The 70,794-nt window shown below is 40.1% G+C and overlaps 8 protein-coding genes across 8 annotated transcripts; 7 read left to right on the forward strand and 1 right to left on the reverse strand.

Moving 5' to 3' along the window:
• The first annotated feature begins 5,891 nt into the window (after positions 1-5,891).
• Positions 5,892-7,640, forward strand: LOC106651991 (maltase 1-like). The gene has a single exon (XM_014370706.1). It carries the CDS (start codon positions 5,892-5,894, stop codon positions 7,638-7,640), a length of 1,749 nt encoding a protein of 582 aa, XP_014226192.1.
• Positions 7,641-14,225: 6,585 nt separating this feature from the next.
• Positions 14,226-15,494, forward strand: LOC106652098 (zinc finger protein 525-like). The gene is made up of 3 exons (XM_014370850.2): positions 14,226-14,339; positions 14,421-14,538; positions 14,609-15,494. Exons 2-3 carry the CDS (start codon positions 14,422-14,424, stop codon positions 15,419-15,421), a joined length of 930 nt encoding a protein of 309 aa, XP_014226336.1. The 5' UTR covers positions 14,226-14,339; position 14,421; the 3' UTR covers positions 15,422-15,494.
• A 10,972-nt stretch (positions 15,495-26,466) lies between these two features.
• LOC106651990 (chymotrypsin-1-like) lies at positions 26,467-27,860 on the forward strand. The gene is made up of 6 exons (XM_014370705.1): positions 26,467-26,521; positions 26,598-26,928; positions 26,993-27,107; positions 27,215-27,385; positions 27,458-27,634; positions 27,702-27,860. The coding sequence occupies exons 1-6, from the start codon at positions 26,467-26,469 to the stop codon at positions 27,858-27,860; spliced, it is 1,008 nt and encodes a 335-aa protein (XP_014226191.1).
• Positions 27,861-29,088: 1,228 nt separating this feature from the next.
• On the forward strand, positions 29,089-30,959 carry LOC111693578 (chymotrypsin-2-like). Its single transcript, XM_023458452.1, has 6 exons — positions 29,089-29,297; positions 29,361-29,475; positions 29,549-29,719; positions 29,796-29,972; positions 30,035-30,085; positions 30,921-30,959. The coding sequence occupies exons 1-6, from the start codon at positions 29,089-29,091 to the stop codon at positions 30,957-30,959; spliced, it is 762 nt and encodes a 253-aa protein (XP_023314220.1).
• Positions 30,960-31,105: 146 nt separating this feature from the next.
• Positions 31,106-32,513, forward strand: LOC106651989 (chymotrypsin-2-like). Its single transcript, XM_023458453.1, has 6 exons — positions 31,106-31,163; positions 31,247-31,607; positions 31,670-31,784; positions 31,885-32,055; positions 32,131-32,307; positions 32,367-32,513. The coding sequence occupies exons 1-6, from the start codon at positions 31,106-31,108 to the stop codon at positions 32,511-32,513; spliced, it is 1,029 nt and encodes a 342-aa protein (XP_023314221.1).
• A 6,925-nt stretch (positions 32,514-39,438) lies between these two features.
• LOC106651986 (chymotrypsin-2-like) lies at positions 39,439-40,352 on the forward strand. The gene is made up of 5 exons (XM_014370702.1): positions 39,439-39,455; positions 39,535-39,649; positions 39,723-39,893; positions 39,970-40,146; positions 40,206-40,352. Exons 1-5 carry the CDS (start codon positions 39,439-39,441, stop codon positions 40,350-40,352), a joined length of 627 nt encoding a protein of 208 aa, XP_014226188.1.
• A 1,205-nt stretch (positions 40,353-41,557) lies between these two features.
• Positions 41,558-42,795, forward strand: LOC106651985 (chymotrypsin-1-like). The gene is made up of 6 exons (XM_014370701.1): positions 41,558-41,579; positions 41,639-41,780; positions 41,841-41,955; positions 42,147-42,314; positions 42,404-42,589; positions 42,649-42,795. The coding sequence occupies exons 1-6, from the start codon at positions 41,558-41,560 to the stop codon at positions 42,793-42,795; spliced, it is 780 nt and encodes a 259-aa protein (XP_014226187.1).
• Positions 42,796-50,028: 7,233 nt separating this feature from the next.
• On the reverse strand, positions 50,029-50,972 carry LOC106651984. The gene is made up of 3 exons (XM_014370700.1): positions 50,805-50,972; positions 50,495-50,639; positions 50,029-50,417 (listed from the first exon to the last, which is right to left on the reverse strand). Exons 1-3 carry the CDS (start codon positions 50,970-50,972, stop codon positions 50,029-50,031), a joined length of 702 nt encoding a protein of 233 aa, XP_014226186.1.
• Positions 50,973-70,794: the final 19,822 nt, after the last annotated feature.

Below are 70,794 nucleotides of genomic sequence, written 5' to 3' on the forward strand. Positions count from 1 at the left end.
CAAGTTGAAATATTCAATTTAATTTAGTTGCATTGTCCTTAACGCTTGTACTCAGAGGACGCACAGATAAATTTAATGTATTCAAAACTGATGAAATAAACGATGTTGTGACATATACATTGCTGTGAGTTGATTTGTCCGCGGCTCAGTCTTCGATGATGTAAGGGAAAAGGTGGGAAGGACAAGAAATGAACGGACGAAAAGTGCTTTTTCGTAGTTTTAATCGACTCCACGCGCCGAGAAACTCTAATTTTTATTTATTCTTACTCTACATAAACTGACCCAAACACGTTAAAAAATATCCCCCGTTTTATACTATTATTTACATAATTACGCGCCATAATTCGACCACGCTGCACATCGTTATTATTTTTCTCTTTACTTCTGCGTTCATTTACGACGCGTACCGGCGCCTGCGCTCGCGAATCGCCAGCGGATCAGCCAGGAGGAGATCGAGTCCGCGGAAAAACTCCAACAACGCCATCGGGGACATCGAGCGGCCAAACGACATCGGACGAGACCGAGCTATAGACGCCAGACACTGGCCGACTCCAGCCGAGAGTACCGACCGTTCGGGTCCAATGACGATGTCCTACCCCGATTAGAAGAGGCACCATAGGTGAACACGGTCAGCTAGTTCCTATAACAATCCTACAACACGCGCCACTAATATCGTTATTATTCGTGTTACACACATAAATATATATGGGTCAAAATAATACTTTTTTACAAAACCGTGCGCACGTATGTCACCGATCTTGACGCGCTTTTGGTATGTTATAGTACATGGTAAAAAGGTCCCAAAAAAAAATTTTTAGACCCCCTCCCCCCTCCTACCCCCCACTTCCGGTATAAACGTCCATTTTCGATCTATATTTTTTCTGAGGACATGAAGCAAGTAAAAAATCTGAAAAAATTCATAAAAATACTTTTCCACAATCCAAACAACCTTGAATTTTTTCAGATTTTTTGAGTGCTTCAGGCCTTCAGATAAAATCATTGAAAATTTCAAAAATCGAGATACGGCGGTATGAGCCGATGTAGTACTCGGAAATTTTTTCAGTTATTTTTCGCATTAAAAAACATAACCTCAATTTTTTTCAGATTTTTTCAGATTACCTAACGCACCTTTTGAAGCCAAAAACCGATTTTTTTGACGAAAATAATTTTTTTAGGACAGTACGGAGCCTCGAAAAATCTGAAAAAAATTTTTTCTTGTTTTTTTCATCAAAATACGTAATCTCAAATTTTTTCAGATTTTTTAATTGAAGGCGATAGCTTCTAGGGCCGAAAAATGCTATTTTTAACAAAAAATGGTTCCTAGAACCCGATGGTTCCGGTGAAAAAATTTGAAAATATTTTTTTTGAATTCCTTGTCAAATTTTAATAAATTTTGACCGTTTCAAAAGTTCGATTGAAGCTTCCTAGCTCATTTTAGAGCAGGACAAAGATTAGTGCAAAATATCTGAAGACGTTTCTGAAGACATTAAGGAATGATAAAACTCGTTTGATGCTCTAAAATGAGCTAGGAAGCTTCAATCGAACTTTTGAAACGGTCAAAATTTATTAAAATTTGACAAGGAATTCAAAAAAAATATTTTCAAATTTTTTCACCGGAACCATCGGGTTCTAGGAACCATTTTTTGTTAAAAATAGCATTTTTCGGCCCTAGAAGCTATCGCCTTCAATTAAAAAATCTGAAAAAATTTGAGATTACGTATTTTGATGAAAAAAACAAGAAAAAATTTTTTTCAGATTTTTCGAGGCTCCGTACTGTCCTAAAAAAATTATTTTCGTCAAAAAAATCGGTTTTTGGCTTCAAAAGGTGCGTTAGGTAATCTGAAAAAATCTGAAAAAAATTGAGGTTATGTTTTTTAATGCGAAAAATAACTGAAAAAATTTCCGAGTACTACATCGGCTCATACCGCCGTATCTCGATTTTTGAAATTTTCAATGATTTTATCTGAAGGCCTGAAGCACTCAAAAAATCTGAAAAAATTCAAGGTTGTTTGGATTGTGGAAAAGTATTTTTATGAATTTTTTCAGATTTTTTACTTGCTTCATGTCCTCAGAAAAAATATAGATCGAAAATGGACGTTTATACCGGAAGTGGGGGGTAGGAGGGGGGAGGGGGTCTAAAAATTTTTTTTTGGGACCTTTTTACCATGTACTATAACATACCAAAAGCGCGTCAAGATCGGTGACATACGTGCGCACGGTTTTGTAAAAAAGTATTATTTTGACCCATATTTATTTTCACTTTGCCACTTGCAGATTTACAGATGGCTTCGTCCGAGTGAACGAAGGATTTATAGCTCGATTGCGTAATAATTAAAAGTAAGATAAAACGGTGGCAAGATCGTTAAGCCCCTCTCCCTCGCGCTTCAACATTAAAGAGCCACAACGGAAAAGGAAAATCCGCAGCTATAAAGCTCGCGTATTTCTCCCCGGCTTCGCGAAGCCCGGACGAAATCGAGCACTGTTCTACAGGTACGGTGTACACGCGTGTACCGTACACACATATATACTTGCAATGAAACAGCAGCAACAGTGGCAGGGGATGCGTATACAAAAAAAAAAAAAAAAAAAATCAAGAATGGGNAAAAAAAAAAACAAAATCAAGAAAGGAAGGAATAAACGGCACGGCACACCACGTATACGACACTCACGGTTAAGATCAAAGACGACGCCGTTGCCGCATGTACGCCGGCAATAATTATAGAAATACGCGGCTCGCGCCAAGAGATGCTTTTTACGCGAGAGAGAGAGAGAGAGGGTGTTGGTCAGCGGCTCTCCTCCGGATGCTTATTTATAAAGAAGTGTATCGCCTGCGCGCGCCAAGTGCAACGCGAGGCACAAGTGCAGCTTGCCCCTGTGTGTGTGTTTGTAAGAGTGTATCTAAGTGAGTAGCCGCTATAGATGTATATTTATATATATATACGATATAAACACGTATTCAGCGGCACCGCGGCAATGGTACTCACATATAAGATCTCGTTATCTCGGCCTGGTGTGCTGCCTCGCATGGAGTGAGACCAGTGAATGTCTATGTATATATATGCGTGTGTGTGAGTATGATTCTGATAAAACGAGGAGTGGCTCTTACTGCGCGCTCGATGATGATTTCATTCTACTGTGCAGCAGCAGCACCCGACTGAGTGCAAATAACTTCATTATACCGCGTGGGGCTTCTCTCGCTCTCTTACTCTGGCTTTCAGGTGCATATAAACACGATACACCATACTGCAGCAGCAGCAGCACACACGAGCTGGCCATTCTGTTGTTAATTTATTTAAGATTTATCGAACGCGATCGCGATCGCTTCTTCTTCTTCTTTCTGCTTTTTTTTGCCGTTGTCGTTGTTGTTTTTTTGTTTGTTTTTTGTGTCTTTTTTCTTGCACGCACTTGCGGGATATCGCGCGCGGTATATAACACGACTCGGCAGCGTGTTTTTGTTCCTCGCTTTTGCCCGCACACAGTACTGAAGCGGTGGCAGCCGATCTCGAGTGTTTAGCATTCGCGCGAAACACGCGCGTGCGTGCGATCGCCGTGTCGATTAAGAGAGAGCTCGAAGCACACAAAAATCACAGGACGCGATCTGGAAAAAATAAAATTTATTCTATTCTTTGAACGTGAATTCGGAAGCCGCGATCTCTGTCCGTGGTTATATTGTTGTGCGACTTTTATAAGCATGATTGACTGTAGTGGATCGCTGCTGTAATTTTCCAAGATCAATTAACCGCCGAGTACTATTGCAAATTAATGAAATACTCTTGCAATCCCCGGAGTCGTATAAGCCGCGAAGGAGAAAAAAAAATGACGCGTTGATTTGACAGCAGCGCGCGTTTTTCGGTGCGAAAAGTGAACGGCGCTATATGCCATCGAGGTGTGACTGCGGGAAAACTCATTATCGGTAATAAAAATCAAACGAACGACGCTCGGATTTCATTTTCTACCTCGGTCGCAGTTGCAAATTACAAGAAAAAAGAAAAACAACATCCATACGTGTCATGCGGAGCTCACACTTATAACCATTTTGTCGCACGCGCGCACCGTCTCATATAATATAAGAACTTGTACGCGCGCACGGGCTCGTTGCGTCGCGCGCGCTAATTTATACTCGTTCGCGGGGTATTAATGAATTTCCTGAAAAGCCATATAATCTCGAGCGAGAAAAAAGTATATTAAAGTATATCACCGCGCAGCGGTGGTGGTGCACGAGCAAAAGGTTAACAAGTGAAATGTTATATATACCGCGCGCGTAAGCTGCGTTCGATAAAGTTCAATTTTATCTGCGAGAAATAAATAAAAAAAAAAAAGAAGAAATTAATCAGCTCGCGGTCTCGAAAATTTTGTAATTATCATCGAGAAATGCGTAAGAATAATATTTCGTACAATTACGTATGCGTGCATGCAGGTGAAATTGAAAAAAAGAAATATGTATATCATACGCATGTATCGTGCACGCACAACCTCGCCGTATTACGCGATCAGCGAGTAATTTTTGACACACGTGATTTCGATTTTTTGTTTCGACTTCTCTTTCCTCGTATAATCCCACATCGTGCGATGTGCTTGAGAGAGAGAGAGAGACGAGTGTTTTACGCGCCGATCGACGACGATACTTATCTCCGCGCACTGCTAATAAAAACTAATGTAAGACAACTAATCGATTTATAAAGCTACTTCGCGAGTAGTATCCATTAATATCATTAGTTCGTACCCAGCGATGCTCTCGAGCGCACTTATAACACACAGTTCAGAAGGGGTAAAAAAAAAGTATAAACTTATCACCGTCGCAAGCGTGGCACAATTTTTACTGGTTTTACCGCGAGTCCTCCGCGTTATAAGCACGTTTATTATTGTAAGCACGGCACTAGATGTATATACGTTCGTGTATCCTGTGCGCCACGAGTGTCCAAGTGTAAGACTGGATTCACATTTACGTAGCTCGTAATTACCTGGTAATTCAACACGGATAGTATCGCGTGCCGCACGTACACGAGCAAAAATAATACAACAATATGACTCGAGCGCGCGATTTACGCGATCCGACAAAAATTTGCTTACATAGAGAAAGTTTGTGTCGCGCGCGAGCGAGGTGAATTTACGTAATGCGCGCGGCTGCTACGAGGAAGCAATACTTACTATCTTAAAAAGCCGCGAAACCCGTGATAATTTATAATTTTTCATACGTCACGTTGTGTATATTTCGACGAGGCGACAGTCCGGGACTCGAGGGAGAATGATTGATTCGAATTGGAAGTACTCTCCACATGCTGCTTGTGCATAATACAACAAGAGATAGAGGAGAGGTAGAGATAATTGTATACATGAATTGCTAGCGACGTGAATTTCCTGAAATATTTGACACCCCCCGCGTTTTCGAGCTCTTTCTCCGCTGCTCGCGAGTGCGATGATAATTATTATAACATAAGTTTTTTTTCCAGCGATACGTGCCGAGATTCCTTGTTTCTTTCTTTCTTTCTTTCTTTCTTTTTCGTCGATAGCCGAGTAAATAGTAAACGTGTATGACACAATCTTATCGTCGATCATCGCGACAAAAAAATTTCATTTACGATGTCAAAAGTGAAGGGCTTCGAGCAGTAGCGCTTGTTAAAACACACACTTGTCAGCGCGCGGATAAGAGACATCGCGGCGCGTTGCTGCTATACACCGGCGGCGCTCTGCACAAGCATATATGTTATATTATATACATATCGTGTGTACGATATATCTCGTAATTATCGCCGATTACGATCGAATTTCTTGTTCGTTCTTCTTTTGTCGTCATCGTCGTCGTCGTCGTCATAATCATAAAAGAAAATCAAGCTCGCCTCTACGCACAAAACAAGCGCGTCGAAATTCGTCGAAGCTCAGTAGTCGCAGAAATGTGGAAGACGCTCCTTCTCTGTCAGTTGCTGCTCGTCGTAGCTTCGGGCAATCGGCGCGGCCGCCTCGCCGGCGCCAAGTGGTGGGAGCACGCCATCGTCTACCAGGTGTATCCGCGCAGCTTCAGGGACAGCGACGGCGACGGCGTGGGCGATCTCCGGGGCGTCATCGAGGGGCTCGATCACGTGCGCTCCGTGGCCGACTGCCTGTGGCTGTCGCCGATCTATCCGAGCCCCCAGCGCGACTTCGGCTACGACGTGTCGAACTTCAAGGCCGTCGAGCCGCAGTACGGCAGCATCGAGGACTTGGACGAGCTCGTGCGCAAGGCCAAGTCGCTGGGGCTCAAGGTCATCCTGGACTTCGTGCCGAATCACTCGTCGGACGAGCACGACTGGTTCAAGAGGAGCGCGAGGCGCGAGGAGCCCTACGCCGAGTTCTACGTGTGGCGCGACGCCAGGTACTCGGCCGAGGGCGAACGATTGCCGCCGAACAATTGGCTGTCGGGTTTCGGCGGCTCCGCCTGGACCTGGAACGAGGAGCGCGGCCAGTACTACTATCACGCCTTCTCCGAGCACCAGCCGGATCTCAACTATCGCAGTCCGCGCGTCCAGCTCGAGATGATGCTCGTCCTCAAGTTCTGGCTGGACCACGGGGTCGACGGGTTTCGCGTCGACGCCGTCAACGCCCTGTTCGAGGACACCCAGTTCAGGGACGAGCCCCCGTCGTCGTCGGCCAACGGAAGCCTCGTCGAGGCCGGCGACGATTACCCGTCGCTGTCGCACATCTACACCCGCGATCTCGACGAGACCTACAACGTGGTGAGGTCCTGGAAGACGATGATGAATCACTACACGAAGAAGCTCAAGAGCAGCCAGAAGTTGGCTCTGATGGAGGTGTTCGCCAAGCTGCCCAAGGTCATCAAGTACTACCACGTGGGCGCCGAGCCGATGAATCTGCGCATGATCCATCAGCTGCGCAACGACTCGAGGCCCGAGGAGTTCAAGGCCCTGATCGAGGACTGGATGCGAGCCAAGCCCAAGCACAGGGCGGCCAATTGGGTGGTGGGTAATCACGATATCGGCAGGACCGCGTCGAGATTCGGCTACGACAACGATCGCGCCGACGAGATGTCGATGCTGGCCGCGGTATTGCCCGGCATGATGATCGTGTACCAGGGCGACGAGATCGGCATGACCGACGCGCGCCTCACCTACGAGCAGACCAGGGATCCGGTGGGCTGCGCCGCCGGCCCCGAGGGATACGCCAAGACCTCGAGGGACCCCCAGCGCACCCCGTACCAGTGGGACGACACGACGAGCGCCGGATTCTCCAGCAACGCCACGACCTGGCTGCCCGTCAACGACAACTATCGCGACCTGAATCTCCGCCAACAGACGGACTACTTCGGCGGCGCCTCGCACTACAAGGTGTTCCGGGCCCTGGCCAAGCTCAAGCGTCATCGCACGGTGCAGCAGGGCGCGCTCCGCGTCAAGGTGATCGAGGACGGCCAGGTGCTGGTGGTGGTGCGAGAGCTGCGCGACGAGGTGCCGACGCTGCTGCTGATCAGCTTCGCCGATCGAGAGCTGAGGGTCGACGCGCTGAGCAAGCTCGACGTGCCCGCCGAGATGAGGATCTACGTGGCGAGCGTCAAGTCGAGACTGCGACACAGGGAGCGAGTGGACATGTCGCGGGTGAGGCTGCCCGCGCGCGCCTCCGTCATCTTCGCCGCCGACAGGCTGCGTTCGTGATTCTCCGCCGAAGGAAATGTGGAGAAGGAAATTGTTCTTTTCCACGCGAGACGAGATGAAGTTTCTCGTGACGAGGACGATCTAGTAATATAGTAATACGAAGCTGGTTCCTATGAAACTGTAATATATCTCCGTTAAGTATTTTGTATATTTTGTATAATAATTATCGTCGATAATAGTGTAATAGTATAGTACTGTATCTGTAATAAATTTTTTTATAATAAAACTAAAAATCCACGTTACACTGCGCCAAGCAATTCATTCACGTCTATCGAAATTCTCTGAAAATTCTAAATTATGCACTTTGATCCACGATTGTCGAACGTAAATAACCCATTCCCCGCATCGCGCTCTATATTCTAATTATGCGTCGCATACATGCACTCGGTACGCGGGTGGGCGCGCCGGATGTAGAAATATTTGCAGCAGCAGCAGCAGTGTTCTTCGCATAAGGGAACGCGAGCGCAGGAGGAGAAAGATTTAGCGGCATAATACGTGCAGTCATTGTCGCACGTCTGTACGCGCGCATTATACTCTCGCGATATCTTTGTTGAGGCCCTCGTAAATTTCCACCCACCTATAATACGTACGAAAACGTCGCAGTGTCTCGAAGACCAGTAAGAGAGAGAGAGAAACATTATAATGTGCACCAAAAAGCCTATACAGCAGCTGGCGCGTATCGAGAGTTTAAATACCGAAGTTTACCGGAATGATTCGCGTAAACGAGCGCGATTAATCGTGTTTAATTACTCATCCATTGTAATAATCTCGCCGCGAGCTTTATTCGAGTCGTAAAAGTATATAAGGTTGGCCTTTGATCCAAACGATTTTAGCACGAGTCGAAGCAACAACAACGCCGCGCGGCGCGCAACGCAACATCCAAGGTCCAGAGAAATATATAAAATGTATAGAAAAAAAAGCCCGCGTGTATACAGCAGTGCGCGAATCCTGTTAAAAGCACACTATAATTTCGCTGTGAAAAAGAAAAGTTGCATTTATAGAGAATACAAGCAGCATCAGCAGCTAACGCAAGAGGATGCGAAAATCGCGCGCTCGTATAGATTTTACGCGCTCGTAAAGACCTCTCTCTCTCTCTCTCTCACTGGGTTGCTTGCATATGGCGTCGGCAGCAGCCGAGGAAAATATGCGAATCAATTAATTCTACAACTCGAAGTTTAACTCGAATTACTCCATTAAATCCAATGAGAGGCTCTTTGCCTTTGCGTTTAGCTTTGCTGCGTGCGCGCGTGCAGATGGGCTCGGTGCAGCATATAGTAGTATTATTCATGGCGCACGATTTTTAGTTTTTCTCTCGCTCGCTCGCTCGTGTGATCTGTTGGTAAAAGCGGCCTGGCGTGTGCTGCTGCGGCTGCTCGATTTACATTAAACTCCAATAATATACACCTATTGCCGCGGCCGGTCGGCCACGGCCGCAATGGATACGCAATAAAATTTCGACCAATAAACATCTTATTTACCAAACGAGATACAAATCTAACTCGTTTATGGATAGCCTCGCGCGCGCTCGAGCTTGCGTACCTACGTGGCTTTTTTGACGCGGCGCGTATTTACATGTATATCATATATTTGAAATTCGAGTTTCGGAGCAAGTGCGCGCGTATAACGTTACTATTATACGTACACGTACGCTCTCGCGTGCCAATAGATTCGTGTACGGCGAAACGCGATTTTACTATTATACGCATTCCCCCGGGCGTCGATTTATCGATATCGATATTATCAGTTACCTAATTATTTATCGTGCTCTCGAGCGAGGCCGAATTGTTTATTTGATTTTTAGCGATAGATCCCCCTCTACTTCTCCTTCATTCACTGCGCGAGCCGCGATGATAATTTAACTTTTATGGCATACTATGATACTATACGCACCAACTATAGCTTTGATGATCCTGTCTTTTTGTTGTGCGTCGCGAGCTGCTAGCGCGAGTCCAATGGTCGCGATAAGTGTATGCGTAATATTCGAAACTCGTAATATAATTATTATCGCGCGCGCGGCTGCATATATAATATATAAAGTAATATATACAACAAAGCGCGGCGTTTTGTTGTTGACACGTACTCGTGATTGTATTTATTGTTTCTTGGTAATTTTTTTTTCTTTCTTTTTTTTTGTGTACGTTTCTTTTGCACGCGACTCGACACTCGATGAATTCGACCGATGCAGAGATATAATTATTGCCAGAGGTGCCATAAAGATGCGCGTGTCAAATCAAACGTTTGAAGTCGCAAAAAAAAAAACGATGAAAACAGCAGATAAGCATCTCTCGCTAGCTCGCATGTGAGTTGAATAATTGCGATATGACTCAATGTTTTCCGTACGACGCGCCAGATGCGTATATAATATAACGGCAGCAAGATCAGTCACACACACACACGCGTGTAGGTGTATGGGTCGATGTTTATCATTTCTCAGATTTTATTATTACACGTAAACGTACGCAGCGTAAGCTAAATAATATCGGATTTGAAACGTGTGTATAATGTATATAATATAATGACCATCGTCACGCTGTCGGTGCAGTAGCAGCTTATGCACTGTGCCGAAGTGCGCGTGCATAGATCGGAAACGATCGCATGTAACAGCTTTTACGATCTGTATTCTGTTACCTCCTCCTTCTTTGAGTCATTGATATCAAATCATATCATAAACGATCCAAGCTTTTTAGCTATTATACATCATTCCATTTGCCTTTCCATGATTTAATACCTATTTATACCCCGCGCATGGTGTACGATAAGCAATTGTTAAATCGCAGAGCGAAGATACACGAGACAAGGCCACTTTCGCCGTTATTATGACGCACTGCTGCTGTAGATGTATATTTTACGTATACACTGAGAAAAAAGTATATCTTTTGCTCAGAAAAACTATTTCTGCTGTGACAGCAGAAACGAGTTCACTTGCGACAAGTGCAATTTCTCCTTGTAATAGGGAGAATCGTCACTGGCCAATGAGCAGTTTTGAACGCGTCACTTCCCCATTAATATGATGCACCTAAACGCGATCACCAACTCACACATATACACACATTCACAAACGAGTGCGAGAAGCGGGCCGTAGCACTGCTGCTAGTGCGAGTCGGCATGGCATGTTTTCAAACCGAGATCTAAACTCGGCAACATCGAACTCAAACTCGGATGATTGTATTAACGAAAACACACTGTAGTCTGCAACACGCCGCACACACTAACATAAACACACTAAGGTCTGCAGCTCGCCGCCCAACGGCCATGAAACGGTAACTTTTTCACAATAACATCGAAGATTCGAATGACCGTTACAACGTTGAGCTCGATTGTCACACACTGTAACGCACTGCACAGTCACTGGTCACACACTGCAAGCGAGCAGACATACCCACTACGACTAACAACCCTACACACACGAATCAATACCCGCGTCCGCTGGATAGCCAAATTGCCGCAGCATTGGAATCTAACATCGTGCAGTGAGATGTCCATCGTAACTGCTCGCTTGCACTGTGTGACTGTACAGTGCGTTACAGTGTGTGACAATCGAACCCTATGCTCGCCAACGTTCGCAACGTTGTAACGGTCGTTCGAATTTTTAACGTTGCTGTAAACAAGTAAGCGTCCCTTGGGTGGCGAGCTGCACACCTCAGTGTGTTTATGTTAGTGTGTGCGGCGTGTTGCAGACTACAGTGTGTTTTCGTTAATACAATCATCCGAGTTTGAGTTCGATGTTGCCGAGTTTAGATCTCGGTTTGAAAACATGCCATGCCGACTCGCACTAACAGCAGTGCTACGGCCCGCTTCTCGCACTCGTATGTGAATGTGTGTATATGTGTGAGTTGGTGATCGCGTTTAGGTGCATCATATTAATGGGGAAGTGACGCGTTCAAAACTGCTCATTGGCCAGTGACGATTCTCCCTATTACAAGGAGAAATTGCACTTGTCGCAAGTGAACTCGTTTCTGCTGTCACAGCAGAAATAGTTTTTCTGAGCAAAAGATATACTTTTTTCTCAGTGTACGTGCGCATCCGAAAGCGATACGCATAAATATACGCCACGCTCCAAGACAGTCAACAAAACTCGAGAATACCTATATACCTATCCCTGCGAACGATCATAGGCCCGTGCGCCTTATATACCTCGCGCGCCGCGCGCATCGCGAAAAACTCGCGATAAATCTCCGAGTCGACTCGAGCGCGTATATGCCTATAGTTCACCGCCACCGCATAGAATATACGTATGTGCGTGTCTATAGGTATATGTATATAGGAGCCTCGTCGCGCGACACATTCTAGACTGCGCGCGGGCATATGCATACATACAATCAGCTGGTATGGGACTCGAGTGTATATGCATATAAGCATCGTGTCTTATCTAAGCACTCGCGTCCAAGCCTCCGAGCTGTGTATGTATACGATGTTTGCGTATAATCTGCTCGCGCGAGCCGCGACCTTTGCGACATTCTTGCCTCTGCGAGCAGCAGCAGCTCACGCACTGTAATGCACGGATATACATACGCAATACATAGTGAGCAGCGCGTACACACAGCTCGAGGTTTCTTCTTCTTCGGGCGACCGACAACTCGAGAGAGTCTCTTTCGGCTTGTAAAATTTAAAAGAACAGCTTGGCATAGCTCGATCTGCACATTTATGTATGTAACGCGCGTGTGTATATATGTACCGAGATGCGAGATAAACAGAGCGAGAAGAAGTTTCGACGAGTGTGTATGTTATGGTCTGCGGAGGATTGACTCGACCGCGAGCGATAGCTGGATATTTGGAGAATTCGATGTGCGAAAAACACGTGGCTACATGTATACGCGATGCAAAAGAGAGATGCAATTCGTTCGTTCGTTCGATCGAACGAGATTACGCGCGCGTCCGAGTCAATTTTTCGGCGCTCAGACCGGGGCGATTGAGCCACGTTGACGTTGCTCGATTATCTTTTTGGAGTGAATAAAATACAAAGAAAATATCGAAATTTATCGTCACGAGCTCCTAGAGAAATAATCATTTTCCATTGATATATTCCTCACGATACATTGCAGCAGCTGAGGTCGAGCTTTCCTTTGGCCATGCACGATTAAAAACGATCATCGATATAATTGTATTATTTGCATTCGTCGTACGCAGCTTATCGCGCGTTATACCGAATTCGATCGCGCGCCTTCGATAAAAGTGCATCTCGTGCATCTTGTGCATTGCATTATTTTATACTGTACAGCCGCATCCACTCGATCAGTTGGGAAATTTCAGGCGCCCAGCGACGAATTTATATGTAAGCATTTGATACTGCCTATCTGCGTGTGACAGCTGCTGTTGCTGGTCCTGTACTCCGGCTTCGAAGCGTGGGAAGTTGCACGACGTTATTACGATTGCATTGGGCATATTATAATAGCCATCTCTCTCTCCCTCTTCTTTCTTTCCTTTCCTTTTTTTTTCATTCCGTCCTCTTTTGGGCATCGAATCGTCCTTATATGTGCTACTCGCGGAATCTCGCCTCGTCAGCTTGACGACGACGACGACGACGACGACGAAGATAAACACATAAAAGTTGCGCTCGCCGCAGGACGTTATCGTGGCCGCGCATCGGCCCATCGAGTTTTCGACCGCGGCGCGTAAGCTATATGCACACGCACGATGGGAATCGGTGAGATCGACAGGATAGCTGCGGATACGAGGGCGAAAACGGCCCGCACGGCGCCAGTTACATCATGCGATTGTCTGCAGTCACTGTGCTGCTGCAAAGGTGATGGTACAATTAGCGGATCTGCGCGCAGGCGACACGTGATTGATTGCGACAATGTATAAAATAGCTGTCTATGTGTGAATCGTTTTCTCATTCAATTATAATTATCTCTCTCGCGAACTGCCGAATCGGAGCAGGCAAAACGAGTACGATCTTTTTCGAGTAATTTTCACCGATAGAATGTCATGCCGCTCAGGACGAAGCGCGAGACACTCGACGGCGGCACCGCAATCGCAGTCGAACAACGCCGACGCTCGAAAAATGCGAGCAAATCGTAATCGCGAAAAATTCGCGTATTGTACATCGGTAGCCGAGCAGTAGCATCACGCGTATAGAGAGTGATTTGATGAATTCGTTGCGCGGCATTATTTGTTAGGCGTTCGTATAAACTTACTGGGTGGTCGTCGCGCGCCTAAGCATACGAACAGGTGCTCGTGGCTCGAGCTCTCTATATATTGTACAACAAAAACATATGTATCGAGGACTTTTGAACGCGTAATTTTTTATTGACAATTTTTTTTCTACGTCTATCGATCGATCGATCGATCTTGTTTGCTGCAGGTTGCAGATCGAATTTTTTCCCGCTCCTCTCTCATTCCCTTGGGAAAATAGCCTTTTTTTCAGCTCTCTCTCGACCCTTTTCCAGATTTTCCTCATAGAGAGAGCTATTTCTTTACAAAAATATAAGCACGTTGTATTTTAATAAGTACGAAACAAGTCTATAGTAGAGGGGGGACCTACAGCTATCGCAGTCTTGAGATAACTCGCTGACACACAAAACAATTTTCGGACGAGCAAGTGTTTACATATTGAAAAAGTATATACAGTCTTTACGCTCTCGTGTGTAGCCACACGAGGTGCTTAACCTCAAATACTTTCACGGTATATATTGTGATAAATTACAGTGAGTACACATAATCAAAGAAATGAGGAAAAGTAGCAGGTGACGTAGTCAGGTAAGTGCCATAATTTTCATGCTACCCTCTCGTAAAGTTTCTTGGCGCGTTCACCTTAACATACTGTATAATTTTCTTTAGGATGAATGAAAATTCAATCGACGCTTGGTTGAGTGATTGGACAGAATGTGCGTATTCTGATTCGGTAGACTCGTGGAGCGACTTAGAATCTATAACATTATCGTTGAACGAATTATCGGTGAGTTAAAAAATTTAAGTAAATGGCTTTTTACCATCTGTCAAAAATGAGAGTACAATTTTAATTTTAGAAAAATAATGCAGAATCAGGACAAGATTTTGAGAACCAGAACGATACAACTGAATTGACAGCGCCATCGACAACCAAAAGTGACTTAGAATACCGAAGTGTTATTATTTTGATTAAAAAAGGATTTGATTATGATAATAATCGACCATTTGACGCAATTTGTCATAAGCCAAAAAGAAAAAAATTATATAACTGTAAAAACCCCTTCGAATGCAATACATGCCACAAATCATTTGAGCTGAGCGCTGATCTTCAAACTCACATAAATTATGTACATAAATGTAACAAACCATTCGAGTGTGAAATTTGTCATAAATCATATGGGTATCAGTATGAGCTCAAAAGACACATTGTGACAATACATGATTTAAGCAAACCTTTCGAGTGTGTGATTTGTGATAAAGCATTTAGATACAAATTCAACCTCGATGCTCACATGAATTCAGTACACAATCGCATCAAACTGTTCAAGTGTGAGATTTGTCTAAAATCATTTTCAAGCAAGGGTGAACTCGATAGACACATAAATAACAGCAGCATAAGCTTCAAATGTGAGATTTGTGACAAATTATATAGAAAAAAGAGTTATCTAAAAGTTCACATAAGTACAGTGCATTATAAGGAAAAACCCTTCGAATGTGAGATTTGCCACAAATCATTCGGACAAAAAAGTAGTCTCAACGATCACATTAAAAAAGTACATAATCGTATCAAGCGCTTTCAGTGTGATATTTGTCACAAATCATTTGGTTGGAAGACTGTTCTTAAAAGACACTTGAGAACAGCACATAATTGTAACAAATCGTTCGAATAGAAGATTTGTTGATACTTGTTTACACATTGGTGCCATAATTGTAGAGAGTCTTTCTCCCAGATATGCTTTAATATTCTAAAAAATAAATAAATAAATAAATAAATTTTCTAAACTTTCATTATATTGTAAAATTTGGATGTGATGCCGTATACTCATTTTCGTAAACTTTATCGATTCAACAGAATCAATCGTCGATAAAGAAACTCTTCACGCAGTGGTGACTTGATTCGCCAAATTCATTAATAAATATGCCGTCTATCTAATAAAAAACATATAATTTTGCCACAATTGCACACAAGTTGATCAACGATGCAAGTTAGTATTTCTCAGGCCTAACTAAATTCGTATCCACCTACGCAAATCAGCTCGGCTCGGTACGCTACACATGCAATAGTGGACAGCATATAAAAAGCTTGTCTATGAAGATCGTGAACCTGCGACATTTGAATCACTGAGTAGTCAAGTTGGAGCAGTAATTGAAACGAACGAACGTTAAATTCCTCGGAGAGTTCCTCTCCGTTTGTTGCGATCTTGAGAAATTTCTAATTTCGATTGAAAAAAAGTACGCATGAACATAGATTAACTTGATATCATCAGGATTTATTTTGAAGTACTTAAATTTACAAAGCCGAAAAAATTCCTCGAAGAAATAGTCTGCCAATTAAAATTTTAAACTGGTTCAAATATTGTAAGGATAACGTGTAAATAGATAAATCGATATCTTAATTGTAACCAATACGGTCATAAACGATTTTACCATCGTCTCTCGGTACGCTGATCATGTTTATAGTAGAAACAAGTTAGTTCGAATTTTGTCTTTCCCGATGAAACTTTAAATAGTACCAGAAGATAAATTTTACCAATTAATTTTCCGTAGCACTTAATAAAAGGATCCATCGTTTAATTTCGGCACGAAAAATGGATAAAAGTGATGAAAAATACAAGGAAGTTGTCTCGGAAAATAATTCAAAGGAACACGTTATTGTTTCAGACGACAAAAAATGTATTTGTAACATTTGCCAAGTGACATTTAAACAAAAATCAATTATTTTATCACACCAAGACACAATTCACAATGAAAAAAAAAATTACGTATGCAATAAGTGTGAGAAGACATTTGAGTTCCGTAGTCATTCGAGTAGACACCAAGTATCGGTACATAGAGGCCACAAAGATTTTGCATGTGATAGCTGTGAAAAAAAATTTGTGAAAAAGTCAAGTTTGTTTACGCACCAAAAATTGATACACAAAGATCACGAAGATTTTACATGTAACAAGTGCGAGAGTAAATTTGAAAATAAATCAACTTTACTGAAGCACAACAAAATATTCCACGAAGTCTTCAAAGATTACTTATGTGAAAAGTGCGCCAAGAGATTTGGAAATAAACGGAGTTTGCTTTTGCACCAAAAGACAGTACACGAAGGTCGGAAAGATTATTCATGCGATAATTGTGAGAGTAAATTTAGAAATAGAGGAGATTTGTTTAGGCACCAAAAAACAGTGCACGAAAATCGCAAAGATTATGCGTGCGACAAATGTGAGAAGAAATTTGGACAAAAAACTCATTTGCTTTTGCACCAAAAGACAGTACACGAAGGTAGAAAAGACTATCCATGCAATAATTGTGAGAGTAAATTTAGAAGTAGAGGAGATTTGTTCAGGCACCAAAAAACAGTACATGAAGGTCGAAAAGACTATGCATGCGACAAATGTGTGAAGAAGTTCGGACAAAAGTCTCAATTGCATCTCCACCAAAAGATAGTCCACGAAGGTCGCAAAGATTTCGTATGTGACAAGTGCAAAAAGAAATTTACACAAAAATCGTGTTTGCTGTATCATCAAAAAACAGCTCATGAGGGTCGTAAAGATTACGCATGCGACAAGTGTGAAAAGAAATTTGTATTGAAATTCGATTTGATCAGACACCAAAGGACAGTCCATGAAGGTCAAAAAGATTTCGCTTGTGACCATTGCGAAAAGAAGTTTGGATACAAATCGCATTTGCTCAGGCACCAAACCACAGTTCATGAGAATTGCAGAGATCATGCATGCGACAGTTGCAATCAGAAATTTAGACTAAAACAGCATCTGCTCGTTCACGCGAAGACAGTCCACGAAGGTCGTAAAGATTTCGCATGCGTCAGTTGCGAGAAAAAATTTGGACAAAAATCGCATTTGCTGCGTCACCAGAGTCCATTATGATTGCAAAAATAGATATTAATTAGATAATTATAGATTTCTCTCGTATAATACGGCCGTAATAAAATCAACTAAAACACAACAAAATCGTATTGATATTTTCATTAAATGAGATTTGTTTCGGGATATTTGGGCACTATATAGTTATACATTTTCACATTGGTACCATAATTGTAGAGGGTCTTTTTCGCAAATATGCTATAATTTTCTGAAAAATAAAGAAACAAATAAATTACTGTCATTAATTTCTTCGTCATTGTAAAATTGGCATGACCCTGATCCCCTGTACTGCTTTTCGCACACCTGAACCAACTTAGCAGCATCGATCATCGATAGAGAAGCTCTTCGAGAAGTGTCAATTCTAATTCATCAAAAGCACCAATAAGTGTATCTTATGAAATACATATTTGCATCCATCTACAGGCTCCGATCAACAGTGCGAGTGCGTACCAGCTCAATTATTCGTATGCATGACCGAACTCGTATCCACAAACGCGAATTACCGCGGGACGCCGATGCACGCACAAGCCGCGCGGACAGCATAAAAAGCTCGTCTACGTAAATATGTAAGCAACAATTACGCAAAAAGTAATTTCCTCGATAAAATCGTGCTGTATATATTATATATAGCTCTATACGTACGCGCGAGTTGTAAAAACAATACCCCCCTTAAAGCTCGATCGCAACGCATATTTACGTTTGTGCGTACAGGTGAAATGTGTTGAGGCGCAGCTCTCTCGTCGTGGCGACAAGTCGCTTTCAATTATCGGATTCGGTTAAATGCGGTATACACAAACGGCGCGATTTCGTGCGCGCTTATATGTACGCGGAGGCAATCGCGCGTAAGCGAGTAATTATATACGCGCAGAGTCTGTGGGTAAAAATAAAAAATTATCGTCCACGTGTATGTACGCATTGTGTACAATGCGGTATTATATACACTCGCTGGGCTCGATCCTTGTCCGCGAACGTATATACAGTATTTGCTGCGTGCAATTGGTGAGTGTTTATACACGCGGCTACAATGCAAATTTTGCAACCGATCCGCCGATTTGCCGCTCGTACAGCGACGCGCGCAGCAGTGAAAGCGAGAGGATCACTGTACTCGCGAGGCGTCCGATTTCGATCGTCGTCGATGTTGTTGTTGTTGTTGTTGTTGCTGCGTGCCGCGCTCGTCTCCGCAATATACACGCAGAGATATACGTACATAGCTCGCGCACGAATTTATGACTTCATTCATTTTCTCGTCGCGATTTTCATGTCTATACGCATACGTATATGTATTGGTGTATGTTTATGTGCGTGTGTTTGTCTGTATATATGATCAGCCTTTTGCCTTACGCAAAAATCTCTCTCTCTCTGTTTCTGCATTATATGCGCTTGAGCATATTCAACAGGACGAAACTGTATGCTTACATAGCTCCGAGGAATAGCCGCGCAGCTGTTTACGTACACGAGTACGTACGATAAGGACTAGTTCTTATTACGCACGGAGAGCTAACTTTTTATTTTTCTCCTTTGCGCTTTTTTATCCTTTTTATCCACGTTTTTAGAGGCTCAAAGTTGATATTATCGCTGTTAGCAAAAGAGAGAGAGAGAGAGAGAGTCGATAGATTATTGCTAAATATATACGTATGAGTCTGGGGAGTTAATATTTCATTAACATTCTCGAGCGCTCGAGTGTACTATAAACAGCTCGTAGTGTGTGTGTGTCGCAGAGAGAATCTTAAAAATGTCACCGAGTGCAGCTCGACACGCGTTACATAGGTGTACCGCTGTGCAATTGCTCGATCGCTGGTGTATAACGACACACACGCGCGCGCTCGCGCGACGATGGTGAAGAAATTGGTGCCTTTTTAGTGTGACTTTATGAACTCGCTAAAGATTATACGGGTATACACGAGATTTATCGAGAATTTTTGTATCGAAACGACGCTTAATGAGACACACACGCACACATAAACACATTGGCCGTTCACGGGGTTTACACGCGCGCGCGCCTAATGCCCCGGCAATTCTCGCGATCGTCTGCGCGTCTGGCTTTGGTGCGCGGCTCTCGCACAGTTAATATCGAGATTTATGATTTGCTTCGTAAATGCGCGCGAACTTGAGTCGGAGTAACAGCTATATTTATAAAATTGTCCATGAGCAATATCGAGCGTATAGCCGCGAGCTTGGGGCACAAAGCGAATCGCGACCAATTGCACACTTTTTCGCGTATATCGTTAACGCAGTAAGTACGTCGACGTCGTATACTCGTGAGCTTCGAGCCAGTATCAATCAGATCGAACTGTACTATCCGAACGTCAAAGATTTCAACGCTGCGTATATCGGGTTGCGTCTGTGGCCGAGGCGGTCTCGATCTTGCAAGCTCTCGCGGACACGATTTCGCAAGAGGGTGCGGTAGTAGCACAGATTCAGCTTTGATTTTGTACTTTTACATACCGGGCCACAAAAATACACTCTTAAATCACGTTGTGGCAATATTGGCTCATCGCTGCTTTAGAAAGGCTACGGGAGCAAAAACACATACACGGCAGCGCGTATCGTGTGATGTATGCGCGGTATCGAAGAAGCTCGTTTCGCTCTCGAGCTCGAAAAAAGTACCTGCGGGCGATGCACTTACGTATATACATATAAGTATAAGTGCGAGCGGCAAGCGCAACTCGCAAGAAGCAGCAGCAGCAGCAGAAGAAGAAGAATAATTTAGTCTAAATGCGACTTCATCAGTAGCCGCGCTGCACGATAATATATATTGGCTCGCTGCTGCTGCACCGTTCGAATCGGCAGAAGCTATCCTATATAATACGTCGTTATCCCCGCGCGCGCATTACGCTCCCGCCTGCATAATGTACATTTCTCTCCTGGACACTTGGAATCGCCGCTGCTGCTCCGTAGCGAGCGAGAGAGGCAGTGGAACAAATCATGAGTTAATTGCGCTCGCGCGCAACCCTTCGGGCAAATTCAACAATGGCTCGACGGAACATCGATTTATGAGCTTCTCTCTCTCTCTCTCTCCTGGCTCTTAGCGATCTCTTGGCTTTTTAGCGCACGACTGGCGAAAGGCAAAGCCAAGGCACTGCTTTGAATACGAGGCCTGTTTATACATACACAGGTGCACTCCTCGGCTTTGGCATAATATAGACGCGCATTACGTACGACGTTGCGTATTTTCCGGGCGATGTACGCGTGTGAGCGGACGCGAACGCACAGGGCCGGCTCGAATCGACGCTGTGCCGCGCGAGCAGCAAATTTTTTGACACTCTTGGCGATCGACTTTAAGTGGCCGCAGCCACCGAGCTAATGCATTTAGACCGGCACTTCCTTGCGCGTATCCTGCTTTCACTATCATCGTCATTATTGTTATTATGAAGCACGTGCGCTGGGATTTTCAACGATGCACCCGGAGCCGATATCTTCATTTTGTATCTTGGCACCGAGGCACGAGTGTAGTACCAAAGTTCGGTGTAATTTCGTTAGTTGCGATTGCGACTCGAGTTGAGCGTCCGTATACGAGGGAAAAACTTTTTCTGACGTTAGACTGCATTTTCATTTTTCAACTTTAACTGTTGAAAGATGCATGAAAGTGCAATCGCATACCTTATTTTCAATGAAAAAAAAATCAATAAAAATTATTTGATTTTATGTTATATTTAAACTTAAACTATTGTATTAAAAGTTAATTGTTTTCAATTCAGATTTAGTTTGTGCTTTGATTATGAGCAAATTTTATGAAAATTATATTATAATTAATAACAGCCTCCAAAGCTAGATGGCGAGCAACTTAATCTATAAATCAGCAAGTGGCAAAGTACAAATATTTCTATAAGAGCACGGACTTAAAAATAGAAATGAGGAATCAGATCAGACAAGCAGACTGTCAATCCAAACTCAAATTTTATTTCATTTGATTGCTGCAAAATTATTTTTAATTTGACTTGTCTTTGAGTCAAATAGACTCGTCATACGCAGAGACGCGTAGAATAATTATGTATATAATTTATATTTTTCCAACTTTGCAAGCTATAAAAAGTTCCTTTCTCCTCTGTACCGTGTAAGACTCGACCAAGTTCCTTCTCTCTCTCTCCTCCTCCTCGAGCATAATAATATAATAAGATAAACTTTAACCGAGCGACGCGTATGTATACGACGAGATCGCTGCGAGGGAGCATAACTGTAATTTTTCGGCTTCGCGCAGTGCCGGAATTCGACTTGACGTTTTACAGATTGCTGCTCTCGATATATATACGTACACCTACCTACGACTCTCTCTCTCTCTCTCTTTCTTGTCGTCCACGCGTGTATAAAGATGCGCGAGGTATGGTTATTGTCCCGCGGGCTCTCGAGTCCGCGCGAGCTTTATATTTACAATATACATAACAAGGAAACAACGGCGACGACGACTGTGCGCTCCGCAGCCTGCCAAAAAAAACTTGGCTTTTCTACCTTTCTTGCGCGCGAAACAGGCGAAAATTGCTTGTCGTGACACTGGATGCGAGAGGATAAGGACGCGAGAGGGTATACGTATTATAGTGCGCGCGCGCGCGTATTTCGACGTTGTAAATTAGCCCCGCGCACGGGAGAGAGCTAGAGAGTTATACGTACTAGTCGGGTAAACTACGATTATGCGCGGTGACAAAAGTCTCGTGCGCTGGTGCGGATATTTTTCGAAAAGCGTGAGAAAAAAATTTCGACTCGACTCTTTGTTCGTTAGCTATTTGATCGGATTGACTCGTATTCGCGAGGGCAAATTTTGAAACCACGAAACGACGCAACGATTACCTTTCGAATGAATCCGCCGATTCAAGTGAGCAATGAGCGATCATTGGCGAATTCGAGAAATTAGATGTGAAATCGATCGCGAGTAAATTTAAAAACAAATTCAGAGTCTGGTATATGTATAAAACGTGAATCGTTTATTCCGATAAAGAGGTAAACCACCGAATTGATTCCGCGAAGTAATTAGTATCGATAAATAAACGGATACATAATATAGCAGAGGCAAATTTGCTATTGGTTTAATTTAAATTGGACGATCGCGGCGATGTAGTGTCGTCTAAGACCGAAAATATGCGGCGTGTGCGGCCCCCGGTATCAGTGCGCGACCGCATACCGTTCGCAGAGTCCAGGCTGCGCGATTTCTTTTTTTATTTTTTTTTACCTCACTCCGCGTTCAAACTAGTTTCCGCGAACTCGGAAAAATGAACGAGCGCGAGAGAGAGAGAGAGAGTTCTCCGGGAACGAAGTATTTTCTTTCTCTCGTTTTAATTATTTTAGTTTTTAATTGCTTCATTTTCTCTTTTTCAAATTGAAGACTCGATGAATTTAATTGTAATTATTTTTAGGAATCAGAGTTCGTGCACCGTAAAAATGTTACAAAGTTTTATGCGGTGATGAAAGATGTAAAAAGTGTCGAATATTTCCTGAAACAAATGCACAACATTAATTAATAATGACTGAAAAATGAAAATTTAAAATATTCAAAAAAAATCATTATAACTACTTTGTATTTGGCTATTTTTCTGTTACGATTTTGCGTATTTTAAATAATTTGAAAATATGATGATTCTATTTTCAGTCTCCGTCGCTAGATGGTGAGTACTATTATTTGTAAATCTGAAAGTGAGAAAAGTCAAAATAATTATATAAGTATATAAATATATAAGTAATCACAAGTAACCAGAATTGCTTTATACCAGTTTCTAAATCTAGCTATATGTGCCATATACAATGCAAGCTCGAAAACTCGAATAACGTCCGATGATCAAACCGCATGTAAAAAAGCTCGCGATCCTTGGATTCCTCATTTGTGTCGCGTTCGGATTGCGATGCGCCTGTATACGTAGACGTAACTCGCCTGCAACTGCGCACGATGCTCTTACATAAATAAGAATCGATCTCGTCCGTTACAACGAGTGCCGCGCGACGCGATCGCTGTATACCCGAATAGGCTTATTGTGGCGCGTTTGCTGCAGTCGAGCCACCGTCGCAGGTGCAGTCCGGTATATATACATGTATGCGCGCGCGGTAGCGAGAGCCAATTACCAAGGCAAGGCGTGTGCGCTTCGTGTCCAGGCCACGCGTGCATTAATCGCGTATACGCGTATGTGTGTGTGTGTGCATGACTTACGCATTCCTATATATATAATACGATATCTCGCGAGTCTCGAGCTCGTGCTTGAATAATCATCGATATGAGCACTTGGGTGCACTGCACTGTGTGCTGCTGCTGCTGCAGCTGCGCCCCGCGCGATTTCGTGAAATATATGCGTATATACGCACACGTGTAAGACGTTAATACGCGGACGACGAAGTCAACGTAATCGTTGCGCATTGACCCAAGGTCTTAATTTTATTATACACCTCCTCCTCGTACTCCGAGTCAAGGAGAGGGTTGAGAAATTTATTTTTGAAACAAAGTGCAATTAAGCAGTCGGTCGTGAAATTTTTCCTCCCTCTCATGTATAATAATATGATTGACCGATGGTATACATTACTCTTGCTTCTCTTTCCCTCCCCCCCCCCTTCTTTGCGAAAATGCGAAAGCTGCCTCGGCAATCCATATCCTATCTATAAATGGCATCATCATTAGCTGTCTCTCCATACTTCACAATGAGCGTGCGCGAGAAAAACATCGCAAACTCAATTATTTCCTCTCTCTCTCTCTCCCTCCCTCTCCCTCTTTCTTTCTTTCTTCCTTTCACGAGTAAAAAGAATATAAGTATGCGTATACGCGTGCTCTCGCGTACGCGCGGGTCCGACTCGACCATTAACAACAACAACAAAAAAGAATGAAAGAAGCAGGTAACAAATTAGGCACAAAGTTATCCGCGAATTAATTGAGCAACACTTAATACGATGTATATAATCGACGCATAGCCGCGTGCGTGTACGCCGCCGCTGACGACGGACGTAAAATAATTATCTACAAATACGAAATATGAAAAACGACTCATTAAGGCTCGTGCGCGGCTTCGGTATATACATGTGCATATATATATATATAAATATATATGGTTAACAAATTGTTTTGCACTCGAATGATCATCACGTGGAGAGCGAGCGAGCGGCTCTACTGAACTCTATTAGCCTCGCTTGAATTATCCATGTGGCTGCATGTGTTGATTTTGTAACGTATGCGCGGTAGGTTACTCATCGTGCTCGCGAGCGTTTTACGAGTGTCTGATTGAAAGCAACAAAATATCGTTTCGCGTCGTTGGTTATTTAGCGTCTGTTTGATATTTTTTGATAAAAATTAATTCGTATGACGTATGGCACTCGTTATAACGATGTACGGCTATATGATGAAAAGTTAATAGCTTATCTCCCTTAAATAGGCCGCGCTCCTCTGCGAACCTAACTTCAAACGTACCAATTAGTGGCGAACGTTTGATTTAATGCAAAAATCCATACAGTTAGGAATACACACAAATACGCTAATGGTCGCAACCTCCACAGCCATATAAGTCGAAATAAGTACTCTGAATGTTCTGGTAAACGCTTAGATCCACGGAAGAAATGACATTACCAGTCACGTAATTGGTTAAATGTCTCCCCGCGAGATATATAATACACGTTGGTGGTACATATAACTAAGCGAGAATCTATTAAAGCTCTTACTCGAGAATTTATGAAAGAGATCGGTCTTATTTATTTTATTTTTTTTCAAGCTCGTAATCCCTTTGTGCCTATCAGCGGGTGTACGCGAGAAAAAAGCTCGACTCTTGCGCGAGCATAATATGTCGTGTATCGTACACGGAATATCATTATATGTATCACGGGAAGAGCGAAGCAACCCACGCTCCCATCGATCAGCGATCATCGTCGTCGTCGTCGTCGTCATCATCGGTACACTTATATACGTTGAAGCAAATCGATCTCCGGGGAATGTCGGCCGAGAATTACGAGTAATTAAGTTCCCTTTTTTTGCGCGCAAGCTCGGCGCAGCTACTCGCTTACAATAATAACGCGGATGTGTACGCGCGCGCGCACGCGCAGGCCTACGTACAGCATAGAAAGAGAGAGAGAGAGTAATGCACGCGGCGCGGCTCTTTGTGTGTGCACGCGGTGTAGTTGGTTCGGGAAACGCCGCGCCCGCGCGGCACACGCGTGCGAATGGCGCGCACTCGTCGCAATTCTGCGCGAAAGCTGCAGCAGATCTATATAAGGAACGATCGATCGGCAAGAGACGATCGTCGATATATTTTTAATTATTTCGGAGTTTAAGAAACTCGAGCGCCGTTCATAAGAATCGTATGTACGGATACAATGTCTTCATTGTGATTGCACTCGCGAGTGGGACAATGATCGTTTTTTTTTTTTTTCATGCGCTTCGCGCCGATTCTTCGTGCTCGTGGGGGGGAGGTCGCGACCACGATCACGACTACTGCGTGTGTGTAGATTAAAGTCAGCACGTGCACAAGTCGATCGTGAATGATTTCGCGACGCTGCGTGAGGCGTATCTCGGCTAACAAAAGCTGTAGCTACTATTCGAGCGTTCATAGTGAGAGTTCTATAATGATTCAAAAAAGCTCAGTGAACGATACTGCAAATATCTTGTTTGATCAAGAATTGATATATTTTTAATGATACTTTTTTTATCTACATCGAATCAATTTTCATCGCGTTTTAGCTACGAAATTACTATTTTTATGCTATTTTTAGGTTTTAAATATCATTATTTACTGATAAAGAATTAGATATGAAGTAGCTAATAGATTCATTCAGTTGAAAATCTTAACATATAGTCGAGCTTTGGTCGTTTTTTTTTCATTCACTCGTGTGCTAGTACTGTAGTACAAGCACTGCGTGTAAAATTTTGATAGTCTTCGACCGACACCAAAATGTTTCGATTAATATTTCCAGTTATTTTCACCTTATTCGTTAGCTGCCATGCAGGTAAATAGATCGTTTTTACTTCACGATTTTTAGTTTAACAAATTTGCTTTGAACACGAAATTATCACGTTATTTAGGTACCGTACTGGAAAAATTGGCTATAATGAATGGCACTTTAGCCGCTGAAGGTCAATTTCCCTATCAAGTTGATTTACAATTGGCTCTCGATGGATCACACTTGTGTGGAGGGTCGATAATAAATAAGCGCTATATATTGACTGCTGCCCATTGCGTATACTTTGCACTAGATGATGAAGAAGTAACCACAATTAGTCCAGATGACGCCACGTCTGATTATGATTTTAATCCTACGACTGTTGAATATGATAGCTCTGATTCAACAACTGAAAGTTCAAATTCTGACCTTGAGAATTCATCTACTGAAATTCCACACAACCAGACTTATGTGTAATTATTGAGTAATATACTTTTTTAATTTTATTTATCATTATTAATTTGTTTTTGAATTCAGAATATTGCGTCCAAAAGCATTACGTATCCTTGCTGGTGTTAATAAGAGAGATGATAAAAATGCTATTTTGTTCGATGTCGAAGAAATTATTAAACACGAATACTACGGAAATGAAGTATGTACACTTATTCTCTCATTAAAAATTTTAAAATTTTATTTAAAAGAAAATGTTCTCTCATTTTTCAAAAGATAAAATTATAATCAATATTTTTAATTTTGTAGGATGCCGAAACTGAACATGCTGACATTGCATTGATCCGACTAAAACAAGATATTGAGTTCAATGATGAAATCCAACCTGTACGGTTGGCTTCTTCTGAAAATGAAGAAGATGTACTGCCAGCAGGTGCCACTGTATACATTACTGGTTGGGGATATACGTATAAATGCATGGTAAGTCTGCATAAATTTAAAAATCGTCAAGTTAGAATGATTTATGAATCGTTATCTAATTTTGATTTTTAGGAAAGTCACGAAGAAGAAGTCAATGACTTACGTGTGGCCAAAAGACAAATTTCGGATTTCGATCAATGCCGACATAAGTACTTAGAATTTATTATTAAGGAAACTAACGAAACTGATGTGGACATGCCGCTCGACCAGGGAATGATATGTTCTGTTGGTTATCAGTACAGTTGCAAGGTGGGTATTTTTTTTAATAAGTTGTGTGCTCAAGTTTCAGCCAATCCTAATTAATTATTTTTTTCAGGGTGATTCTGGTGGTCCTGTAGTTGACGAAAGAGGAGTTCAAGTGGGTGTTGTGAGTTTTAGTACAGATGGTCTTCCAGATGTCCATACAAGTGTGAGGCACTATTCAGAATGGATCGCTAACAATTCCAAGATAACGGAAGATGAAGATTCATTGTAAAAAATCTCAAATAAATGTAGATGAATCTTACAAATAATTGTGTAATGCGTTCAATTCAAAAGAATTACAAAAAATAATTCTTCGAAGCTTCGAAGCTTATTACACGGTTTAATATATAAGTAAAATAATTGTTGACACTTTAATTTTGTATAATAGCATTTTTTTTTAATAAAAAAAATATTTTTTACTCCACATAGATGTTATGTTAAAGCAATGACTAAGATAACCTATATTCGTTTGTTTTTAAATATTATATAACATATTCTTGTTCTTGTAATTATAAAAACAATGAATCATCATTATTCATTTTATGATATGTTTGACAGTTTTGATAATCACTATTTGAAATAGATTAAAAGAATTTGTTAAGCATAAAAATAAAAATAAAATTACTGTTTTTGATTTTACTTATTTGATCTAAAATAATGTTCCACCCATAAAAGAACTGCACTTGGGTCAGAAATGTCGGTGATTTTCGTCATATTAGTGTAGATTTGTAACTAAAAATGTCTTTAAATGAAATGTTAGATGAATATTCTATAACCAATCAAACGCTATTGGAACAAGAATGAAGAGAAAACGCATTCACGAGCACTTTTCCTCGACCTTGGACCCTTGCCTCGAGTGCATAGCCTCTCAGAATAAGAAATTTGATTATTGATTCTTTGTCACTTCATGCATCATGTTTTAATCTTGAAAACGTAATGCAAATAAAACTTTTTAAGAATTGAAAAATTGATTTAGTTTTCATCAAATATTAAAACGCTTATAACGAGATGTTTTTATTTAACATCGATTGATGTTTATTATGTCAACAATTTTTAGTTATAAAATGCCATTTTTATAGCTTTTCAAATATCTTACTTATCTTTCTAAAAAACATCTTAAATCATACTGATAAAGAATCAGGTATGAAGCAGCTAGAAGATTAATTTACTTATAAAGCCTTTTCTCATATCCAAATTTCGATGCGCCGTCTGTTCATAAACCCATTTGCTAGTTCGGCAGTACAAGTATTTTACGTGAAATTCAGACAATATAGTGCAGCAATAGAGCCTCACTATGATGTTCAAGTTAATAATTGCAGTCTTTTTCAACTTTTTTTTGAGCTGCCATGCAGGTAAAAAATTTGTTTTCAACATACTTCATAGTTTTACAAATTTGTCTTGCTTTTGTAAATAAATGTATTATGCGTTACTTAGGTACAATTCGAGAAAAATTGGCCATAATGAATGGCACGAAGGCCCTTGAAGGACAATTTCCATATCACGTTGGATTACAATGGACAAATGATGAATCAACTTTTTGTGGAGGATCAATAATAAATAAGCGCTATATATTGACGGCTGCTCATTGCATATATGATGAACCAGATGAAGATTCGAGTTCATGGTTTCCAGATTTTAGCATCATTTATTCTGACGAAACTAACGAAGGGTAATTGAGTAGGATATTTGCTTTTTTTATTATGCATTATTATTAATCCATTTTTATAATCAGGTTAGTAGATCCAAAAGATATACAAATCCTTGCTGGCGTTAATAAGTTGGATGATGAAAATGGTATCGTTTATAAAGTTGAAAAAATTATTAAACATGAGCACTACGATAATGATGTATGTAAATTTATTTTCTGGTTAAGTTATTATTTGAAAAATTAAATTGAGGACAATATTTTTAATTTGATAGAAATTCCCATCTGAGCTGGCTGACATAGCGCTGATTCGAGTAACAAGAGACATTGTATTCAACGATAAAATTCAACCGGTCAGGTTGGCTTCTTCAAAAAATCAAGGAGATATACTCGCAGTAGGTTCTCCTGTGATGATTACCGGTTGGGGATACACGCGTCAATGCTTGGTATGATTATATTTTTTCATTTATAAATCGTTACATTTCAATAATTTATAAATCATTCCCGAATCATATTTTTTAGGAGGCGCACGATGAAGAAACAAATTATTTACGTGTTGCTAGAAGAAAAATTTCAGATTTTAATAAGTGCCAATATGCGTACTCGGTAGCAAGAAATAAAGCATCTGATGAATCAGAAAAACCACCCGCAGTTGATCGTGGAATGATATGTTCTATTGGTTTCCAGTACAGTTGCATGGTTGGTATTTTTTTATCTATTATAGAATAAAGCAGTTTTGCTCAAATGATTCTTTATTTCAGGGCGATTCTGGTGGCCCTATAGTTGACCAAAGAGGAGTTCAAGTGGGTATCGTAAGTTTTAGCGAAGATCCTCTTCCTGATGTACATACAAGTGTAAGGTTTTATTCCCAATGGATCGCTAAAAATTCCAAGATTTAACGAAAAATCGAAGTTCACTTCAAAAAACTTAATTAAATATAACTGAGTCTTAAAAACAAGTGTTTGACTCAAATAATAACGAAAAAACTCCTTCACAAGTTGAAGATAGCGTACATTTTAATTTTTGTTGTAAAATACATGGTTATTATTTTTTTTCGATATCTGCTGTTTTTAATGTAACGTTTTTTAAAAATAAACAACGATTTTGTACTCTCTATAGACATTAAGATAAAGTAATCATTTATATTCAACTTGGATAACTTACATTTTAATTTGCGTTAGAGTTTGAATATTGAATAAGAAGAGCTTTGTTATTATCGAAGTAATGAACTGTGTTAATTTATTATAAAACATGTATTAAAATTTTTAAACCTATAATATGAAGAATTTGAATTTTATTAATCATAAAAATGTTATTAAAAGTATGCTACTTTGAAAATACTTTTTTTTTTTTTTTTAATACTGGAGCATAAAACATTGAACCTATCTCAAATAAACTAAACATTTTTACTGAAACCTCAAGAGTATAACCCTTGCGGGTTTGTCAATTCGACTTTCAATCTTTCTTACTTAATATAATTTGTTTACAATGTGAAAATTTAATTTCAATAAAAGTATCATTATTAAAAACAGGAAGAATTTTTAAATCATTTTTTTATTTAATTTCAATTGATGTTAGTTAAGTGAAATGTTTTTAACTATTAAATAGCATTTTCATATCTGTTTAAACATTATTTTATCTTTTCAGCATTTGAAATCATCATCACTGATAAAGAATCAGGCATAAAACAGCTAGAATATTAGTTGATTCATAAAGCCTATTCTTATATTCGAGTTTGAGTGCGATTTTAGTACATTTACCCATGTGCCAGTACGGCAGTAGGCACTGTAGATAAAATTTGGACTATTTACTGCAGCAGTATAGCCTACACCATGATGTTCAAATTAATATTGGCAGTCATTCTCCACTTTTTTGTAATCTGCCATGCAGGTAAATAAATTAAATTTGAAACACATTTCTTAGCTGTACAAATTTGTTTTGCTACTTTAAAAAAAATTGTTGCACGATTTTAGGTACAGTATTGGAAAAATTGGCTATAATGAATGGCACTGTAGCTACTGAAGGTCAATTTCCATATCAAGTTGGAATACAATGGACTTACGGGGGATCACACTTTTGTGGAGGGTCCATAATAAATAAGCGCTATATATTGACTGCCGCTCATTGCATATATAATGATCCATTTGAAAATTCAAAAACATCAACCTCAGATAATGAAAATTTTTATTATGATAATTTTAGTTCCAAGGCATTGAACTATGAAAGCTCTGATTCAACTCTTGCAAATTCAAATTATGAAAATTCTGACCTTGAGAGCTCAACTTCCGAAGGTTCAGGTGAATCAAATTATGAGGGAAAAAATGAGGATGATGGGTAATTAATTGAGTACGATCTTGTTTATCTATGTATCATGATTAATTCATTTTTCACATCAGCATATTAGATCCAAAATCTATTAGAATCTTCGTTGGTGCCAATAAGTTAAATGATAAAAATGGTATCATTTATAAAGTTGAAAAAATTATTAAGCATAAACACTTCGCAAATCATGTATGTATTTTTCTTTGCTCCGTAAATATTTCAAAAAAATTGCTCCCCAAAAACTACTTTTTGAAAGAATGCATTCAAGCCAATATGTTTAATTTGATAGAAATTCAAATCTGAATTAGCTGACATTGCATTGATCCGAGTAACAGAAGATATTGTATTCAATGATAAAGTACAGCCAGTAAAGTTGGCTTCTTCAGAAAATAAAGAAGATGTACTGCCAGTAGGTGCCTCTGTATTCATTGCTGGTTGGGGATACACGCGTAAATGCTTGGTATGACGATATTTTTTCATGTATGAATCGTTAATTTTATATAATTTTTAATTCATTGACGAATCATATTTTTAGGATTTTCATGAAGAATATGTCAATGACTTACGCATGGCTAAGAGAACGATTTATGATTTCGATAAATGTCAATCCGAGTACTTACAGGATAGTCTTAAAAAATTTGAAGAACCAGAAATACCGCCCGGTATTCATCAAGAAGTAATATGTTCTGTTGGTTTCCAGTACAGTTGCATGGTTTGTATTTCTTTATCGATTTGTATAAACGAGTTTTGCCTAATTGAGCATTATTTTAGGGAGATTCTGGTAGTCCGGTAGTTGACGAAAGAGGTTTTCAAGTGGGCATTGTAAGTTTCAGTGAAGATCTCCTTCCAGATGTCCATACGAGTGTGAAGTTTTACTCACAATGGATCGCTGGTAATTCCATAATAACAGAAAAATAAAGTATATCATAAAAAACATCTAATAAATATGACTGAAAATTAACTTACTGGAATTTTTCTTATTGAAAAATCAAAAGGAAAGTTTTACCTCGCTGCTTCTATTATTTTGAACCTAATTTATTATGAAAAATATGCCAAATGACTGGGTTGTAATGCTAAACATGACTTTGATCAACCATATTTTTACTTTGAAGTGGTAATGCCATTAAAATTATTAGTATAATGAAACAAAAGATTTATCTAGTTTTAATTAAACAATAAAACACTTTTAATGAGATTTTTTATCCAAAATCGATTGAACTTTACAACATTAACTATTTTAACAAAGGAATTTCATTTTAATAGCATTTCAAACCTTTTTCTTATCTTCTAAACTTCTAAAATCGTCAGCACTGATAAAGAATTAGATATAAATTAGCAAGGCATGAATTGGATCAATTCAGCCAATAATCGTTCTTTACATTTGAGTTTGTAAGCTATTTTCCTTTATATACCGTATGTAAAATTTTGACAATCCACTGCCGCAATAAACTCCAAGATGTTCAGATTGATATTTCCAGTTATTTTCACCTTTTTCTTGAGCTGTCATGCAGGTAAATAAATTAGTTTTACAACATTTTAATGGATTAATTTTAGTTTCCAAAATTTTTTTTACATAAAAATTTATCACGTTATTCAGGTACAGTACTGGAAAAATTGGCCATAAAGAACGGGCCTGTAGCTCCTGAAGGACAATTTCCATACCAAGTTGCATTACAATGGAGTAGCAATGGAGCCCAATTTTGTGGAGGGTCAATAATTAATAAACGCTATATATTGACGGCTGCTCATTGCATATATGATGAACCAGATGAAGATCCAAGTGCATTAAATCCAGACGATTATGATTACGATTATGAAAATTCAAGTACTGAGACTCCGAATAGTGAAAGCTTTGATTTAGGAAATTCAAGTACCGAAAGTTCTGATTATGAAGAAACTGGGTATTCTGGGTAATTCAGCAAAATATTTTTATCTATAATTCATCATTATTAATTCATTTATTTGAACAGAATATTGAATCCAAATGATGTACAAATTCTGGTTGGTGTAAATAAATTAGATGATCAAAATGGAACGATTTATAAAGTCGAAGAAATTATCATGCATGAAAATTATACAAAGAATGTGAGTATTTTTTTTCTTAGTGAAAAATTAAAAATCGGAAAATATTTTTGTTTTACTATTATTTTACACTTATTAATTTGACATTTAAAAATAGAATAAAATAAAGTCGTGACAACAACCGAAACAGTAACTTCTGACAATTTTTCTTATATGTTGAAAGTAATGTTTGGGGGTTGAACCCATTTTTAGGTCAACTCTATTTTAGCCTGAATATAGTTTTTAATGTTACTTTAAAAGAATTAAATTAAAATCGCTGTTTAAAATTTTACAGCCTTGGGTAACTTGGATGGCAGACATCGCATTGATCCGAGTCGCAGAAGATATTGAATTCAATGATAGAGTACAGCCAGTTAAACTTGCTTCATCAAGTAATCCAGAAGATTTAATTTTTGCAGGTATTCCTGTAGTTGTAACTGGTTGGGGCTTTACATACCAATGCATGGTTTGTCTGAGTTGATTCATATTGATCAATACATATCTAACGCATACATTTTTCATTTATATAAATTTTCTATTTAGGAGGATCATAATGAAACAACAAATGATTTACGTATGTCTGAAATGAGGATTTATGATTTGATCATGTGCCAATATGAGTACATAGACGATTATAATAGACAAAATGATGAATCAGATTCTACTGAAGAATATAATGAAGTGAATTCCACTGAAGAATATAAGGAAACGGATTCCACTGAAGAATATAACGAAATGGATGAGCTTACAAAACTTTCAGGCATCGATCAAGGAATGATGTGTAGTGTTGGACTTCAGCACACTTGCAAGGTTGGTCTTTTTTTTTGCTGGTTTGTATAATTCGGTTTTAACTAATTAATTATTATTATTTCAGGGAGATTCTGGCGGCCCTGTAGTTGATGAAAGAGGGGTTCAAGTTGGTATCGTAAGTTTTGGCACAGAGGGTCTTCCAGATGTTAACACGAATGTGAAATTTTATTCGGAATGGATCTCAAATAATTCCAAAATAACAGAAAATTAAAGATTATCTTAGAAAACTATATGGTCGAATACTTATATAGATGAATGTTATGCTAAAGTAATTCTTTACGCATGACTAAGATCACCTACATTATAATTTTTGTATGTTTTTAAATATTATAGAACAGAGTTATAAGTCTAAATACAATGAAACCTTTATTAATTTATTTTATGGTCAACAATTATTATGAATCCTGTCTCCTTATTATACGCATGCGAAGAAAATATAAACAATATTGTCAATCATAAAAATTGAAGTAAGAATTTCGTAATTTGACTGTACTTCCATCGCATCCATCGCATTTGAACTTGTAAAAAGCATTAAATTCGGTTGTAAATATCAACGAGTTTTGACCAATTAGTGTATATTCATCATAAAAATTACTCAAGATGAAATGTTTTATAACTAATATATAATCAATCAGATATCGATTTAAGCAAGAATAAAAAAAATTTCTCACGCGAAAACATCATCTCTAATTTCTACTCTCGGCTACAGCATATAGAAAAACAAAACTTTCTTATCTTACCGATCATTGTTATAGTCGAATTTGTTAGAATATAATAATTCCAAATAATTGTGTAATCAATTATAATATTATGAATTAATTTAAATAAATTAGTATATTTCAATCCATAAGTAATAACTGTACAAATAATTATTCTTTGCATTTTTCAGTATTATCATTTTTAATTGTTTATTGAGCAAGATTTCATACAATTCAAACAAAAGTGTTTACGATTGAATTCAATATTTAGCAGGTGTTAAATATTGAATACACTTGATACAGGGATGATTATTATTTTCCAAGTATCCTAAAGCGTTCATTATTCTCCAAATAACCCAGGGATTTTCACAATAGAAGAAAGGTTTTTCACAATAGCGAAGAAATTAATAACAGTTTGAAATACTTTATTATTTAAAAATTGAATACTATTTATGTGAATGAATTTCCAAAAATATTCAAGATACTTTTGCAATAGCGTTCAAATGTCTCCAGATAATCGTTTGCACTTTAGGTTTTTAATAATGACTTTCCAGTTTTTCACTCCCAGGGTGCAAAATATACTATTTCATCTTCATTATTCGGAAATTTTAGTTTTCTTTCACACGGTAAAAGTTTGAAAAATTGCTTTATTATCATTTATGAATAAAATAGAAAATATAATTTTTTTATGAGTAAGCTCTTTGCCAATAAATTTATAGAGGTTTACACTGCTGATTAATTAATTACGATATCAAATAGTTTTTGGATAAGTACTCGCTAAAGGAAGAGAAAATGTAAAATTATTTTATTGACATTTCTGTACGTCACGCGTTAGCTTCAAGTGGAAATAATTAACAATCAGTTCAATGAAAAAAATGGAGAGCGACAATAGGTAGCCCACAAGAAGCAAAAATAAGACGCTCCTGTGCGAGTTATCTGTTAAAATATTATTCTCAGTTATTCTAGACGCGTTGACGCTGTTCTTGTAATGAGTCCAGGTAATATGTTCGAGGTGCATTTGCCACCACCACTGAAAGATTCCCGACTCTTGGCTGATGCGAATTATTCGATTAAAGCTCAGCGTGTAGGGTGATCCCTGGCGCATCATTAAAACCCGATAGGCTGACCAGAAGCAGGGCTCTGCCTGTTTTGCTTGACTGCTGAATAAATATGCAACCATTGATTGAATGGCGTGCTGTCCAAAAATACAGCTGACGTTGGCATAGGTGATAAGCCAGTCCAAGCAAATTTCCTCGCTCGTGATCATTGATTTTTTGCCTAATCTGCGGATATATCATTTATTGCTCAGAAGTAGTTGATTTAATGTCATTAGATCGATCGATTGATCGTGCACAAAAAATATGGTGCGTATTAGTACATTATGACACGTGTATAATTATACTGCTTAATATGCACCTGCGCAGCGTTGGGTCGCTGCTGTATCCAAAAGTCATGTTGAATAAGGAAGGATTTATGAGCGGTATAAGGCCCGACTCGTCTAGGTCGAGGTACGTCCCGAATCTCATGTAGGCATTCATGTCGAAATTTAGGCTGGTCAGGTGAGCGAGAATCGACGACGAGTAGAACGAGGCCACCAGTAGGACGCATCCGAAGACGATCCGCTCCCGAAGTGTGGAGACTTGGGCCGATATCGACGATCCCATCGTAAGCAAGCTTATGTCCAATGGTCGCCAGGACGACAGTGGCAAAGAGGCACCGTCCCGACGAAACAGCAGTATTGCCGCCAGCCAGACTATAGCCACGAGGCAGATGATCAAAAGCAGCGACCAATGGATGCTGTCGCTCAATTGAAATTCTGGCTTTTTTATTAGTGGTACTAAGGCGCACATTTTTTCCTCAAAGATAAAAGTCGTTCTGTCTACCTGTATACATTTTAATTATATTCATAGTATACAAATTAATACCAATTATACCGTATTAGATATTTTCTCCTTACATAAATGGTATGACCAACTAGATAAAATGCGTTAGCTATGACATCCATGCGACCCTGGGGGCCGATTTCGACCAACAGTCCCGTTCCTGAACCGTTGGGTAGCAACCAGCCCACATCTGATCTGAAATCCAGCTCGATGCTGAAATTTAACTTGCGCAAGATCAGGTCAAGTAAATAGGAGATCAAGCCCTGGGTTTGTTGCGTCTTCTTGTAGAGCCAAATGAGGGGCGCCTCGTCGATATATCCCACGCGCAGCTTGTGACCGTGAAGATCGTCTAGTTTCGCGGGAAATAGTCTGCTTGATGAGTCAAGTGCTAGATTCGTATAAACACGCGTGAAAGGATTGTAATGATGTATTGTCAGGGCGTGGTCCATCTCGTGATGTAGTATCGCGATTTTCCGACGATGTTCGAAGACTCTCGATGAGATGTCGATGATTGTCGCGTCGACCAATTGCTCTTGCCAAAATCGCTTCAATAAATCTAGATATCCTCGGGAGGAATTGTTTTTACCATTGAAAAATATCAACAAAACTCGAGTAGGAGCGGCGAACTTCGTCGTTAGGACCTTGAGATTTTTCACGAAATTAGTATCCACGGCTTCCTCCACCCCCACGTATAGAAAAAGACTGTTCGATTTTTTTAATAATACCGGTACACGATCCTTGTCGATATTAATCCAAAAGCAGGGTAAATGACTCAAAAAACGCGAGTATATCCAATTTTCCATCTCTGTCGAAGATTCACTGCTCCTCTGCTGCTTTTGGCCGCTGCCATGACTCAAAAGTGAAACCTGGCGCGTGGAAATCTGCCCAATCAGCGACTCAATCGGCAGGGAAAAACGAAGATACGAACTCACGAATTCGATCAGGATCGAGCACAAGCAATAAATCAGAATCACCTTCATTCTCTAGCGACCAGTGGATGCACAGACTTAAATAGAGAAAAAAAGCGGTACAAAAAACGTACCGCTTCGAGGAAAAAACTATCGTGGAATCGATTTGCCATAAAAGTGCGTTATTTACAATTTGATTAGTCAAATGGGTTTCGCGAAATTACCCCGTAAGTGGCTTGGAGTGTACAAAGTATGAGTTCAATAATGTAATGAAAAATTCAACGCGCAGGACACAACTAATTTTAAAATTCGTTTAGAGTGATCATATTGATAAAAAATTTTAAAAAGAGCATTTATGAAATATATTTTAAGAAAAAATAATATTTTTAAAAAATTCGAAAAACTCGAGGGGAAATTTATTAATCACTGGGTTATGGGCACGATGTAATAATACACAAAAATTCGGATGATAAAATCGCAATATACATCAATCATATCATTTAGGTACGGGTTCAATGTATTGATAAAAAAATTCTGATTAATATATCGTGAGCATCCTCTAAAAAAGTTTAAGGGTTGTCAGAGGGGTGAATAATGATCGTATCTATTCCAAAATTTATACAGTCCAACTTCGGGTCGCCAAAAAGGCATCATAAAAATTTTGACTCAATCGGTTGAACGGTTACTGAGATATCGTGTTTACAAGGTCGTTCTGTTTTAACAATAGTAAGACTTCGTTGAATAATGTTTTTACGATGAAAATATAATAATGCCAATTAAATTATTAAGAACAAGGGTCGGAAATCGATCTAGTTTTCATTAAACAGAAAGACACTTCTAACGATTTTTTTTAACCATTATCGATTAATGTTTAATTCACCTACAAATTTTAGCTGTAAATGTCATTTTTATAACTTTGTTAAATATTTTACTTATCGTACTAAAAATACATCTTAAATTGTCATTACTGATAAAGAATCAGACACGAAGCAGCTAGTAAATCAATCTAGTTTATAAACGTTTCTTATATTCGAGTTCAAGTGCGAATTTTGTTCACTTACCGGTTTGCTAGTACGACGGTGCTAGCACTGACTGTACAATTTTAATAATCTACAGCAGCTGCAGTCGACACCACAATGTTACGATTAATATTTCCACTTATTTTCACATTTTTCTTGAACTGTCACGCAGGTAAAAATATTTTCAACATAATTCTTTGATTCACAAATTAATTTGCAAAAAATCATGACGTTATTCAGGTACAGTACTGGAAAAATTGGCTATAATGAATGGAACTTTGGCTACTGAAGGCCAATTTCCATATCAAATTCAAATACAATCGTCTGACGATGGATCACACTTGTGTGGAGGGTCGATAATAAATAAGCGCTATATATTAACTGCTGCCCATTGCATATATAGTGAACCAAATGTAGATTTCAGTCAATTGTTTCCGGATTATGATATTTCAACTTTTGAAGCAATGAAGGAATTATTTGGGTAATTGTATACAATTTTCATTTATAAACTTGATTTATAAAATTTATTACTATTAAAATTTATCCATTCTTAAAATCAGATTAGTAGTACCAAGTGATATACAAATCCTAGCTGGAGTTAATAAATTGGATGATAAAAATGGTATCCTTTATGAAGTTGACAAAATTATTAAACATGAACATTACACCACTGATGTATGTATAATCACTCACTTAGTAATTTAATTTTTGAAATATAAATTTGAAATCAATATTTTTAATATTTTAGAAATTCAAAAATGAGGTAGCTGACATTGCACTGATCCGACTCGCCGAAGATATTGTTTTCAATGATAAAATCCAACCTGTACGGTTGGCTTCTTCCGAAAATCAAGAAGATGTACTGCCAGTAGGTGCGCCTGTAATGATCACTGGTTGGGGATACACGCGTGAATGTATGGTACGTGGGCATTTTTCAATTTATGAATCTTAGGATTAAATTAATAAATGAATCGTTGCCTAATTTTGATTTTTAGGAGAACCACGAAGAAGAAGTCAATGACTTACGCGTGGCTATAAGAACAATTTCAAATTTCGATGAGTGCCAATTCGAGTACTCGGAAAAAAGAAAAAATACAACTGAGGAATCAGATAAACCATTTGCTATCGATAGCGGAATGATATGTTCCATTGGTTTCCAGTACAGTTGCATGGTTGGTATTTTTAAATTGAGTTTCATAAACAAGTTATATTAAATTTACTATTTTTTTAGGGAGACTCTGGTGGTCCTATTGTTGATGGAAGAGGAGTTCAAGTGGGAATAGTAAGTTTTAGCCAAGATTCTCTTCCCGATGTACATACAAGTGTAAGGTTCTATTCAGAATGGATCGCTAATAATTCCAAGATAGCGGAAAATTAAAAGTTCATTTTAAAAACCTCAAATAATTATTAATGAATTTTGAAAATAATCATGTTACCCATTCAACTTAGACGAATAAGAACAAAATTCTAGAAGGTATGAAGATATTTAATGCGAAGTATTTTTTAAAGTAAAATAAACGATTATTACTTATCTTCAATATCTGCAGTTTTAACATGAATCATTTCGTACAAATAAAAAACGATTTTTTCTCCCTATCGTCGAGTAGTACCTGAATAAGTTTATACCTGAATAAGATAACCTACATTTTAATTTTATTTTTGGTTAGGAGTATTAAATAACAAAGGATCGTTAATAATAAATCACGCTAATTAAATTTATGGCATGCAAAAATTGTAATAAAATTATCTTAATTTGACTGTATTTACTTGATTTAATTTTAATGCGAATCGTATAGTATAATTGATCGGATTTAACTTCTTTTGCAATCAAATATCACTTATAAGTAAACTGAAAAAATATCTTTTATTTCTGGGAGACTAATTTGAACAGGCTTTGTCAAATGTACATTGTTAAATAAAGTTAACTGATATTCATTCAACCAAACTTACTCTCGAACGTATCTAAAAAACATCGCATGAACTACAGTTTGGTCACGCATATACAGCACAATCTCATAGGGTTGTAGTTTGACTTCCATCTTTTACCACAATTTTCGCTTCAAAAATGTATTGCCAAAAGAAAGATGAAAAATAAGGAGTGAGAAAGTTTTAAATTCAATATTTATTTGAAGCTATAAAATTTTCTTTGCATGGCTTTTGAGAAATTGTTCTTATCTTTCTAAAAACAACTTGATTCATCATTACTGACAAAGAATCAAGAATTAAGCAATTAGTAGATCGGTTCGTTTAATAACTTTTGCTTACGTTTGAGTTTTGTTCATTTACTCATTGGCTAGTACGGCAGTAGAAGCACTGTAAGGAAAATTTCGACAATTTACTGCTGCACAGTCGATGTCACTATGTTTCAACTGATATTTTCCGTTATTTTCACTATCTTTATTAGCTGCCATGCTGGTAAATAGATCAATTTTTTAACATGATTCTTAGTTTTACAAATTTGACGAGCAAAAAAATTATTACGTAAAAATTATTGAGGTACGGTACTGGAAAAAATGTCCATAAAAAACGGGTCTATAGCTCCTGAAGGCCAATTTCCATATCAAATCGAAATACATTGGAATGATGGAACACATTGGTGTGGAGGGTCAATAATAAATAAGCGCTACGTATTGACAGCTGCACATTGCGTTTATATTGATCCAGATGATTCAAGTGCATCAAGTCCAAATTATTACGATTATGATTATGAAAATACAAGTACTGAGAGTCCGGATAGTGAAAGCTTTGATTTAGGAAATTCAAGGATCGAGGGTTCAGATTATGGAGAATATCACGAGTATTCTGGGTAACTTAATAATATACTTGTAAATATTATTCATCATTATTAATTCATGTTAAAAATCAGTTTATTAGAGCCAAAAGATATTCAGATTCGAGCTGGAGTGAATAAATTGGATGATGATAACGGTATCGTTTATGAAGTCGAAAAAATTATCATGCATGAAAATTACACGACAAATGTGAGTACACTTTATTTCTTAGTAATTTATACTAAATCATTAAAAGGTCAACTTAATATGGGCTGTATAACAATGTGGGCTTAAACTTTAATTTAAGTTCTAATGTTTGATATTCTATTATTCTATGAGGCATTATTTTTGTAAATTATTATTAAAAATATTAAATTGAAGTCGGTATTTCAATTTTTTAGCCAAATGTATATTATGCGGCTGACATCGCATTAATCCGAGTTGCAGAAGATATTATATTCAATGATAGAATACAACCAGTAAAGTTGGCATCATCATCATCAGAAGATTTACTCCCCGTTGGTGCCCCCGTAGTTGTAACTGGTTGGGGTTACACTCAAGCATGCATGGTTCGTCTGCACTGCTTTGCAGATCATTAAGAGTGATTCAATACATATATCATGCTTAAATTTTTTATTCGTACAAACTTTTCACTTAGGAGGTGACCGAAGAAACAACAAACGATTTACGTATGGCTAAAATGATAATTTATGACTTTGATAAGTGTCAAAATGATTATTTAGAAGAACTGCAGAAAACATATCAAACAGATGTCACTGAGAGTTTAGGATCGGGCCTCGATAGGGGAATGATATGTTGCATTGGACACAGCCACACTTGCAAGGTTTTTATATTTTTTCGTGGTTTGTATACCAGATTTTAACAAATTAATTATTATTTCAGGGAGATTCTGGTGGTCCTGTAGTCGATGAAAGAGGAATTCAAGTAGGTATTGTAAGTTTCGGCTTCGTGGGCCTTCCAGACGTTAACACAAATGTGTGGTTTTATTCAGAATGGATCGCTAGCAATTCCAAGATAACAGAAAGTTAAAATTCATATTTAAAAAAAGGATATTTTTTTGTTTTAAAGAGTTGTTAACAAAAATTTTTTCAGAGCTTTCTTCAAGGTAGATGATACAATTTTATTTTTGAAATAAAGTAAATGTTTGCTCTTTATTTTCACTATCTGCAGATTTTTCTATGAACAATTTCTCAAAAATAAATAAACTTTTGAAATATCATTGCCTCGTTATGTCCTTGCAATATAATAATGTCGAGTATCATTTGAGTATCACTTCCGCCCTCGGCTCAACCACGAGTGCTTATCCACGCAGAATCTTACTCTTAATTCAACTTTCATCCTTTATACCACATATATACTACAGTTTTACTTTGAAAATTTAATGTCACTAAAAATATATTTGTAAAAAATTTTATAAAAATGATCTAGTTTTCATTACACAATAAATGACTTTTAACGAGATTTATTTTCATCATTGATCGATCTTTATTGCGTCAACTATTTATAGCTACATAATGTAGTTTTTATAGCATTTTTTAAATAAATTTTTGTATTAAATCATTATTTTATTCAAGAATCGGCATTTTTGTTCATTCCGCATTATAATAACGTATCATATTTTTAGAAGGCGCCCATCACTCACGAAGTAACGAGTCATGTATGTCGACATTTTTTATGAGCAAATTAGTTTGATTTTCGAACGAGTCGATTATTCAATTTGCTGCGAATTTTTTATCGCGACTGCACACGATAAAAATGACGTACAAACTCCCAATCGAGCAGATCATCTGCGCGCATCCAAAACTTTTTCTGTCCACCGAGCGTTTTATACTTGGCGCGTGTAAAGGTACGCGGCGCAAAAGTACCTACTTGCAGAACTTGAACGCGAGGAGAGGTTCTTTTCGATACCATCATCAATCGCTTCGATTGCTTTTGACTTGTGTTAATACGCGAGAAAGAGACAGAGCCAGAGAGAAGAGTCCGCGAAGAAAAAAAAAGAAACGACGACAGTTAATGAGTCCCACTGGAAGTACGAGTACAAGTATTATACGCGAGGATATGTATATAATTCCGAGCGGTAAACGCGAGCGCAGCTCGGGAATCCAGTTTTTCATGCGGCCTTTTCTCACCATAAATTCTTCGCGAGGCTATAACATTTGATACGAAGCTGCAACCAACGAACCAACCAAAAAAAAAGGAGAATAAGAGAAGCTACGGAGAGAGAGAAGGCACAGACCGAAACTCAATTTTCATACGACCGTCGATGTACAAGTTCATTAATATAAAAATTCATTGTTATGAGTGCAACACGCGCGCACGCAACATATATATAATGGCACACATTTGGGTTGCTTCTTGTTTTCGTGAAATCAACGCGCGTTAAAGTAAAAGAAAATAAAAAAGTGAAGGCTTACGCCCGCTGTGCGCTCGGAGCGCGCGCGAATCTTCTAATTAGCCGCGAGTCGCGCACTTTCTTTATAATGTACGCGCGTCGAGCCTCTCTTATTACGCACGAGTATAGCCGTGGCGAAGAGACAACTTCGCGTCTTGCTCGTCGTCTAATTAAATCGCGCGAGCCCCAGGATTAGGTCGGAATTGTGCAGCGAAGTGAGTTTCACACGAGCTGCTGGACACGCCTGCACACACACACTCTCTACTTAATCTTCAGTCTCTTTCTCTCTCGCTACACACGCCTTGGAGCTTTTTTTTTCCTCCTTCGTACTGCTCCACTGTATACATATACGCACAAGGGCCGGATCGCTGCTACCGCAACGCAGCAACAGCAGCAGTCGTCGTCGTGTTTTTATCTTAATATTTATCGTGCGTTTGTGCCCCGTTAATATAACGATATAAGGCGCACACGCGGTTGTGCACACGCCTATATTATGCGCGCAGCTAGCTGCTGCTGCCGCCGTTGGTACACTAGGTGCGGATTTACGAGGGCGGCTCGCGTATGCGCAGGCTTTGCAGCTCGCGCCCGCGCGACCAATGATAAGGACTCTACTCAGCTGTATGTATCTATCTCGCGAGCCTTGCGTATATATAATGTAGGTATATATACCGCTCTATACGACTGGATGTGTGGGTGAGGCGCGAGACGTGTCGCAACAACAACGCACAACGTTTGTGCTTATCTCTCAGCCTCTCTCGCTTCGCGTTGTTTTACGGCGGACACGTATTGCTTACACCGCCGTACTCCATGGGCGTCGCAGCATTATTATTACAGCGAATCCAATGATCCGGCTGTATTTTTCATATGATATACGATCGTGTACCGGCAGCTGTGTAGCATGCGGCGCAGGAGAGACGCTTGTCAACGATATACGCAGCCAATGACAATGTGGTACCGCGTGTGTCGAGCGCAACGCAACAATGGATCTAAATCAATAGGCCGATACCTAATTTATGGACTTATCGCGAGAGACACGCGTATAATGCGGAGATACGCGTGTACGAGCGTAAACGGAGCATATGTTTAGGCATTGTTTTCCGCGCTGCAATGAGCAGCTTAGAGAGTCGCGCGACCCGCGAAGCACGATTCGAATCGGCGCGCGCAATTATGACGCACGCGCGCGTCAAGAAGTAACTCGAGAAAATACGTCGGAGGAGGAGGAGGAGGACGCGATAGAATCTCGAGGGCGAAAGTCGAAAAAATTCGAGTTGAAAAAAAAAGTGCGGGGGAGGGTGGGGTGTCGAGAGCTCGTATAAGACGCCTCGCTATACGTGTTCCGTTCTCACGCGGACGAAATACGCGTGTTAAGTGCAACGCATATATACCGAGGCTCGCGCGCGCAGGTTATAATCGTCGTCGTCGTCGTCGTCGTGTCGTTGTTGTTGCAGATAGTAGTAATGGTCGTGGTGATGGTTGGTGATGGTGGTGGTTGGTAGCTGCGCGCATGAGAGAGCGCGAAACTGAGATACGCGATATCATTAAGAAGGATTTATGTCGCCGAGCACGAAGCGCGCGACACGGATCGGGCGCAGAGAGTCCGACTGTGTAAATTGCCGCGACTCTGTTGTGCGCTTTCTTAGGTCGAGTGTCTCTTTTTTTTTTCCACACGGATGTATGTGTGTGTAATGTTTGAATTTTTTCGATCAATTGGATTAAACGATATTCGTCTCGGTGTAAAAAAATTTAATATAACAATTAACATTTAAAAAACTTGTGTCGTAAGGAAGCAATCGGCAGTGCAGTTACAAGCATACATTAGGAAGTACACGAGTACGTTGGAATGTACTTTTCATCACTCGAGCTTATATAGCCTCCCAAAAAATGAATTCTCACGATCTTCCCCAAGAATGTTCGCCCATTCTCACAACCGATCGAAGCTCCCGATTCTCATCGTTAGGCACAAATTAAGCAGCGCGTTATTTCGTACATTAAGTATCAATCCTAACGAGCATACATCATCCGGAAACTTATAATGTTGATTTAAAAGCTCTCGAGCTATATTATTCGATATAATAATTTCACGATCTCGTATAATTTCGTAGCGCGTTTCCTTCGAAGAGTATAAAAATTTTCGATCTTTCGAGCGCGAGAAATCGAGCTTCTTCTCGGCTACTTCGGCAGATAAGAGTGCCCCCACACGTAAAAGAGATTCGATATTCGATATATTAATTATTCGGCGAGAAATGCGAATAAAACATTTAAGTGCGTCTATATGCGTATCGCGGCACAACACCTGTGCAAACAGCGCGCGCGCGGGAACATAAAACTGTAATCGTCGTTGCGCGTATTAGGAGCAAAAATAAATACAAAGAAAATCGGCTAGCGCGTATCCTTTCAAAAATGATAAGGATCGTATAAAAAGGCCCATACGCGTATATGAGCAATTCTTTAAATAAAACGCATTTTTTGAGGTAGAATCGCGGCAAATTTTTTTTTCAACCTACGCGGATACGGACCCCCGGGAAATGTTTTTGGGGGTCCTAGGAACATGTAACCACGTAGGAACCATTGAAATTTCAATAGTGCTTATTTTCAGAGCTACTTTTGTGATTTAGGGCCGAAAAATCATGTTTTCTCGTAAATACAGCTAATTACTCAATTTCTAAGTCGCTGAAAAAGTATCAAAACTCATCTAAAAAAAATAACTGACTGCTGTGTTCCATAGGAAATTTTCTCAGCTTTCCAATGGTGGTGTCAGATTTGCCGATAAGTCGCACATTCACCGAGAAAATCGCCATCAAACATGCCAAGCTAAATATCTCGAAAAACTCGGTACGGAAAAAGTGATCTTTGATGCCTATTTTTGATTTTTTCGGTTGGAAATGAGATTTTTCGGAAAATCTGACTGCACCATGAGAAAGCTGAGGAAATTTTCTATCGAAAGAATATCTTCATTTATTTTTTGAGTCGAATTACAATGTTATACATGGGAATTTCTTTTACTTTGTTCGCTGTTTTCTGTTTCCGAGCTGATTCAGCGCGGTTGCGAGGTTTTCGGCTCGCTACAATCAAAACTAGCTCGTAATTCCACTGAAAAAATGAATCAAGATATGTTTTCGATTGGAAATTTCCTCAGCTTTCTCATAGCGTATTCAGATTTTTCGATAAATTTCATTTTCACGAGGAAAAATCAAAAATAGGCATCAAAGATCACTTTTTCCGTACCGAGTTTTTCGAGATATTTAGCTTGGCATGTTTGATGGCGATTTTCTCGGTGAATGTGTGACTTATCGGAAAATCTGACACCACCATTGGAAAGCTGAGAAAATTTCCTATCGAACACAGCAGTCAGTTATTTTTTTTAGATGAGTTTTGATACTTTTTCAGCGACTTAGAAATTGAGTAATTAGCTGTATTTACGAGAAAACATGATTTTTCGGCCCTAAATCACAAAAGTAGCTCTGAAAATAAGCACTATTGAAATTTCAATGGTTCCTACGTGGTTACATGTTCCTAGGACCCCCAAAAACATTTCCCGGGGGTCCGTATCCGCGTAGGTTGAAAAAAAAATTTGCCGCGATTCTACCTCAAAAAATGCGTTTTATTTAAAGAACTGCTCATATATAGCGGACGACATTTATTGGGATTTTAACTCGCGCGTCTCCGTATGCACGAGCCGGTGCGCGCACCGAGTTTACTTTTCCCAAGGCCGTAATTTGCCTTATTATTATCCGCGGGGCCGTTAAATATGCCATGATTCTGCGCCGCGGCACGCGAGCTGCCGCGCAGTCGTGAACTAGAAATGCTATTTACTCGTCAGGATCTTCTCTCTCTCTCTCTCTTTCTCTCTTATCCAATAGTCGCTGCGCCAAGTTAGCACTCGATCCCCAGCAGCAGATATATACATAAATGTAATAATAATAATAAAAAGAAGAAGAAAAAAAAGGTACGCAATAATGCGTAACCGGGCTCGAGCCGTATACGTATATAATACGCGTGGCTCGGCGAATTACATATTAGTTACTAACACGCAGCTCGCTGCTAGCCGAGTGCACGAGATCGAGGATGTATATTATTTAAGTATATCATCGTATAAGCTTTTACCGGCGATCGTGCAGCTGAGAAACTACGCGAGTGTGCGCGAGTGTACAGGTGCGCACGCACCGCACCCGCGGATCGAGGGAGATTCCTTTTTGCTGCTGCTGCTGCTGCTGCTGCTACTCATCACGAGAGCTCGAAAAATTAATCGCGCGAATTCACTTTGCTACGCATGTTGCCGCGCTTTCAATGGATTTATCGAAATATTAGCGCGCGGCTGATAAGCGAGCTTCACAGAGAGAGAGAGAGAGAGAGCTGGAGAGCGCGAGATTATCACTCGATCGCCAAGTCTCGATCGCAACCGACTCGAGGCGTGAGAAAATCCGAAAACTTGGCGTCTGAAATAGATAAATAAAGATGATTGTTTTTGCCGTTCGATTGCTAAGAAAAAACCTCAACTCGAACGACGCCCACGCGTGGATCAAGTTTCCGAGTTCATTTCTGTTATAATGGGCGAATCGCGATTGTGAATGTTCCGGGGTGCGCTAAAAACTCGTCCAGCTGCAATTTCGGTGGTTCGACGCATTCATCGAGGAATCGTTATTATGGATCGAGAACGAATAATAATAGACTTGACCCTCTGTTCATTTTAATGCGCTCTCGTGCTGCAAGCCCTCGACGATTAAACTTCTCCCGCAGATAGATTTGAGCAATCGGGTAAATCCAATAAAGCGAGAAGTACGTTCGCGTCAAATTTTCCAAGAGTAAATAGGATCGTTTTTGCAAAACGTGGCCCAGAGTCACGTAAAAAACTTACCGAATCAATATTCTATGCGCTGCACCTATACTTTACATTACGTTCGACCCTTCGCTATAGGCGATCTCGCGCAGTGCGCTGTACAGGCATGAGATGCGTATACCGCGTTGTGTACAGTGCTTCCGAAGAAGCGATTTAGCCGCCTCTCACCCGAGCTCCATCATTAAATTTAATCATTTCTTCGCCTCTCGATGCTCTCTCTCTCTCTCTTTCGCGCTTATACACACGGCGCGGCACTTTATTATCGCCGAGAATCGAGCTTGAGAAAGGATACGCGCACATCGCGCCGTTACAGCGAGCGAGAGAGCGATTATACCCATTGATACGCTGTCACGGATTGACGGATCTCGGACGTCATTGTGCGCTATTATGAGAGCGCGTGAATTATGCAGACACGTCGCGGCGCGCTGTGATTTTTCCGCGAGACGATGCCGGTAGCAGCAGCAGCAGCAGCGGCAGATTTTGCATGTTACAACTTGTCATCGTTACTCGTACGCGCACGCGTTGATCGATGTGCTTTCGCGAACTCTATAGAAAGTCAGCCGCGAACGGGGGTTATTGTTGGGACGCTTGTTTGCTCAATTAAACGCAGAGCTCTTTTCGATTCACGCGTCGCTCAGCCACGGAGCAGCATTCGACGTTCGATAATTCGATGCTTTTAATGACGATGGTTACGCTGATAAAAAAACGATGAATAAAACGACAATTTGTGTATATAAGGCACATTAGCACAAGGAATTTATATACTGCTTTCGTATCGCAGCGCGAACGGTTACTCCAAAACATCAGCCAGCAAGGTCGCACATTATTCACTACAATAATTGCATACAAATAGTTACAAACATGGGAGCGGATTGGCTCGTTGTAGAATAAAAAAAAAACTTTACGGAGACACAATATTAACGGCAAAGGCGAGAGTCAAAAAAAAACAACTAAACTTGTCAAAAAGCACAAAGACGAGGTTACAAAAGAGACGGAGAGACTAGCCAAAAACGTATAAATTCTAAGGATTTAATCATTCGTCGTCTTGATTCTCCTCGTCGTTGGTCTCGCTGCCGGAGTAGCGACTGTTGGCCAGGCTCTGGCTCCTCGAGCGATTGCCGCCGCCGCCCTTCATGCCCTTGGAATTGCTGCGACTCCGCGAGCCCTGTCGCTGTCGCTCGACGTCGCCGTCGACGCTCTGCTTCTCGGGGTCCTGCTCGTCCTGGCGACTGCTCGAGTCCTCCTCGAGGGTGGGCGTGCCCTCGTGCACCAGCGTCACGGGCTTGCTGCAGTCGCTGCGGCGACCGCGCGACGCGCACGTGCCGCAGGGCTTCTTCTTGCGCCGTCTCGGGCACTTGGGCGGGCAGCGTCTGCGCGGCTTCGGGCAGCACGGCCGGCGCTTGGGCCTGCAGCTCATGCGTTCTGGGCGAAATACGAAAAAAAAAAGAAAGGTTCGTTCGTCGGTCCTCGTGTCATCGAGAGAGGTTATTAAAGAGGACGATTGCGCTCACTCTTTTTTCTGCAAGCGTCCATTTGCGCCAGATCGAGGGGTCCGATGACCTCGGCGTCGGTGTTGAGGCTGTAGCCGGCGTTCGTCTTTTTCAGGATGCCGTACTCGACGCCGCGCTTCAAGGCTGTCCTGAGCTGTTGACCAAAAAAAAAAACACAACATTTTATTTGTGCACGTCACCTAACCCAAAAATCGAGCTTCGTGAATCTTTTAAGCAATTACGTTGAAAATCGACCGAAGCCTCGAACATGAATTCTCGCGAAATAATTTTGATGAGCGGATAAAACGAAAGAGCTAACCTGTCGCTGCACCGTCGTCTCGGAGGCGTTGTACTCGGCCATGATGTACTTCATGATCTCCTTGGCCGTGGAGCCGTGGGCGTCGCGCAGATTCCGCAGAGCCGCCACCACGAGGCCGGACATCTTGGGGGCTCCTTTCTTGCCCCTGGATACTCTGCCGCCCGCCATGGCGTTTCTTCCGCGTCGATTCAGTTCGTCGGCCGTCTTTGGACTCGTCCGTGCTCCCGTACGTCCACGGGGGTTGTTCCGAGGTTCTCTTTCTCTCCTCCTCGTCCTTGTGTCGGTCTCCTCTCTCTTTTTTACGCGTTATTTTTTTTTTTTTTTCAATAATTCCGGTGACGTCTCATTTCGAGATTTATAACACGAGCCGAAAATTTTTCGCGAATGGCCGAAAAAACAAAGGGTTAAGGGTTAAGGAAAAGGAGAGTGTTGCGATCAACGCGTCTTTTTTTACGTTAACGGAGCCTCACTGACTAATATAATAAATAATCGGGCGGTTGCCTAGACGAACTACGGCGCCAGGCGACAAGCGACGATTGCGCTGTTTGGGGAGGAGAGACGCGCGCGCCCGTTGCCAAGGGTACCGATTCGAAACCCGCGCGCGACGGATGTACGGATCGCGGCAGCGGTATAGCTCGACGACGCGTCCGTCTTTTTTTTTTTTTTATCTTTTCGTTCGATTTACATAAAATTCGATTCTGGAGTTTGACGAAAATCACGCGATGCATTTGAATAAAAAACAGAGCCTCGATGCGTCATCTCGGCGCGTAATTCTCTCGCGCCTACAATGGCAAGTCGTATCGGGTCCGAGCGCAATCGGCTTCCTGCACAGTTTAATCATCGTCCCCGAAGCACCGCGCGCGCGCGTTTGTATTATTATTACGAAAGATACATCAAACAAGCTCGGGACGAGACGATAAAGACGCAGCAGCAGTGCATTTTTCTCACACACACACACACACACACACACGTACGGACTTACCGACTGCACGGGTGTCGTGGTATATACGTGCACGAACGCGCGGCACAAAATAAAAAGGAAAAAAAAAATAAACAAATAAAAAGCTCGGCGCGAGAGCAGTAGATTTTTTACGTAATAACGGCAGCCTCCGCTGATGACGCTCATTTTTTATTCCGCGACTGACGGCCGCACAATGGCCGGGCTTGAAAAGCTATATCTATACAAGTCCGCGAATGTAACAAACGGCAGCAACAGCAGCTCCCTGCGAGCGCGTAGCACCTATATATATATAAATGCCGAGCTGCATACATTTATATACACGCGCTCGCGCATCATTATTATCATCGCCTCGGTGTCGCTATTATATAAATGCTCTCGCACGGGGGAGTTCTTTGAGGTATACGCGCGCACTGATGAGCATACATATATATATACTACTCCCATTGTGTTGTCTCTTTATCTGCTTCGGCTCGGCTCGGCTCGGCTCGCGCGTCTTTAATCGCAATTAACGTCGGAGGTTGCAGCGCGAGAAATAAGAAAAGAAAGCTCGACGAGGACGACGACGACGACGACGCGAAAATTACCCGTAATGACCGATTAATGAGAGTTTGTGTCGCGCGCTATTAGCGCTGCGGCTCGTTCTCGGCCGGACCGCACTGATATGTGTAACAACGTGAGAATCGTCGTTATAATAGACGCGAATAGCTCTCCCGGAGGCGGATAGGTATTCGGTGTGACTTTTTCTTCGATCTCGGCGATCGTTGTATAATGATGCGACGAGTTTATCAAGATGAAATATGTTCGAGGATGATTTCTTTCAGAAAATAAGTTCGAACCTTGCCACGCTCGAAAGATCGCGAGAACTGCGCAGTGCGCGCAGACAGAATGAACAATTACATACGCGTTACAGTGGTAGGATCAATAAACCGATCGCGATCGTCGTTATTCGGTCCAATTGTCTTTTTGCGCGCGATATATAAATAGCAAATCGAGCTTGGGTTGCATAAAACGGAGATTCACTTTTCCAGCTCCGGGACGACGAGATCATCATCGCGCGCGGGCAGCAGTAAGAATAATAATAATACTAATAATAACATAATCTCTCACTCGAAACGGGCGCGCACACGAGCTCGGGTAAAGCGTCTGCAATCAGTCATCCAGCGTGCCTATATATATACATACGATCCAGCATATCGTAAAAGAGTACACACACATAAAACGGCAGCACAGAGTTTAGAGGGACGATCAATCCGCGTCGTCGCGGTAAATATCGCATTAATTCCCCCGCCCCAAACTCCGATGCACTTGCGCTTACTGCATTCTAATCGCCGCTGCTGCTGCTCCGAGAAATGTGCAACTTAATCCTCGAGTTGTAAAATTTTCGGCGGCCGAACCGAGCGAGCGCGAGGGGTAAAGAGAGAAGAGAGTAAGACGAATGAGCGCCGAGTCACAAGCGGAGAGGAATCAAACGCGCGAGTCTCCCGCGGATTTCATGCAAAATGATTGCTCAACGCCAGCGCGATCGCTGCCGGGGCGCGCGCGCGGCTCACCGAGCGTCGTCCTCGATGATTAATCGTACGCGTCTATAACTGCATCCAAACGCGCGTCTCTCTCTCTCTCTCTCTCTCTCTCTCTCTCTCTCTCTCTCTCTCTTTCTCTGTTGTTGATGCCACTGCTGATGCTGCTGCTGCTGCTGCTGCTGGGCTAAAAATGCAAAAAGAAAATATAGACGCGCAGTAATAGAGAAGTCACACATAATACACATTGGAGTTTCTTGCATTACATATATTAGTATGCCATTCGCGAAGGGTTTTCATCCGCGCGTGTGATTGATGCGCGATGCTTACCGCAAAAATCCGTACGTTTCAATTAACGCTCGCACGCGAATATTAGATCTCTCTCTCTCTCTCTCTCTCTCTCTCTCTCTCCGACGTGTATATAGTAATGGCAACTCGAAACCCCCCCGTTCGGATGATTGAACTCTGCGAAACGCGCGTGTGATGCTTGCAACAGCCCAAGCTCTCGCTCTCGGCAGCTACTATACTACTACTGTGCGTGTGCGCGGGCGACAACTTTATTATTAGGCGAATGTGTTGCATTAGTGCGTCGGCTGAGCCGAGAATGCGAGGCACGAGAGAAACGCGGCGCGCGTTGCAGTGTGGCGCATCAGGTGGACCGAAACGACGACGACGACGACCAACACGACGACTGCGTCAAGCGAGTGGGGTTGACTCTTTTTCTCTCTCTCTATTTTTCTTTTACGCCGTATGTACATATACGTGTATAAAGTGCGAGAAAGAGCTAGCAATATATACATACGCGTGTGTGTATGCATAGGGCAGCAACGGGTGGGTGGATGCAAACTGGTTTTATATCGCCGATTTTCTATTCTTGGCCTCGTGGGCCATTTTATTTATGTATATCGAATGCACCTATCATCGGACTCGTCGGCGGCACCTCGAGTATACAGCTCGTATTTTGATCGCGAAACTTATATAGGAGTATACGCAGAGTCCGATGCTCGAGTTAACTTGCCATTGGTTTCGAAAGAGTCATTCGCGATTTATGGACAAAAAATCATTTCCCTTCTTTTCTTAAATAATAGAAAACTAACGCAACTGTAACGTATAACGTAACGTCTCGTTAATTATAAAATTATTTTCCCTTTTCCACTTGCAGATATACAGATTTAAAGGTACTCGACATCTAAGGGTCGACACTTTAAATACAATTCAATTTTCATGCATTTTGAGTCCAGTTTGAGTAAAAAATCAAATCAATTCTCATTACTTTATAACTTACTTTAATTTAATGTCTGCTTTTACATAAACTTTGCATTAAATACCAAGCTCTTTTTAACAATGTACACACAATGAATTTATGCGCTTGGATTTCCCGCAAATTTTAAGGAAGACACGAGTCTCGACGCAAAATCATCCGCGAAAATTCGTACGCGACGTCGAGTTAAATAAAGTATAGCATGCCATTATGTACAGCTTTGATAGACTGCCGGTACATACGTACGCATACGAGAAAGCAAAGGAGGCGCGTACGCGAGAGTACGCGAGAGAGATTTATTTGCTCAATGGCGTGTATATATCGCTCCCGCGCGCGCGCACACACATACGTTCAGAAGAGACGTATGTAACAAAAAGTTTTGATTTATTTAATGAAAGAGATGTTCCTTGCGCTCGCTTTATTACGACCATACGTCGTCAAATTTCAGCGACTCTCGTTGGTTTTATTTCAATGCGAATCTTGGCGCTATTTAGCTTTCTCGAATATTTATCGAAATTCATCGGGGATAAGACGAAGCCGATCGCTACTGAAAAACGATACACGCAGCTAGTGTACCACATTTATAATAACCGTGGACATTGCACTCGTTAATTTAAGAGCGAGGGCGGACAGCTACGACGCAAATATATTCCGCGCGTCGTCTTGGTGTGACCTCGGGAAATGCTAGATTATCGTCGTACGCATCGAGCCGCCTCGCTTGTCAGTGGCTAATTTTACGCTAAGCACCAATTATATCACCGTGTGCGTAGGCGATAGACCGGCAGATAGTGACGGATTATATTTCACGACTCTTAGTCAATAAAAAATATATAAATTAATAAATGTATCGTGTTAAATATATAATCTGTCATTATCTGACGGTGTAAAATGTATCCTGATGATACAACTACAAAATTGACTTGTAATGAGTTAACTTGGTTTACTTACTCATACAAAAGATATTAAATTTAATTTATCCAGTGTCAAGTGCATGAGGGAAACTTCATTTTCAAACTTTAAAAATTTTGAAACTACTTTTTAAATTTATGCCTACGGAATGCAACTAAAGCTTTCTTGATACAGTTGAACCTTATATTAGACTCTTTAAAAAGAAAGTGATGAATGACTTTAAAAAAAGTTCTAGACTAACATGCTTCGAGAAACGCGTGGAATTCGTATGCAAGAAAAAAAAATCAAACTCAGATGCTATCGCTGTAAAAAATTGCCAAACAGCAGTTTGAAGTGCAAGTTCGACAAAGTCCCTCAAAAAATTCAGATCCAAGTAAACCAAGAATTTAATTGAAAAAAAAATGGAATTAAATTCCGGAAAGAAAAGTTCAACCGAAAGGAAAAAAATCCTGAAATTGATGTTTTGGCCCCTGGATATGTAATGGATACTAGATAATTTAATAATTAGCGGTGAAACTTTATGGTTTCGTTTCTTTTTAAATAAATTTTTCGTTGTAGAATTTTATGCAACTTTTTTGATTGTTAATGTTTTTTCTTCAACTGTCCCGATATTTTTAGTACAACCGATAATGATTGTAAAAAAAAGAAGTCAAGAGAGCTTTCAAGGGCTAATGAATTAAAATAACTTATTATGGTATTGGTTAATAATAATTTAAATACGTTTATTTGGTAATGTAACAATCAATCGTGCATTAAATTTTTATAGAAAAAAATCGATGATCAGAATATAAGTGAACTGGTGAAATAATCATGTCCTCGCTTTTTATTTATCAAGCTTCGAATTGAAAAATTCGTGTAAAATCCTTATCGACGAATTGCACTTGAATTAAATTCACAAACACCTTGTTCGCATGCTCATAATGCAATGTAACTCAAATATCGACATTTTATTGTGAATTTTGAAATTAGATTCAGACTACTTTTTCCTCATACAAATGCATATAGCAAGCACCGCGAAAATTACGGCCGCCAACACGGCCGACGCGATCACGATCGTCGTGTTCGTGATGACCAGAGTTGAAGCGAAGATTTCTTGGATCTCGTCCGCAGTGGCTGAAACAGATGGTTTCTTTGTCGTGGTTTCCTCTGGCTTGATTGCTGGTTTATCCTTGGGCTTAGTCGCTGATTCAGTTGCTGCGTAATATACGAGTTTAGCTGTAACCGTTTCATTAGGTTTATTTGGTAATCCTTCACTGACGTCTTGTGGCACTGATGATTTATCGTTGGGTCTAGCTGGTTCTTTGGCTAATATTTTATTTTTTAACGCTATAGCAATAAAAAATTTATAAGTTTCATTGTATTTACGTTTAATTCGTTCTATAACTGAAACTGATAGATCTGCGCTGGTAATACTATATGTATATGTAGCATTGGCTATTTCAATAAGTGTATCTAATACTACCTCATCAATCTGGCCTACTTGCATTCTTGGCATTCGTAAGAATACAGTAGCAGCTGGAGCTCCAGTTAATGCCTTGCCACTTTTTATAGTCGCTAGCACTAGGTTAAGTTTTTCTAATAATTCTTTTCTTTCGACTGCTGTCATTAGTGGTTTATTGTCGGGGAATTGCACCATTCTTATACTTATACTTTCGAACACTTTACCAAGAAACATTTTGTTAATTTTATACAATACCCATTCATAGTCCCAATGTGGTTCATAGTTTATGATTTCACATTTTAGACTATCTGCTAGTACAGTAGAAACTATATTGCCAAGTTTAGCGAATACTACTTGATCAATGTGGCCTGCTAGATTTGGTCGAATATCTTTAAATATAAGCGCAAGTTCAGTTGCCGTTTTATTTTTCTGTATAACCGTATCCAGTCCGTTAAGTTTGTCTAATAATTCTTCAGTAGTGAGTGACGGTGCTGGGTCAGTTGCTGGGTTATCTTCGAGTCTAGCTGTCGGCGGATCTCGTTCACGTTGCAGTAAATTATTGAACATTTCGTTTATCTTTGGGGTTAATTTCGTGGTCCATTGTGGTATATCGTGATCATCGGATGTCGAGCCATCGGATTTTAAAGCAGAAGTTATTGCAAAAAATTTTTGCCACACCACTCGATTAATGTGATCCACTTTCATGGTTGGTATTTCTTTGATTATAGCTTCTATTTCGGCTACTGGTTTTGCTTTCTGTACAGCCGTGAGCAGTTCGTCAAGTTTGTTTAATAATTCTTCATTGGGGATTGCTGGCGTTGCACTAGTACATACCACTAATGCCACCAATAGGAGTACAATCTTCTTTGGCTTCATGGTTCTCTACACAAATTTAAATTTTATTAGGTCATGGATAAAATTTGAATGAGATTACTTGATACCATTGCATTTTTATTGTTTAAAAAAAAATTTGAAAATAAAAATATAATGTATAATATAACTCGTTACGTTCAGATGAAAAGACTACTGAATAAGTAGTTTTTCGCGTGTATTTGTTGCATTGAACATTATTTTCCACATGCGTAGAACGAGATTTTCAAGATGCTTAATTTAAAAATCGAGATTTGTGAAATAATCTCAAACAGTAACGCTAATGCGGAAATATAAATTGTAACTTAATTTTGTACGTTCAAATAGCAAAACACAAAAGAGTAAAAAAAATATATTCATTCTTGATCAAACACATATATCTTCGCTCACAGTTTTTTAACACAAATATTTTACATTGAAAAATATTTTTAAAATATACTGTGGAGCTCAAATAACAAATTTTTCACTAAACATAACGAATGTGTGATAAATTGAGAATTACTTTTTACGTGTTACAACTCTCGAGCCAGTTTTACCACTGAATAACAAACTTATTATATGACGTTGTTAATTTTTTGTAACATTTCATGTAGAAAACGAAGCAGATACGGGTCGAAGGTTCGTAAATACCACTGTAATAGTCGACAAAGATAAAAAAAAAATTATCTAATTTGACTCACAGAGATTTTATATGGATCAGTATCTACGCACCTATGACGCGATTTCAGAGTAAATTTTAAAATCAAGATAAAGTTGATTAGCTTTATAATAATTCTTTTCTCGTTACATTATTGCCATAATCATGTAGTCAAGCAGTCAAAATTCGAGTTGTTCAGTTTTGCTACCTTTCGAATGGCAAACAAAATGTGTATACAATTATTATCAACTGTAAATGTTATACTTTTTATGGGCTCAAAGGGGGCTTAAATTTTTTGAATTTTTATATTTACATAATTTAGCTATGTAGACTAGAAAAATTTTTCGGTTTGTTAAATGGATTAAAATTTATACCGTATTATATCTAATTGAGTACACAAGTAGTTTAAGTCGATTTCATGTTAAAATTGTGAGTACTTCTTGATGGAGGAATTGAAAACAGTTTTTATGCCTGAACTTTCAAAAAGAAAATGTTTCTAGCTTGTTGAACCCAGAGCTGTTGAAAGAAATATTAAAAAATTCCCTGTGTTTTTGTATAGAAAGATCAAAAGTTTTTTTGCTTTAAAAGCTCTAACCAGTGTAAAAAAAGTTATAAGAACGGTTCAGTGTCGAGTAATGACACTCATTGATTTCTTATCAATAGGAATTTAATTTATTTTTTATTTAAGTTGACAGGACCCCAATCGCTCATTTGTCTGTACCTGTGAATTACGATGAATAATATATTTTTAATACGTTCGATAATGCTACTGCATTAAAATAAATTATTATGGTTATGGTTAATATTTATTCAGACAATTTTGTTTTTTGTTTGTCAATGTAACAAAAAGTAGTTTATTCATTTTTTTTTATGGCAAAAAAGTGAAGATCAGAATATGAGTGAAGTAGTAAGATAATCTAGTCGTCGCTTTTTTTAATCAAATTTCGGATTGAAAAATTCGAGTTGAATTCTGTAAAATTCACTTAAATTAAATTCGCAAACACTGTGTTCGTATGTGTGTAATTAAATATAACTTAAGTATCGAGATTTTATTATAAATCTTAGAATTAGGTTTTGATACAGAGTCTCTTTTTGTATGAGTAAAATCCGAGCACGGCGAAAACGATGACCACTATGACGAACCACGCGATACCTAGGGTCATGATAATGAATAATCGTACTGTCATCTTCAAGGGCTCATCTGTTTGGTGTATCGGCGTGTCGTCAGGTTTAGCTGCTGATTCAATGGCTGGTTCAGTTGCTGGTTCAGTAGCTGGTTCCGTCACTGGTTCAATGGGTGGGTCATCTTCGAGCTTGTCATTGGGCTTAGTTGTAGGTTCTTCCACTAATTTATTCTTGATCATAATATCAATGAACATTTTGTAAATTTTAATTAACATCCGTTCACTGTTGCATAGGTATTTATCTTCTCGTTCAAATGTTGAATAATCTGGTTGTATAGCCGCAACTATTTCTTCAAGTTTATTCAGTACTAATTGATGAATGCGACCTGCTAGAATTGGTTGTATCTCTTTAAATAAAGCTGCTGGTTGAGTTTTTAGTTCATCTGTCTGTACAGCCGTAAGCAGTTCGTTAAGTTTGTCTAATTCTTCAACGAAGACTGCTGGCATTGTTAAATTTTTGTTTGGTTCAGCTGCTTGTTCATTAACTATTTTATTTTTCAACATTGTAGCAATATAAAGTTTGTAATTTTTATTCAATATCCATTTATTGTCGCATATTCCTACGAAAATGCTGACTTTGTATGAAAGTTCTGAGGCTATAGCATCACCTAGTTCGATAAGTTTATCTAATATAACTTGATCAATGTAGCCAGCTGGCATTGGTGGTATATCTTCGAATTTAGCTAATAATTCAGACGGTTGAGTAAATTTCTGTGCAGCCGTAAGTAGTTCGTTAAGTTTGTCTACTACTTCCTTACTGTCGCGTGCCGGTATTAGTGGTTTATCGCTAGGTTTATCTACTGGTTCAGTTGCTGGTTTCGTTACTGGTTCAATGGGTGGGTCATCTTTGAGTTCATTTTTGGGGTTATCTGTATTAAATAGTATATCGATAACATCTTCCATTTTATATGGTTTTCCATTCTGCATATCGGTGATATGTTTGTCAAGCTTTTCTAAAAGTTCTGTACCGTAGACTGCTGGCGTTGCACTAGTACATACAACTAATGCTACCAAAAGGAATACAATCTGCATTGACTTCATGGTTCTCTACACAAATTAAAATTTTTATAATTATGTAAAAAATGTGAATGAAAATATTTCATATTAATGATTTTTTATTGTTTTAGATAAGAATATTTTAGAAATAAGAATGTAGTACATTATATAACTTGCCACGCTCAGATGCAAACACTACCAGATAAATCATCTTCCGCGTGTACTAGTTGCATTTTTATGATGATTTATTGTTAGAAATATCAATATTCGTTGTTAAAAAATAAATAATCTCAAACAGTAACGCTATCGCGAAAAGGTAAATCGTAACTTATTATTTCAAGTTAAAATTACAGTCAAAACACAATCACATCTTTTTTACTTTTGTTCGCAATTAGTTCAATTCTAGAACTAATATACTACAATAACAAACGTTTTTAAACTGCACAATGTAGCACAAATAACTAGTTTTTCACAGAACACGTAGATCAATTTTTTATTGGAAATCATTTGAGAACAAAAGTTTGGACTTTTTTAACTTAACGAATGTGTAATAAATTGAGGATTACTTTGTTCGTGTTGCGACTTTCGAGCTAGTTTTACCGCTGGATTGCGAACATATTATTTCAGTTTTTGCGACACCTTATGTACGAAACGAAGAAGATCTGTGCCAAAAGTACGTGAATATGGCCGTTATCATAAAGAAAGATAAAAAAGCAAAAACATTTATCTAACTTGCCTCGTCAAAATTTTTTACAGATCAATATCTATCTACGCACTTATGACGCGATTTCAGAGTAAAATTTAAAATCAAGATAAAGTTGATTAGCTTTATAATAATTCTTTTCTCATCCCTTTATTGCCATAATTATGTAGCCGAGCAGTCAAAATTCGAGTTGCTGAGGTTTGCTATCGTTCGACTGGCCAACAAAATGTGCACACAATCATTTTCAACTGTAAATGTTATAATTTTATATTCATTCAATTAAAAAATTGACTCACTCGGTTTTTCCATTCTTAGACGTGTACATCGAATATGTTACAAACTTATGGTAAAAATGGACATGAAACGCGAGTATCATTGTAGCCTATGGAATACCACAACGTTAATTTATTCGAAAAATGAACAAATGCATTGAAATTCGCAATTATAGAGACAAAAAAACATTGTAATGAAATACACATCGATAAGCGTGGCAATTTTCAAAAATGCGTCAATAATCGCAACCACGATGACACATATTTTTTGAGTTAGTTAGAAATCGAAGAATCTCACACATAATTTATCATTATTGGGACAAAAAATACGCAGTTGATCTCATAGATCGCTTACGCACAGAGGTTCTTGGCCTTTGTGGAATTTTGAATCGAGCAGCAACGTTTTCAAGGTGAAACCGTTCCCAGTTCTTTCCTGTCTAGATTATAAAATTACGCAGACGACAATATCAACGTGCACTTCTGTATGCTCGCTTTTAACCGTCCATACCAGCGAGGTGCCTAAAGTAATCTTACTTCAGAGACGAAAAGAAAAAAAAAACAAGACAACCAAGATGCTAATGTGCAGACACGTAACTTAGACTCTCGCTCCCTTAGCTCTCTCGAATACACACGCTTGTCTCGAATCAAACGCTTGTCTATTTTTACGGCTTGTGTTCGCGAGCGCGCGCGCGACAAAGCATTCCCGAATGCTGTTGCTCCCACGCCTTGAAAAAAAAAAAAAAAAAAAACAGAACAAAAAGAAAAAAAATCGACGCACCGCAGTTCATTTTACGCACCACGTGCTCGTACATATCGCGCGCGCTTTGGCGCGGCGCGTCGCGAGACACGCATCCGTTAATTTTTTGCCACTCTGCGCTTACATTCTTTCGACAAAATTTCCGAATATTCGGAGGCGACGTTTCTCTCTTTGACTATCTGTGCGTGTGTGTCTCTCTCGTTCTCTCGACGTTTATCGCGCGCCTTCTCGAGTAAATAGCTTTTGGTAGTCAAATGTGCACATGTAAAGGCGGTAATGATCAAAATAACATTCACTCACAGCGACGCGATGTTTCGACAATCGTTATCGTAATCGCAATAATGAATGCAAATACGAGTACCGAAAAGCTCTCGTATTAAACTGAAATAGTCACGCAAGCCCGAATAATAACTAGCAGTGCGCGCGCGCCTATACGCGGACTCGATGTGTCATGGGTCCGTACGTATGATGCACATCGTAGCGCACGAAGAGGCACGAGAGCGTGTAATATACGCCATATTTTCCGCGTGTGCCTTAATTGCCGTGCGTGCGCAGTACCCGCTTATATGTATGTATCGTGTACTCGCCATATAGAGAGCTTGCGCGCGCGCGAGTAATACAGTACTACAACAAAATCGTTGCGACAACAATGCTACGTAGCCACGAAAGTGCGTGTAGATGTATTCGTGCCTACGTACGATTCAAACTCTTCTCGAGTGGCCTACAAGAGTAAGAGAGAAAGAAGACACGCTGTTACATAGTACGAGTTTTGAAAATAGATACGCGACGGGACTTGGCTCTGCCAAAAATGCCTTGCGGTGTGGGCGCGCACCCGCAAGCTCGCAAGCTCTATCTCTCTCTCTCTCTCTCCCTCGCGCTCATTAATGAAGCTCCGAGATGCGAGGCTGTGGCAATATGGTGCAACGCGGTCGTTTGTCTCGAGAATAGCATGTGTGTGTGCACGCCACGCGCATACGCGCTCTCTAGCCGATCCGAGAGCAGCAGCAGCAACAGGCAGAGAGAACGAGAGAGTGAGAACAATGAAGCAGCGCGTAACGCAGTGTAGTAGTAGGTGGTGTATCATATTCTCGTTTTCTCTGTTCTCTCGCGTGCTGCTTACGGCAGGCGCTCGAGCCAGTTGTTTGAATAAACGCGCGCGAGTAATGCATCATAGTGTTTTGGGTGTGCACGCGCGAGAGAGAGAGGCTAGTTATGAATGTGCGAGCTTGCGCGACCGCATGAATGCCACGGCATCCAGGGCCACTTTATTGAGATATTTTCTTCGGCGAGAGAGAAGAGAGGAGCTAGCTTTTGTTCAATGAGACTCGCCCAGATGAGAATGAAGTCGTATACGAGAGAGTGAATTTTCGTTTGTTTGAAACGCCCAGTACAGATGAATTAATGCGCTGGAACAAATTTATCTCCTACTGAATTTTCATTCTGAATTTCAGCCTGAGAATCTCTTGCGTACGCAAATATCTACATGCAATTTTATTTATTTTCGAGGGCACTCGAATATTTAACCGTTATAATGGACAAATTAAATCAAATTGCATGAAGTATGAAATGAAAATGAGTTGACTTAGCTACTTGTACTAATATGTTTACTTTGCCACTTGCAGAATTACAAATAAAGGTATGTGCCATCCAGTGGCGGAGACTTTAATTATGATTGAATTTTCCTTAATTTTTATCGCATAAAATTAATTTGATTATTAATTTTTTAATGTTTCTTTGCCTATAGGATTGAATTTTTTTTTTAATTTTTGCTTCAATAATAATGTACGTGATTTTATTTTAATCCATTTTCGTGGAGTTAGTGAAAAAAAATCAGTACTTTTGCATTGACTTTGAACGAAAATTTTACAGGTAGACACGTCTCAGATACAACTCGATATCGTTTTCTCCAATCGCAATATTTAATTTTACAACGAATCTGCATAAAATTTCCGGTTTTTCTTAAAACTAATGTGTACAGAACAGTATACACGCGGATAACTAATAAACCATCGCAATGAACCATAACTGTGATGGGCCTTCATGTCGATCCCACAGCTCACGCAAGCACAATGGCCATGCAACTCTCCGCAAGCTTATTTGCAAAAACGTACGTCGCATTATACGGAGCCGCGCGCGTTACGTCGTACGCGCCGCTGCTTCGCGCGGACTGACCACGTATACACTGCCTTATTTATAAACTATAGAGTTCTCTCTCTCTCTCTCTCTGAAAAAGAGAGTGAGCGAGCGAGAGATAACAAGCGCGGTGCTTGCGCGGTAATGACACCGCACCGCGGCTCGCATGGCATTATAACACACACACACACATACATAGGACGTAGGCTAGAGCTCTCCGCGCGGTTACGCATGCCGCTCGCAAATAATTATTCATAGACGAGCGCAAGCCGAGAAATCCGTGCTCGGCTCGCAGCGAGCTACTAGTACGCGATCCTATTCATTCTCCGCGCCGGTCTCGGAAGAATGGCCCTGCTGTGGGTGTGTGACGAATTGGAAAATGCGCGGCTCGCGTCGTGTACCACTATACGGCTTCGCACCCGCAAGCTCGAGCACCAGCTAAATCCCCCCGTGCCCTCTTCTTCTTCTTCTTCTTTTACTTTCCTACGGCTCTCGTCTTCGTCTTGGTCGTCGTCGACTCGGTTCTTCGTCGTCGTCTTCCTCCTCTCGCTCGGTATACCGTAGATTTGCTATTTTTGCTAAAGTAGTGCCAGAGAGAGCTCGAGGGATTCCCGTAACGCACATTTTTCGCGCGTAATTGAGAGGCCGAGGTGGAAAATAGAATGGGCACTACTGTTGGGGGTGTGCGTCACACACGCCGCGTGCAGCCATGTAAGTGCGAGTGAGATTTGCTGTCCGTACCCGTGTATACACAGTTGCCTCTCTCTTGCTCCTCATAATACGCACTTTATGTGTTACAGGCGCGCTCGCTAGATTGATGTCGGATGAAACGCGCTGCAGCTTTCTCAGAACGATGAAGAGAGAGAGTGAGAGTCCCGCGTTACACACACGCGATCGGCTATTTTCACGCCTGGCGACACTGGAAAATCTCTCTCTCTCGCGCGCGCAAGCTCTCTTGTCCTCGGCTCGCGACCCTTTGCGTGTATACGAAAATCTAGCCAAGGAAACTTTCGATGAATCCGAGTCACGATGTCATTAACCGACGGCCGCGAGCTTTGCAAAGGCAATGACAAGCTCATTTGTCTCATCTTGTACACGATTCTCACCACGTATATAATAACATCGAAACCATATATACGAACGTGCCAAATCTGTTTTGTCTTTATATATTTTTAACCGCAACGACATTAACATTTTTCAGTTTTCCGCGTCGTTGCGCGCGGACGATTTTTCACGAAAACGCCCCGCGCGTCTTTTTGTGCAAGTATATATACCTCGTTGCTCGCGCGCGTCCAAAAGTAGCGGCTTGTCTCTTGAGGCGCGACCCACGCTCAAGCGCGTCTGCTCCTGATTTGTAACATTAACGAACGTTTTCGGCACGCGCCTAGCACAGCGCAGCACGGCACAGCACGTATAATCGCGGATATTATATTGCTCAAACAACTGAAAACACTGCTTAGTTTGTTATTCTAGTGTGTAGCTAGAGCGGTAGTATAGTGGCCCCGGCATATTAGCTTCGGAAAGCTCATATTCTCGCTGCGGCGTTGCAAATGAAAGCGAGGCTTTAAAACGTGCGGAGCGTCTCTCTCTCTCTCTCGAAGCACATTTTGGGATACACCCGTGAATTAATCATCGCGCATAACTCTTCGGGCGGCTTACGAGTGCCTTCGTGCATGCGAGCGTATATGCGTTTTTATGCCTATATACGTGCTCGCGTTATTATAATACGTGCACGCCTACGCCGCCAACGCAAATAAGAGCCTCGTGCCGTATAGAGTAACGAGCCGTTAATTCGTCATAGCGAAACGTATTTTCCAGCGCGATTATTTCACTTACTGCGTGGGTTGGCCCTGCGACTCTTTTTCGTGCATATCAAGCGTACTGATTTTTTTCTACCGAGTATCTGTGTTGGAGCTTAAGTTTGAATCATTGAGAACAATCGATGCTCTAAGCAGTAAGTTCTTTTTACTTTGCTCCAGCACAAAAAAGGATGAAAAATGTTGAAGTTAACAGAAATTTAAGACAAAATTAGGTATTAAAATCAATCAACCGATGCTGAATTCTATTTAACGTATTTTTACTACAAATCTTCGTTAATATGTAAATTATTTTTAATGCCTAAATGAATGAAAAGACCACAAGCAATAAAAATAATGTTAAAGAAGAATGTTCGAATTCATATTTATAAATTAAATGTAATATAATTTTTTCAAAAATAATTAATACCAGTCTTCACATCTAGGTGGCTAGTTTCTCAATCTGTAAATCTGCAAGTGGCATAGTGAAAATAACTGGATAAGCCGAAAGACAGAGTTTCCAATGATGAAATTGACTTCTTGACTCAGTATTTTAAAGAAATATGAAATATTAAAAATAAAATTGTTAACAAAAGTTCATTTAAAAAAAACGTGTTAAAAATTGTGCTTGCGCAATCAAAATGTACATGAAACCCAAAATAAAGTCTGTGTGTAAAACTTAAAATAAAAAAAGAAATTTCACACTGAATCCAGCTTCCATCACTCGATGGCGAGTAAATTTATTCGTAAATCTATATGTGGTAAAGTAAAAATAATCATTGAAGTTAAGTTGAAAATACCGTCAAGAGTAAATTAGAAAGTTTCCTACAATTTGAATATTAAATTCAAATCAAAAAATTTAATTGAATTGAAGTATTAGATTGAAAAATTCAAAAAATTATAAAACTATGTGAAAAGTAATGAACAGATGGAGCCAGTTTTTTCCATTACATACATGAATGTACTTTCATTGAAAAAAAAAATTAACATAAATGTATACTTAATCAAATTTATATTAAATTTAATTTAAGTTTCATGTTTAATGGTTTATGAAAAAATATTTAAATTTAATCCAAAACGCATTAATTTCGATGTTTTTACATAAAAATGAAATCATGAACATGTAGTAAAAAAACTCCACTTTTACATTCATTTCAATGTAAATATTTTTAACAGTGGCAGCAGCCGATGCTATAAGGGGTACAAAAAAGCCAACGGCAGATACAGCCGAGTCTGGTGTGATTTTGCGCTTTTTGACCTTCGAGAGAGCACAGGCGCTTCGGTCGGGGGCGGTAAGTCAGCACGAGAAGAAGGAAAAAAGAACATCCAGCCACGTCGTCGACCAAAGTGCAATAAATAAGGGCATTCCATCTTGCAACGTACGAATATATTTGACAACTTTGCAGCGCGCAGTCGCTCTCGTCTCCCGGCTTCTCTCTCCTTTTTTTTGGGGGGGGAGGGAATCTCTTCCTCGTTACGAGATGCGAGACACACTGCCGCTCGGAAACGAATTTAAAATATGGTCAATGGAACAGCGGATCATTGATTAAAACTTTGTATCGCCGAATTAACGCGTAGCTGGGGAGAGATTTCTACAACTTTTAGGTGCGCATAAATCTCGAGCGTATCCGCGAGCAAATGAAAATGTTTAGTCTATTTACTTCAAAATGTTACGCTGCAGCTCGGCAGCCGAGACACCGCGCGCAATCTAAGCTATACTACTATACTTTATTGTCGTCTGGCTCGCTTTTGTCGTTTCAAGGCCTCTCCTTCTCGGCGGCGGTTGAACTCCGCGTCGTCGATCGCTAAAATCAAACGACTATATCGATCGCTTCGATCGTTAAATTAAGTCCAAATAATATCTCACCGCGCTCGTAAATCGAGGTATAATGTAAACGCGATAAAATTCAACATCCTGCAAAATAGTACGACTCGTATATTACCCGCGTATAATATCCACCCACTCGAGACTCGAATATATAACGTATGCCGTCGTGTAGCAGCGTAAGATAAATGCAAGCGAGCCGCTGCCCCGCAGAAAACAAAACTAATCAGTCATAAATCTGTCCTGTCTACAACTGCAAAGTAGCAGCAGCAGCAGCATAACAAACGCGCACGCGTCGTCACATCGTCGATTATATTATATACATAAATGTGCCGAGCTGCTGCTGCCGCCGCCGTGCCATTATGAATATAGGTGGCACACACAGTGGCCGAGTGACGTCGAACACGTGTAATATAAGCGTATTGTATATAGGCTCGCGAGAGAGAGAGAGAAAGAGAGAAGGGCCGCGTAAATAAATATATTAATACGTCGTTTTGGCAACTGTCGGCCACCCACTCGTTCTCTCGGTCGTTTTTGTTTTTCGCCAGTCGTCGTCGTCGTCGACGTAGTCTGCGCGAAATTTATACACACGCAGGCGTATAAGCGCGAGAGAGACAGAGAAAGAGAGATAGAAAGAGAGAAACCCAAGTGAGCAGCAGCAGCAGAGTTCTTAGAGCTGTATATCATCGCTATGCTTAAGTAGTCTGCCATATATACACCCCCGCCGTTTAACGCCTAAGAGTCTTTGTTTTCATGGAGTCGTCTTCTCTCTTGAGCGAAAACGACGACGAGGACGGCGACGACGATGATGATGTGGGCTCTTTGATGTGCGTTATATACGTGTGAAGGTGGCTCTTCTTTGTCGACTTGCTTTTATTTTTGCATATAATATGTCACACACACACGCACATGTATACAGCGACAGACTCTCAAGAAATGCGTTGCTTGTGGTTTGTTACCGACAACTGCCTACGACTGTTTGTCTCTCTCTCTCTTTCTCTCGCCGTGTATGAATCTTTAGCCAGTGGCTAATTTGTTTTGCAGATTATATGGGACCTCGTATATTTCCTGCCTGATTAGTATGAGATTTTAATAGCGTAATATGAGATATGCTCGACTGCGACGAGCAGTTTTCCCTTTGTTCAATTTGGCTAAGTTGGAATGTGTCTCATTAGGAAGATGAAAAGGTCATTTTGTAAATGAGTTAAAGTAACCGATTATTTGAGATACTTTTACTTGAAGTCTTTGATGAGAATGAATGTGACAAAAATTAACGGAATGCATTTACATCCATTATTTTTAATGTCAAAATGAGTGAAAAAATTTGATTTATTACTAAAATTAAAAAATGATGTTTGAAAATCAATGTTTTAATAACTAATCAATTTGCTTTGATTGTTCAAAAATTTTTGAAAAATTCCATCATATTTTATTTTTTCATCCAAGTGAAGACTCCGCCAACAGATGGCGAGTACCTTTATCGGTAAATCTGCAAGTGGCAAAGCATAAATAATTGCCTAAGTTAAATCTGCTAGCGGCAAAGTATTGATTTTAAGATAAATAATATTCTGAGCAGTGTACCGATACTTGTTAAGAATACACTATTGAAATATCATATATAACAGTTAATAATTCAATTAATCTCCAACTAAAATCATCGCAAGCTGATTTCAGGCTGATTCCAATTCACGCAGCTCTTCAGCTTCGTTGTGACCACTTTTGCAATATTCTAGTGAAAACTATGGTAAAAGTAGGAAAAAATCACCGATTCAAACGTTGAGACATGAAAAGTCAACGATACGAATTGCCACAATTGCACGAACGCGTTACCACAAATTCCCCTTACGAGCATAAGCTTTGCAAACACATAGATAAACGCGCCCGTTGCGTTTATACGCGTTCACGCACCCACGCATCTCGCGCCCGCGTTATAACGCTCTACATTCGCGTCGTGCACGCAAGTGTGTATCTTTTACATACACGCAAAGAGGCTCGTGGCTTACGAACGCAATAATAATCAGGCTCGAATCGAGTCTATTTTCGTGCAGGGCGCACTATAAATATAGCGCGCGCACGTTTGTTGTGCGAGATATGCAGCGCGTTATATTGTAACTCTCGTCCAACGCCGCAGGGATCGTCGAATTTTAACGTTTATATTGTCGCACTACGAATTGAATTGTACAAAGGTTGTGGTGCGTGGGTGGCTCGCGCCTCCCGTTGAATCGGATCTAATCGCGATTGAGAAAAAGTATCATTGTCGCAGTGTCAAGCGCGAATATTGCACCATTGAATGCGTACACACACTCGTACGCGCAAACATATATAAATAAACGTAAAGCACTGCGAGTTGTGCTCGTGAAACGAGTCACGCGCTAGAGCCGATGATGGCAGTATCGTTCTCTCGGCAGCTCATGCACCCGATCGCACATCTCACGCCGGTCTGTGCAGCTCTCGTCGAGATGACGCCGATCGAGACGTACGTATATTATACGTATACGCACTTATAATAATACGACGCACTCGAGGCGTGCATGCAATTAGCACCGCACTCGAATAGGTGTGTGTGTGTGCGTGTTGGTGTGCGGGGGTATATAGAGCGACGCCTCCGTTGCGAGGAACAGTGCCGGTGACTCTTTGTTGGCGCCCGCCCGAGTGAATTTATGCGACGCCGCTTGCAGCCCACCGCTAGATGGTGGCACACAACCGCGTTATATTTTTGGGCACTTCG

The sequence above is a fragment of the Trichogramma pretiosum genome, unplaced genomic scaffold (assembly GCF_000599845.2).
Source record: "Trichogramma pretiosum strain Unisexual culture from Peru unplaced genomic scaffold, Tpre_2.0 scaffold13, whole genome shotgun sequence".
NCBI classification, from domain to species: domain Eukaryota; kingdom Metazoa; phylum Arthropoda; class Insecta; order Hymenoptera; family Trichogrammatidae; genus Trichogramma; species Trichogramma pretiosum.

What these genes read in the sequence shown, in the direction of transcription:
- LOC106651991 (XM_014370706.1), top strand. Translation starts at nt 5,892, where the DNA reads ATGTGGAAGACGCTCCTTCTCTGTCAGTTGCTGCTCGTCGTAGCTTCG.
- LOC111693578 (XM_023458452.1), top strand. Translation starts at nt 29,089, where the DNA reads ATGAATGGCACGAAGGCCCTTGAAGGACAATTTCCATATCACGTTGGA. An exon ending in TCTGACGAAACTAACGAAGG is followed by an intron (nt 29,298 to 29,360) that starts GTAATTGAGTAG and finishes TTTTATAATCAG; the next exon opens with GTTAGTAGATCCAAAAGATA. An exon ending in GATACACGCGTCAATGCTTG is followed by an intron (nt 29,720 to 29,795) that starts GTATGATTATAT and finishes CATATTTTTTAG; the next exon opens with GAGGCGCACGATGAAGAAAC.
- LOC106651990 (XM_014370705.1), top strand. Translation starts at nt 26,467, where the DNA reads ATGTTTCGATTAATATTTCCAGTTATTTTCACCTTATTCGTTAGCTGC. An exon ending in ACGAATACTACGGAAATGAA is followed by an intron (nt 27,108 to 27,214) that starts GTATGTACACTT and finishes TTAATTTTGTAG; the next exon opens with GATGCCGAAACTGAACATGC. An exon ending in GTTATCAGTACAGTTGCAAG is followed by an intron (nt 27,635 to 27,701) that starts GTGGGTATTTTT and finishes TATTTTTTTCAG; the next exon opens with GGTGATTCTGGTGGTCCTGT.
- LOC106652098 (XM_014370850.2), top strand. Translation starts at nt 14,422, where the DNA reads ATGAATGAAAATTCAATCGACGCTTGGTTGAGTGATTGGACAGAATGT. An exon ending in TATCGTTGAACGAATTATCG is followed by an intron (nt 14,539 to 14,608) that starts GTGAGTTAAAAA and finishes TTTTAATTTTAG; the next exon opens with AAAAATAATGCAGAATCAGG.
- LOC106651985 (XM_014370701.1), top strand. Translation starts at nt 41,558, where the DNA reads ATGGAACACATTGGTGTGGAGG. An exon ending in GGAACACATTGGTGTGGAGG is followed by an intron (nt 41,580 to 41,638) that starts GTCAATAATAAA and finishes ATATTGATCCAG; the next exon opens with ATGATTCAAGTGCATCAAGT. An exon ending in GTTACACTCAAGCATGCATG is followed by an intron (nt 42,315 to 42,403) that starts GTTCGTCTGCAC and finishes CTTTTCACTTAG; the next exon opens with GAGGTGACCGAAGAAACAAC.
- LOC106651986 (XM_014370702.1), top strand. An exon ending in ATGAACATTACACCACTGAT is followed by an intron (nt 39,650 to 39,722) that starts GTATGTATAATC and finishes TTAATATTTTAG; the next exon opens with AAATTCAAAAATGAGGTAGC. An exon ending in GATACACGCGTGAATGTATG is followed by an intron (nt 39,894 to 39,969) that starts GTACGTGGGCAT and finishes TTTGATTTTTAG; the next exon opens with GAGAACCACGAAGAAGAAGT.
- LOC106651984 (XM_014370700.1), bottom strand. Translation starts at nt 50,972, where the DNA reads ATGGCGGGCGGCAGAGTATCCAGGGGCAAGAAAGGAGCCCCCAAGATG. An exon ending in AGACGACGGTGCAGCGACAG is followed by an intron (nt 50,640 to 50,804) that starts GTTAGCTCTTTC and finishes TTTGGTCAACAG; the next exon opens with CTCAGGACAGCCTTGAAGCG. An exon ending in AAAAAAGAGTGAGCGCAATC is followed by an intron (nt 50,418 to 50,494) that starts GTCCTCTTTAAT and finishes TATTTCGCCCAG; the next exon opens with AACGCATGAGCTGCAGGCCC.
- LOC106651989 (XM_023458453.1), top strand. Translation starts at nt 31,106, where the DNA reads ATGATGTTCAAATTAATATTGGCAGTCATTCTCCACTTTTTTGTAATC. An exon ending in ATAAACACTTCGCAAATCAT is followed by an intron (nt 31,785 to 31,884) that starts GTATGTATTTTT and finishes TTAATTTGATAG; the next exon opens with AAATTCAAATCTGAATTAGC. An exon ending in GATACACGCGTAAATGCTTG is followed by an intron (nt 32,056 to 32,130) that starts GTATGACGATAT and finishes TCATATTTTTAG; the next exon opens with GATTTTCATGAAGAATATGT.